At 44.4% G+C, this 60,948-nt stretch overlaps 1 protein-coding gene across 1 annotated transcript; it reads right to left on the bottom strand.

Annotated features, from left to right (window-relative positions):
* Positions 1-16,848: 16,848 nt before the first annotated feature.
* Positions 16,849-35,205, bottom strand: LOC136652552 (vomeronasal type-2 receptor 26-like). The gene is made up of 5 exons (XM_066629490.1): positions 34,927-35,205; positions 25,931-26,053; positions 24,772-24,870; positions 18,130-18,202; positions 16,849-17,765 (listed from the first exon to the last, which is right to left on the bottom strand). Exons 1-5 carry the CDS (start codon positions 35,203-35,205, stop codon positions 16,849-16,851), a joined length of 1,491 nt encoding a protein of 496 aa, XP_066485587.1.
* Between the last annotated feature and the right edge of the window lie 25,743 nt (positions 35,206-60,948).

Genomic DNA, 60,948 nt, shown 5'->3' with positions numbered 1-60,948 from the left:
GGGTCGACACTTTCATCGACCTGTCCACCACTACCCCAAGATCTCTCTCCTGATCTGTCACAGACAGCTCAGAACCCATCAGCCTATATCTAAAGTTTTGATTTTTTTGCCCCAATGTGCATGACTTTACACTTACTGACATTGAAGCGCATCTGCCATTTTGCTGCCCATTCTGCCAGTCTGGAGAGATCTTTCTGGAGCTCCTCACAATCACTTCTGGTCTTCACCACTCGGAAAAGTTTGGTGTCGTCTGCAAACTTAGCCACCTCACTGCTCACCCCTGTCTCCAGGTCATTTATGAAGAGGTTGAAAAGCACCGATCCCAGGACAGATCCTTGGGGCACACCGCTTTTCACCTCTCTCCATTGTGAAAATTGCCCATTGACACCCACTCTCTGCTTCCTGGCCTCCAACCAGTTCTCAATCCATGAGAGCACCTGTCCTCTAATTCCCTGACTGTGGAGTTTTTCAGTAGCCTTTGGTCAGGGCCCATGTCAAACGCCTTCTGAAAGTCCAGATAGATAATGTCCACGGGTTCTCCCACATCCACATGCCTGTTGACCTTTTCAAAGAATTCTATAAGGTTCGTGAGGCAAGACTTACCCTTACAGAAGCCATGCTGACTCTCCCTCAGCAAGCCCTGTTCGTCTATGTGTTTTGAGATCCTATCTTTGATGAGGCATTCCACCATCTTACCTGGTATGGATGTTAGGCTGACCGGCCTATAGTTTCCCGGGTCCCCCCTCTTTCCTTTTTTAAAGATAGTGCTTAGAACAAATATGACCCTTTCTGGAACAAAAGCCAAGCACAGAAATAGCCATTTACCATTTCCTATGGGAACCTCAGCACAACCCATCAAATCCATCTTCCTCCACTTGTCTGTTGACCACCCTCCTAGCTCCTTTCCTAAATCAAATTTTAGAAACTTATAAGTAACACTTCTTTTCAATTCTCTTCTCCCCAGATGACATTATATTTAAAGATACTGATGAACAAGAAGAAGGAGGTGTGAGTCAACATCCAGAACCTGACTGCCATACCCCAGATGTCCCAGCTGGAGTAATGTGAAGACATTAAGTTTGCCAACTAGCAAGTAGGCAATGAGGATTTTTCTGAAACCATGGAAGAATTGGGAGTTCCCACAGCCTGAGCATGGCAATCTCAGGCATTGTTTTCCCTCTGCCCAAGAAACCTACTTCTCCCCCAAAGTAAGGCAAAAAACTAAAAAGAACATTGAATGAACTGGAGAACAACTTAAAAAAATCAACAGGGAAATATTCAGAAAGAGTGAGGAAAAGCAAAATAGAATACAGTGAGAGAAAGAAAAAGACAGATGGGCAGAAAAACACACAGGGCTCTGGGAATAAAAGCAGGAGAGAGAGAGAGAGAGAGAGAGAGAGAGAGAGAGAGAGAGAGAGAGAGAGAGCGTGTATAGGTGAATATATGGTAGGAAACGAATACCTTGATCCTATGAAACTTGAACAAAAGTACTTCTGTTTGGCTTAGTCTGAAAGGCACCCTGCTGGCCCCCATGAGGCTGCAAGGCTGTGGTACAAAGATTTCAACTAAATAAATACATAACAAGAAGGAATAAAAGGGAGGCAGGTGGTAGGAGATTGAAGCAGGATTGATACAGAGGCAATCTGTGGCCAACTTGAACAGTTCTCAGTAGTAAGGAAGAAAAAAAAGAAGAGTAACATATAAATATAGTTGTGGTCAATCAGAACCTGATAGTGTAAGAAAGACAGGAAAAGAGACCTATGTTCGGCCACATTGAGTGAGTCTGCTAATGATGAGGGAAAAAGGTGGAAAAAGGGGGAGTCTAGTGGGAAGCATCCAAAAGGAATCCAAGGCACACATAAGTGGTGGCAAATTGATAAAGTACTGATAAAGTAACAAAGAAAGGGAGGAAGAAAAGAGAGCTTAGTGAGGCCAAATTGTTGGCAATATAGAAAAGAAAAAGGTGGAATACAGAGGAACTCAATTGGGGGGGAGAATAATACACAGGAAATTAAAAAAAAATCAAGGTATAAAAAGGGAGCACATTGTGTCCCCACTGAGCCTGATAATGTAGCAAGGCAAAAAAGACAGAAGAGCTCATTGATGGGAAAGAAAAAATTGAATAAGAGGAAAATAGTAGTCAATTTTAGCCTTGTGATGAAAGAATGAAAGGAAGGATTAAAGAGAGTTTAGTGTGCCCAAACAGAGCCCGATAATGTAGGAAAGAAACAAGGAATGAGGGAGAGCTCAGTTGGGAAGGAACAAGACACAGATGAGTAGTTGCCAAAAGAAGACCAGTCATGCATGACTGAAAAGAATAAGATAGAGGCACTAGTAGTCAAATAGAGTCTCATAATGTAAAAAAAGAAAGTCATAAAAGAGATATGTGTGACCCAGTTGAGCCTAATATTGTAAAAAACAAGAAGGGAATAGAAGGGAGCTGAGAATGGATAAATGTGAGCTTGATAATACAGGAAAAAGTAGAGCAATATTGGAGAGCTCAATAGGAAATAAAGGAATAAGACTTGGATAAGAAGTGGCCATAATGAGCCTCATAATATAAGAAAGAAAAGAATAAAAGAGAGCTAAGGGGGCCCAAAATGAATCTGATAATGTAGGAAAAAATGTGGGAGGAAGAAGAGAGAGCTGAGTGGAGGGAAAAAAGAAAGGTGGAGGGAATGGGGGAAATAAATGAGAACTCCATGGGAAAGAAAAAAAAGCAATGAGGCAAAGGTAAGTAGTTACCAAGTGGAGCCTGATAACATATGATAGAAAAGAATGAATAAAACAGAGCCATATGTGGCCAAAATGAGACTGATAATGTGAGAAAGAAAATAAGGTAAAAAAAGAGAGCTAAGTATAGCAAATTGACAGTGCAATCCAGAAACAAGCCTAACTGAGTTTAAGGAGACTTACTCCCAGGTAAGCATGCACAGGATTGCAGCATGAGCCTGACAATTTGGGAGGGGGGAAGCAGCAATACAGAGAGTTCAATGAGGGCACAATTCTAACAAGGCCTACTCAGAAGTAAGTCTTATTTTGTTCAGTGGGGCTTACTCTGAGGAAAATCTGGTTAGGGTTGCAACCTGAGAAAGAATAAGAAGAAATCAGACACAGGTAAGTTTTGCTCAACAGAGCAAAAAAAGGTAAGACAAAAAGGAAGGAATAAAAGAGACCCACATGTGACCTAATTGAGCCTAATAGTGTAGGATAAAAAAGAAGAAATAATAGAGAATCTGGTATGCTGAGAACTCAAGGGTGAAAAACAAGGAATATGGCTGAGATCTTGAGGAAGAAAAAAGGAATAAGGCACAGGTAGATAGTAAGTAAGTAAGAGAGCAAAGTGTAGCTGGAAAAAAAGGAGGAATAAAGGAGAGCTCAGAGGTGGGAATGGAAAAAAATGGAGTAAGATACAGGTAAGCAGTGGGCAAACTGGGTGTGTTTGGAACAGGGCTGCTGTCCCAGGGACCTGGATTGTGTCTGGGCTCTGGCGCAGCACCTTCACTTCCTGTGTGCCAGGCCTTCCCCCTGCTCAAATCTGAGTCTGTTCACTCCCAATTTACAGTCCCTGGTTACAGGTCCTGCTCCAGTAAAATCAGGGAGTTTCGCCACTCATACTCCAGTTGCTGCCCTCCTGTTGCTTATTGAGGACCTTTCCCCACCTAGGCAAGACCTGGTTGCCTGGTGTCGGGGCTGCTGTCCCAGGGACCTGGAGCTGAGTCTGGGCTCTGGCGCAGCCCCTACCCCTCTCTTGCGCCAGACCTAACCTCCGAAAGAACTGAAGGTGGTTACTCTCCTATTCCAGAACCTAGTTACTTGATCTGCAGTAGCAAAATAAGGGACTTTCGCTGCACATCCTAAAGGTCAGGCAGGCAACTGCCCAAACTGCCCAGTCCAACCCAGAAAGGCCATCTTCTTATTTTTCTGCCACACAACCCATCTTGGCACTCAGAATCATGATGGTTTAACCCCCCCCTAATGGTTATCGTGTTCTCTTCCCATTTGCTGGTGGTGGTTGCAGTTCCTCATCTCTCTCTCTCTCTCTCTCTCTCTCTCTCTCTCTCTCAGCTCCTGCAAAAGAAAGCAATGGGGAGAGAATTACTGTGTTGGAGCTCTCCCCCCCTCAGGTCTTTTTAGGGCACAATCCTAACCCCTTATGTCAGTGCTTTCCAGCCCTGGCATAGTGGTGCCAATGGGGTGCGTGCTGCATCATGCAGTTGGGTGTCACTCACGGAGGCCTCCACAAAGTAAGGGAATGTTTGTTCCCTTACCTCAGAGCTGCATTGCCCTTATGTCAGTGCTGGAAAGCATAAGGGGTTAGGATTGCACCCTTAGAATCTCTTTCACCTCCTGGGGAAAACCTGGTTTCCTAGTTGCCTTTTCCCCCCTCGAGGCTGAGGCTGGTCACTTGCCTTTCTCACAGTCCCTGCTCTTGTCCGGGTGCTTTGCCACACATTCTGCTTTCCAGCAATCCGCCCAGCTCATTTAACCCTCAGAGCCTCATGCCAAAGTCCCGACCTCTCACTTCTTGCTCCCTGAAAAGCGATGCAGAGTGAATTAAAGTGTTGGAGCTCCCTCCTGTTTCTGGAATTGGCTGATCCCCTCCTGTGGAAGACCTGATGACCTCGGATTGGGACTACTGTCCAAGGGGTCTGGTCTTGCCTCTTAGCTCTGGTGCATCCTTCTCCCCTCTTGTGCATCAGGCCTTTATGTAAAGTAGGAATAAAAGAGAGAGGGAACCGTTATCAAACAATGCATGAAATCTCAGGTGTGTGCAAGGTGGTATGAGGTAGACATGATGGGGAAAGAAAGAAATGGAACAAGGCACCAGTATGTAGTGACCACAATCCAAGAAAAGAAGGAATACAAAAGAGCTGACCATATGGAGCTCAATAATAGAAGCAACAACATACAGAATACAACACTGAAAGTGTGTCTAAACTGAGTAGGTGAAAAAAGCAGAGGAATTGAGGACAGCATAGTGGGACATTGAAAAGCAGAATATGATACTGGTCTGTAGTGGCCAAACGGAGCCTGATAATGTGTGGCCAAATTGAGCCTGATGTGGTGGGAGGGAAGGTGGAATAAGGGAGAGCTTACTGGAAAGGAGATAAAAGGAACAGGACACATGTAAGTAGTGACCAAAGTGAGCCTGAAAATGTAAGAAAGGAAACAATTGAGTAGCACTGTGGCCAAATTGAGCCTGATAGCATGAATCAAATAGAAGGAATAGTGGGGAGCTTGGTGGTAAAGAAAGAAAATGGAATAAGACACTGGTAAGTGTTGGCCCCACTGAGCCTTATAGTATAAGAAGAGTAAAAAAAGGGGGGGAAGTCTGGCAAAATTCAGGCTGGAAATAAAAGAAAGGAAAGAAAGAATAAAAAAGACATAGGAGATGGCCAATTTTAACCATATACAGGTCCAATCTTGTTATACATGGATTTTTTATACAAGGATTTGACTCAACACGAATGGCCCCTGCAAATGAGAAGGAATGTGCTGATCCCTGGAGAAGGGAAAAAATGCTCCCCTTTAAAATGCTTTTCTTACTGTTGTAGAGATTTTTATCTCAACATGATGAGAAGGGCCCTTTAAATTAAAGGAAAACAGTCCTTTACAATAGTTAGAGAGAGGGCAGCCAGCTGACAAACCATCAATCATTCTCTCTCCAAGTGACCCCCTCCCTTCCCCCTGAACACCTGAAAGAAAGACAATCCTTTCTAAGGGCCTGGAGAGAGACTGATTGTTGAATTGTTGTCTTAATGACTCTATCTTAACATCACACAGGTCAGCAAGGCTGTTTTTAAATCAGGGGAGCAAAGGGACTTTGTTGTTAAACTGATTTGCTATAGTGCAATTTTTGCCACTCACTTGAGTTCTCCGAAAGGAACCCTCTGGAATATTGAGACTCAACATGTAAAGTAAGAAAAAAGAGGAGGAAAATGGGATCTCTCTGTGGGAAGGAAGAAAAGGAAAAAGGGAGAGAGCCTCATAATGGAAAAAGAAGAGAGGAATGAAAGAGACATAAGTGTGGAGAAATGGAGCCTCATAACATAGGAGAAAATGTGGAATGACGGAGAGGCTGTGGGAAATAAAAGAAATAAGACCCAGGTAAGTGGTGACCTAATGAATGAGCCTTATAAGAAAAGGAGGAATAAAAGAGAGCCAAATGTGACAAATTTGAGCCTGATCAATGGGGGTGGGGGTGAGTTGGAATCAGGAAAGCTCAGTGGGAAGGAAAAAAAGGGAATGAGGCACAGGTAAGTCATGGCCCAAGAGAGTTTGACAATGAAAGCATGAAAACCAGGAATAAAAGAGAGCTCACTGGTGGGAGAGAAAAAAAAGAATAAAGGAGAGAGGATTATGGCCAAATAGAGATTGATAATATAACAATGAGGGAGAAAGAAGAGCTCAGTGTGGCCACTTTGACTCTGATAATGTAGGAGAAATGGTATAAGACACAAGGAAATAGTGACCAAATTAAGCCTAATAATGAAAGACAGAAGAACAAAAATAGAGCCGTGTGGCACCAGATTGAGCCTGCTAATGTCAGAAAGAAAATGCTGAGAGCTCAGTGTGGCCAAATTTAATTCACCACAATGTGAAAAGGAATAAAAGAGAATGATGGTGGTTAATTCAGGGGGGCTATTGGAAAGGAGTAGAGAAAGGGAACGAAAGGGTCAAGCGGTTGAAGAGTGTGATCACTGAAGAGAAAAGGAATTAGAAAGAGGTGGTGGGAAACGGAATGGAAGAAATAAAACGGAGGTAGATACTCAGAAACTGCAGCGAAGGAAGGGGTGTTGGGGACAAACTGAGGCATAGGTCAGAAAGATGATAAAACATCTCAGACCTGTTTGCAATCTGAGGCAGAGATAGGAGAGTGAAAAAGGGAGGAAAAGGCAGGGAGGACATTTTTACATGCAGAGAAACTTTCACAGATCTTCAAATCAACATTTTCAACTCTTTCCAAACAAAAAGAGGAAGGTGGAAAAGAGAAGTAATAAACAAGTGCAGTATAAGAACAGAGCACTGTGGAAACTACTATATTGTGTTACATTTTCAAAATTTCCTCCGTCTTGCTGGGATGCTGTTGTTTTGATGGAGTCCCTGTGGCAATTGTGGGAAGGCGTTGTGTCTGTTTAGACTCTGGCACTTTTCTTGGACAGAGGAAAACACAGCCAGGCTTGCAAGTTCCTCTTATTCTTGCCTTATGTGCCCCAACTGTCCCTTGCCTGCAGTAGAACTTTCTTATAGGGTGGCCTATAAGCTCCAGCTGGACGACATCAAGGATGGCAGTCTGAGTAGTCTCTGGCTGCTTCCACCCTCACCTCTTTCCTGGAAAGGTCCACGTAAAAGAGACAAGCAAGAGAAAATGTAGAGCACGTCTATGTGACCAAAGTCTGTATGGTTTCATTGGCCCATCCAGTCCAATTCAAGATAGGCATGGAGGGATTATAGAAGTCCAGTTCTTCCCATTTGATTTGGAATCAATTCAACACAGACTTGTACAGATACAATGTCATATTCTGCAGAGTCATTATTCCTGCAAGGGCAACTCTTGTGACATCACACAATCTTCTTGCTTCTCAAGTTGGCCTTCTATTAAAGTTACCAACAGTGTTGCCAGATGCAATGGACAACTGTACTTTGGATTCAAATGGAAGATTCTTTTATTAAATCTGAATAAAAATATTCATTTTTTCATTGCTTGTTGTTTTATTAGATGGTTTGTACCTTTGCATCACAGAACAATAAGGATGCAATCCTAACCAACTTTCCAGCACTGGCATAGCTGTGCCAGTGGGGCGTGTGCTGCATCCTGCAGTTGGGGGCACTCACGGAGGCCTCCTCTAGGTAAGGTAATGTTTGTTCCCTTACCTCAGAGTTTCATTGCTGCAAAGTTGGTTGGATTGCGAAAAGATGCAATCCTAGGTCCCCCTTTGGCTGGTGCAAGTCCCTTATGCCAGCCCAGGAGGGCTGCCAAGGGGCTATAAGGCACGTTTGCACCTCCTTGAGTGTCAGCTAGGCCAGCGTGCAGAGGTACGCTGGCCCATGGAGGCTGAATTCAGCCTTCGCGCAAACGGAGGGGCTGAGCCTTGCGTCTGTGTCTGGGGTGGGAGGGAGGCATTCTGGGGCGGGTGGAGGGCGGTCCTGAGGGCAGGTGGGTGACGAGGTGGAGGCACAAGTCTGAGGAGACCATAGAAGCCCATAAGGGGAAGAGTTTCCCCTTACCTTCAGCTGAGGAACTTTGCAGCCCTATCTTGCGCTGGATACAGCGCAAACCTCCTGTCTTGCCTATTCCAGAGCAAGCCAGAAATGCATTGTAAATAATTCTTCCAGTTCAATATGTTAATGGATCGCTCAAAAGAGAACAGAGGTCCTCATCTGGTCTATTACGGTCCATTCAACATCTCTCCGCTCAGGCACATGATGCATTGTCATGAGACTTGACTTACCCCAGTTGTGGGGAGGAGAGCTGTTTGGACTTGCTTTGCTTGGAAGAAATTATTGATTCTTCCAACCTCTTCTTTTGGGCTATTCATCCCAATAAATCTTTGGTGATAGAGATACGGAGTAAGATCCAAACAATAGTAAACTCATTTCTGCCCTGAAAGCTGATTATTGCAAGAAATTATTCTTAAGGCATGGTGATGAATATTTATACAGTTCTTCAGAACTACAATTCATGCATTCATTGGGGAAAGGGAATGTCTATTAAACCAATTTCATTTCACATGTAGATATATCCAGAGAAAGAGAGCAACAAGTGACAAATGTGGTAGAAGAAAAAAAAGAAAGAAAACAATTGGTCATACCTCAGGAGTGCCTGAGGATGGCACTATGACCCCATTTCCCACTGTTGGGCACTGACATTAGATAACCCAGCAAAGGAAGGAACAGCAGCATTGCTTCAGAGAGACCACCAGTGGAGACTGCCTTTGGCTCACGTGAAGATGAGTCCAGCTGAATCCTCCAGGAGTTGTTTTTTGCATGTGACTTGGAATATTGTAGTGAAGGTGACTAGTGGGGATCTGAGTGCACCTGAGAGGACAAGGTATGATGGCCAGAGGTTCAAGGTTAATATTGCCATGTGAGTCAGAGACAGCAGGACTCAATCCTTGAATGTGTGAGTAATGAGGGAAAGAGTGTGTCTATTTTCTCTTGTGCCAAGGAAAATAGCTGTTTTGGTATGTTGCCCCTCCCTCTCCTAAGCACCAGGAAAAGCAATGGAATGTTAACCACACCTCTGAGTTTCTTTTATTGCATGGGATTTGCCTTGAAGACGAACTATTTCATTGAGGCAATTTGGGGGGGAGGGTAAGAGCACACGTCAACAGGTGCACTCGGGGTTGGTAGATGCAAGTACCTTGTGGGTGAAGATACTGTGGATACACATTCCAAAAGGCAGTCCCTTAAGTTAATGGACAATCGACAGGACAAAACGTTGCTGGCTAAGCCACAGGAAGGATATCGACATAAAGCTTAGTTAGCTTTTTCTGGAGCATATGAACAAAGCTGAAAGGGGAAATCACATTTTGTTGTCTGAGAGAGATTCAGAATCCTTATTTAAGCCAGGGAGCTGAGGACCAAACTAGATGGGGTTCAAGAGATACATGAACAGACACTTAACTGTGTGTATGTTTAGTGAAAAGCAACAATGGGGACTAGGAACTTGACTAGAACAGTGGAGGGTGGAAGGGTGCCTTAACTCATTTCCCCTGACTCATTTTTCCTATCAAAATTGCCTCAGCTTCACTGCTTTTCTCCCTTCAGGGCAAAATGTACAATAAATTATCCAACAGCATTTTAATTTCCCTAATTAATTCACAACTATTTATTTATACACTTATATCCCACCTTACTGAGCAAGGTGGCTTATTTCCTAGTGAATGACAACAAATAAGCTTCATGATTCTATCATATCTGCCCCTTACTAGTAACTACCAGTTGCCACAAAACTGAAAAGGTGGCAGAGAATGAAGAAATCAAAGTGCTCTTGGATTTTAGAATACATTTGCCACACAACACACCAGATGTGACCATCACTGATAAGAAGAATAAGAAAGTCAGAACAGTAGACAATGCAATACCTGGTAACAGTTGAGTAGAAAATAAAGAACTGGAGAAAATCTCCAAATATTAAAGATTTGCAAATGGAAATTGAAAGACTGTGGCACAAGAAAGCAATAGAGATCCTCCATTTTTCTGTGTGTTTCCACTTGTTAAAAGGTGGGGCCCGCCTTTGAGTGGAGCCCAACTCAAACCCCAGCTATCTATTTGATATTTTTCTCAATATAGGTATATTTATTTACCATCTTTTTCTCAATATAGATATTTGATTAATCAACATGAAAGGCTTCATGCCTTGCAAATATGTTTAAAATGATTTTATTTTGTGTCTGTAGAGAACAGGAATGACCCAGTACAAGTTTAGGTTAAAGTGGATGAGGATATTTACTTTAGGCATGTGTACTAATGGTGTAGTCGTAGCAATCCTACAAAACCTGGATAATACCGATCTGTGACTCTAAAGCTGCAGTCCTATGCAGTGTTTCTCAAACTGTTGGTCAGGACCCATTAGGTGAGTTGCGAACCAATTTTGGATGGGTCCCCATTCAATTCAATGTGCAATTTATTTTTAATATATTAGACTTTAAGCTACATGGTATGTATGTTGGGGAAATGTTTCAGATCTGTACTTTTAACAGGCTACTATGTATATGCTTTTAACAGTGATAGTCAATGGGTCTTACTGGAGGTAAGTGTGGATAGATTTACAGCTTCTTGGATGTTTGGGGAAAATAGATCAGTTAAAATTCATTTGGATATTAACTTTAGGTATATGTACTAATGGTTTGTTTCAGCATTCCTACAAGACTTGTACAATACCAACTGTGACTGTAAGGCTGCAATCCTTTATACACTTTCCTGGCAGTAAGCCCAATTAAACCCAGTGAGATTTATTTCTGAGTAGTCAGGTATACAATTGCGCTGCAGGGGTAAAATCCTTTGGTCACCCTGCACTGCTAGCACTCACATTCCAGCATTGCAGGACACTTTCTGGCTGCCACAAATGGAGACTCAAGTAAGTTGTTGGCTGGGTTGGGTATTGGGCAGAGAGGAGGCGTAATAGGGCACTTCAGGGGAGGAACCGGGGTCAGTCAGGGAGGGAAGAGGTTGATCTGGTGGGAGTCATGCATGTCGAATCCTATCCCCCATTTTTCAAGCTTTCCCACCCTCGGGCTCTCCTCGGGCTGATACCAGTTATAGAGCTGGCATAGGTACAAGGAGACCCCTAGGCTGTCAGGGGGCCTATACAGAAATAAGGGGAAAGTATGCTCCTTTACATCTCAAAAGCCTCTCAATCCTGCCCTTCCTCATCTTCTTCTCCTTTCAGCTCACCATCATATCCAACATTTCTACATCAACATTTGGGCCCAATCCAAAATTTGCAGCACTGATGCAACTATGCCAATGGGACATGCTCTGCATCCTGCAGTGCGGGGGTAGTCACAGAGGCCTTGTCAAGGTCAAGGAACAATTGTTCCTTTACTTGGGGCTAAGGTACAGCTCATTGGTGCTGGAAACTTGGATAGGATTGGGCCCTATTGAAGTATTCAATTTGTTCCTCTACTCAAAGATTTCCAGGGAGCTTTGTGGAAGCTCTGTCTCTGTCTGGGTGTGCTGGCTTACTTTTTTCGAGGCGTGAAAGACATTTTGGGCCATCCTTCAGACAGGGCAAGCAGCAGGGAAATTCCAGCCAGGAGACAGGGAAGGGTTAATGCTTGGGATTTGCACTGAGAAGGAGGGGTGGTGGTTTGGAAGTGGGAGCAGGCTTTCTTGTCCATCTCTGGAGGAACTGATAATCATTGGATGCTTTTTTTCCCCCTAACAAGTGTGGGAAGAAGGTGTTGGCCAAGGGTAGTGGTGGTTCATAGTCATCCAGAACAAATGGCATGGTTTCAGCAGTCTCAGTGAATGACTGGCCACAGTGCAACTACTTCTGAGTCGAGCTACAAAGGAGTGTGTCATCCTGGTAAACCTGCCAGCTGCTGCATGTGACCCTCCTGCTGATGCAGGCTGGTGAAGGCCCTGGACCAAGCAAAAACAAGTCATTAAAAGTGAAATCATTTAGCAGTTAATGGGAGAATGTATACAAGCTTAATAGTGCTTAGCATAAACAAATATTGGCAATAAGGTAATTAAACAAATTAGGCTCACATGTTTAAAGCCATGAAGCCACTCATGCTAACAGACCAAATGTTTAATGAAGCCAATGTTGTGCCATGCTGTGAATGTAGCCATTATGCTGAAACTAATCATTTATGTTTACTTATGCTAATAATGTTAATGAACCAAACGTTTATGGATGTTTATAGTTAAAACAAAATGTTATGCATTTCACAAACAAATATTAAGAAATCAGGAAAATGTCATGTTCATATGCTTAGCATTTCACAAACAGACTTACAAAGAATCAATTTCTCTGGTCTGATGTAGGAAGTGCAGGCTATAAATCAGCAAGGAATATTTCTTAACTAAGCTGACAAGGAGATAAGATTTTGAGCTTCAAAGGACAAAGAAGCTGGAGTTTCCAGCTGTGGAGTTTAATTGGTATGATGAATGAGGCTAAGCTGTAGTTTCATTTTTACACCCCCAAAGCTTGAATGTCAGAACAACTGAACAGAGAATTAAAAGGGATTTTTGCATTCAGGCTTTCTTAGACCAGAGAGAAAAAGCATTTGGATTTCTAAAACTATTATTTTATTAGGCTTCTCTTTAAATCAAATTACAGTCATGTATGCATATATTGAAGGCTGGGAGGAGCCAATATAGCAAAGTTTCATGTCAAAAAGAGATTTAGTAGTCAGGAAGCAGGATGGCTTGCTCCAACTAATTGGAAAAACATATCTCTTGACAACATAAATCAGAGTGTGGGGCTAAGAAGACACCCAATTAGGAACATTTTAATGAGCAAGTCTTAGTAATGCAACTTCTTATCTTGTTTGACAAATGGAGGCAGGAATGGACAGGAACCAGATAATATGAAAAGCTCTAATTGGCAAAACATTCCTAAGAATCTCTGTCAAGAGGTAAACGCTGGCAGAAGGAGCTAGATTTAATTAAAATAAGGAGGAAAGTCTCTTAAAATCTTTATTTACAACTAAGTTTGTTTCGTATAGTTTTATACCCAAAGGTAACAGTACACATATGGAGAATCACAACTAAAGAGGATGTGGTTTAAACAATGTTGGCACACAGCTCCACGGTGTCTGGTACAAAGAATGTTGAATAGATAAGCAGATGGCTGTTTGAAACATGTCAGGGTCAGGCCAGCCAGGCCAAATTTTTCAAACAAAGAAGCCAAATACTATTTAAACAAAGGGTTCACACTGGAACATTGCTTTTCTCTGGAGGCACTGAGAGTTCCCACATAGCTCTCATTGCTCTCCTCATTCGGACAGGAGTCCCTGAGAGGCCTGTTGCTGGCAACGAATAAAGCTTGCAGACGATCACCATTCTTGCCTACTGAGTTTGCTTTTGAACTTTGTTCTCGACCTTGCAACACTGCCTCTCACCGCTTCTGTCCCCACTCTCACGCAGTTTGTTCCACCCCCTCCCACCTTGTTTACAGATGGGATGGGGATAGCAGGGGAGTATCAAATGAGAACTGCAACATACACACACACAAACACACACACACCCTGGCAGCAGCTCCGTTTTTGTCCACAGAGCCACAGCTCACAATTTTGCAGAAAAACTTGGGACTGGAGTCTTTTAAAGTCCCCAAAATGCCCTTGGCAACTCAGAAAGTCTGCTTGCTAGCAGCGGTGTAGCTAGCGAGCAGCAGGGGGGTGGTCCACCCCAAGTACCACCCTTGGGGAGTGACACCACATATGACCTGTTAGGGGTGCCCCAAAAGAGGGGTCTCTTGGGGTCACCCGGCTGGCTGCCGAGGGTCAACTGGATGATCTCTTGGGATGCCTGGGTGGGGTGTCCACCTCCCTGGGGTTCCTTGCAGGGGAAGCCTCAGACCAAGTCAGGGAGAGGGGTTCACGACACCCTTGTCCTCCTCCCTGGAGGCAGGACCTAAGGCCCTTGGTCTTCAGGCAGGAGCTCCTGCCTTCCTGCTCTAGAACTGCCTGTCATCACAGGCTTCTCTGATTTTATTTGCCCCAGCCACACCCTCGACTCCTCCCCTTCCTCCCTCTATAGGCTTAAAAGGGCCCTGACCCTAGCCTGCTTCCCTTCTCTTTGGTGGTTAATGGTGACGCTGCCCTGCTACCTGCTCTGGTCAGGTGAGCTCTGTGGGACAGTCTCTCCCATCCAGCTGGCCTGTGTCTTGTCTGGTCAGCTGGAGAGGCAGTGGTGGCTCTGTGTCTAGGCGGTTCTGCTCCTGGCCTGCAGCCAGGTAAGGCAGGGGTCGGACAAGGGACCCAACATCGCTAACATCACAGAGGTTAGGAATAACCCCATCATGCTACATACCGTTGAATGCTGAATTTCTATCTGAATGCAGTGGAAAAAAATGGGGTAAGGTATCTCCTTTCCATCAAATGTTATGGCCAAAAAACAGGAAACCCAAAAATGCATGAAGCCCTATGGAAAGTGAAATTGAGACATATTGCATGTTTACTTATGAGTAGGTGAACTTTCCTTAGTCCCTTTGAAAGAGCAGACTGAGAGGAATCCAAAGACACCAGAATGGTTCCTATCCAATGAAAACAACCCCCAAAAAACACCTAAGAAGGAAGTCCCTCCCTCCATGCAGACGCATGTATTGAGCCCTATGGAAAGCAAAAGTAAGCCACATGTCAGGTTTACTCATGAGTAAGCAACCATGCCTTGGCTGCTGGTCAAGTCAGGCAAAGGGGAATGCAAGGCTAGCTACATGGTCCCAATCCGATGAAAGTGGAGCTCAACCAATGCTCCAGAAGGCAGCACCCCCCAACCCCAAAATAATGGAACAGAGGTGTCAGCTGGTAAGGTCAATTTTTATTTGCTTTTCAACTTGTAAAGCCAGGTGGGTCCTGATAGTGATATGCTTGAAATATAAAAACTTACACTGAACTGGGCACTGGGGAGGGCTAGAAATCTCACTATTGGGGGAGGGGATGTTATAGCAGACAGGCTACAGAGAATATTCACTTGGTGAAACAGGGCTGGCTTCCCCTTATTTAAATATTTGTTTTTCTTTAATTTTATTTTTAATTATTATTTTTTATTTCGCTTTATCATGCAACTTTCAGTCATGACATCACTTCTGGTGGGTCCCGGACAGATTGTCATTCTAAAAAGTGGGTCCCAGTGTTAAAAGTTTGAGAATCACTGCCTTAACTCAAAACAGATCAATGAGACGTCCTCGGGGGAGTGGGGGGTGGGTGACACCCAAGTGACTAAAATTCTAGAAATCATGACTTTGAGGAATAATACCATCATGTAATATACCATTTGCTGCAGAATTTCATGCGTTGCTTGTGGGGAAATATTCACTGCATTTATTTTCTAGCCATTATTATTATTCATTTCATGACATGACCATTACTATCTCTCAGTCTCACCTACCACACAGGGTTGTGAGGACAAAATAAGGAGAGGAACCATGCACACCACCCTGAGCTGCTTAGAGGAAAAGTGGTATAAAAATGTGAAGGAAGGAATGAATGAATGAGTGAATGAATGATGTTGTATGGGGTGACAACAATTGATGGGCCCTGGGTGTCAAATGAGGTAACTATGCCACTGCTTGTTAGGGCTCCTTTTTGTGTCAGGTTAAAGGGGGTGGAGACTCATAACTTGACTCAGGTCAAGCTGTGCTTCACTTGCCCATCTCTGCATATAAGCACCTTATTGGTTGCCTACTGAGTCACAATAACACATCATAGGCTCTTGGAACAATCTGTCTCATTGGTCAGTTTTGAGTTTAAGAGATTCACTTTTGTTACGTAAGGCAGTTGGGTTCTCTTTTTCAGATTAGTTGGCCATAATATATGACAGAATACAGATAAATCAACATGGTTTGTTTCATTACGTTCTTCATGAAATTATTATTCCAATGATATATAACATTGTGCTTTTATTCAGAAATACACATTTTCCAAAAGTTTCCAAAATGTTGGCCACTAGTGGTGCCATGCCCCTGAGGGTGTCATCTGGTCTGGTACACACCTTCCACACACACACCCCTCTGATGCCTCTGAAGGTATATCGAGATCTTTCTCTTTCTGACCCAGCAACCCCACCAGTGCAGCAGAGTTGGGTGCATATTCTGATCTGATGCACCAGCCTAGAGCTCATTATGTCTAAGTGGCCGGGAACTAGGTGATGAAAGTTGAAAGAAAACAACCAGTTCTAAGTAACATGACTGAGAAGCAGCGCATCATAATGTTCAGAAGAAGCTGGGTTATTGCATCATGACCAGAAATATCCATGACTGGAAAAAAAAGTAGATACTGCATGCAAATTTCCAATAGTCAAGTAGGCTATAAAGATCCCTACTTGGAAAAAGTGTTCCTCTTGTGAAGGAAGGACTTCCTGGAGGACGATTCTTAGAGGATGGAAACCATTGGGTTCTTTTGGTCACCTGTGCTGCCTTAGCATCATGCCTTTAATATGAACTTGGTATTTCCTTGTTTCCACATTTTGACTTCTGGGTTGTATCTTGCATTATTAACATTATCCGTGGATAGCTACCCAGAAGGTGCAATTATTGCATCTGAAATGATTTCTCACCCCACCAAATGGATTCTAAAGAATCAGGACGATTAAAAATGTGATATGCTGTGATCCAGTATTCATACTGTATGGAAACATATAGAGAGAAAAACATGCAAAACAACTATCATCTTAGAATCCGATTGAATTACTTCTCTTCTCTGTTAGCAGCTGCTTGGAGTTGAGATCTGGTTTTAGCACAATAACATAGCATTTAGGGAGAAAAATGCAAGTCAGGAGGCCAGTGTTGGAGGCCAGGATGGCAAAGACCTCCACGGCCACAACGTCTTTCCCTTTGGTGCCCAGGTAAGCAGGAATGAAGGAGACCCACACACTGCAGAAGACCAGCATGCTGAAGGTGATGAATTTGGCTTCATTGAAAGTATCTGGCAGTTTTTGGGCAAGGAAAGCGACTGTGAAGCTGGTTAGGGCCAGAAAACCATCGTAGCCCAGGACAGAATAGAGCATGATGATCGACCCTTCATTACACTCCACTATGATGTGCTCAGTCTGGGAGTGCATGTCAGCATCTGGAAATGGAGGAGAGGTGGACAGCCATACAGTGCAAATCCCCACTTGAATGAGGGAACAGGAAAGAACAATGGAGTGGGCCACTTTTTTCCCCAGCCATTTCCTCATCCTGTTCCCTGGCTGGGTGGCCATGAAGGCCAGGACCACAGTGGCAGTTTTTGCCAAAACACAAGCAACAGCCACAGAGAAAATGATGCCAAAAGCTGATTGTCGGAGAAGGCAGGACACCTTGCTAGGTTTTCCAAGGAAGAGAAGGGAGGAAAGGTAGCAAAGCAGGATGGAGCTGAGAAGAATGCAGGTGAGGTTTTGATTGTTGGCTTTAACAATGGGAGTGTTCCAGTTTTTTAAGAAGATCAGTATCACCATAACTGTTATTGCTGTAAAGGAAAAAGCAATAGAAACCAAACCAATTCCTAAGGGATCCTCGTAGTTTAGGAAGACTGTCTGTTTGGGGATACATTGATCTTGGTTCTTGTTTGGGTACTGATCTTCTGGGCATTTGACGCAATGAGCTGCATCTGAAAGGACAAAGAGAGTGTCAGTAGTACTATGAATCCAGAAGAATGATGCAAGGTTGAAAGCAAATGTTGGACAAGAATTCCTCACTTTCCTGGTGAACAATGCTTACTATCAGGGGAATGACAAAAGCAGCAAGTGACAGGCACCAGTGGAGTTAAGTGCACTGAACTGTATAATGGACTGCCTCTGAGGTCTTTCAAGGTTCCTCCCTTGTTATCATTGTAACCAGTTTCCCTTTAAGAAACCGTGCATCATGATTTAAGTATTCGGAGAAGAACAGACCATACCTAGGCATATGTTATGGTGTTAGGGTGGACAAATATTTGCAAATATTTCCTGTAAATTCAGGGCACTGTCAATCACCTGTCTGGTTAGATATCATGTCATCTGGACACGAAGTACAATCATAGCAACAGATTGCTTCTCCCTCTCGAACCGTCTTGCTGTGTCCGACACGGCAGCTCTCAACACAGGTTGAACCAGGCGGATTCTAAGAAGAAAGAAGGGGAAGAAACGCTGAAGCAAACATTGGATGCCCACCACCACGACCATCCTTCTCTTCCAGTGCACTTCAGCTTATCAAGAACAGGAGATCAACTTGATCCTGACCAGCAACAGAGAACTCCCCTGTTGCCAGTGACTTGCTGTAGACTCCTGTGGTATTTGACTACATGGAGAGTCGGCAGAGAGATTTGTTTTTCCTACTGGGTCTCAAAGCAGTTCAGAGCACAGTCCAAAAGAAGTAGGAAATACACCAGGATTTGGTTTAATCCCAAAGTGCCTTTCTGCTAGCAGAAAACTCAGCGTGCTTTTATTTCATCAGGGAATTGGCAATTGCACTGGCATTCCTGGCCCCTGTGCTGCCCGGTGTCAGGATCAGAGAATACTGCCCCCCCTCACCGGTTGCCACCCCTTACCATCGCGTCCAGGCCGCACGTGGTCTCCTCTGGCCCTCTGGAGTTCTTATAAGGGCTTTAAACATAAGGGCTTTTAGAAACCTTCCAGAGGATTCAGAAGGTCTCTGAAGGGCAGCTGAAAGTGGTGAAAGTGGTGGTTGGGAGGCATGGATGCAGGCATGGATGCTGGCAGGGGGGCAGAAGGGTGGAACCCTGGGACGTCTGTCCCCCTTTACCCTCCATGGTACGCGAGTGCCCAATAGCAATTAGATTCTGAATGGGGTACCATTTAAGAATAAAAAGAATGGGACATAAGAGGAAGCTGTCTTTTATTACTCAACACTAGGGACATCCTCCTTTTTTCTGTGTGTTTCAACTTGTGAAAAGGTGGGGCCCTCCTGTGAGTGGGGCCCAACTCAAACCCCAGCTATCTGATATTTTTCTCAATATAGGTATATTTATTTATCATCTTTTCCTCAATATAGATATTTGATTAATCAACTTGATAGGCTATGTGCCTTGCAAATATGTTTAAAATGATTTTATTCTGTGTCTGTAGAGGACAGGAAAGACCCAGTACAAGTTTAGATTAAAGTGGATGAGGATATTTACTTTAGGCATGTGTACTAATGGTGTAGTCATAGCAATCCTACAAAACCTGGATAATACCGATCTGTGACTCAAGGCTGCAGTCGTATTCAGTGTTTCTCAAACTGTTGGTCAGGACACATTAGGTGAGTTGCGACCCAATTTTGGATGGGTCCCCATTCATTTCAATGTGCATTCTATTTTTAATATATTAGACTTTATGCTACCATGGTATGTAAGTTGGGGAAATGTTTCAGATCTGTAATTTTAAAAGCATGTATATGCTTTTAACAGTGATAGTCAATGGGTCTTACTCGAGGTAAGTGCGGATAGATTTAGAGCTTCTGGGATGTTTGGGGAAAATAGATCAGTTAAAATTCATTTGGATAATAACTTTAGGTATATGTACTAATGGCTTGTTTCAGCATTCCTACAAGACTTGTACAATACCAACTGTGACTGTAAGGCTGCAATCCTATATACACTTTCCCTGCAGTAAGCCCAATTCAACCTAGTGAGACTTATTTCTGAGTAGTCATGTATACAATTGCACTTCAGGGGTAAAATCCTTTGGTCACCCTGCACTGCTAGGACTCACATTCCAGCATTGCAGGACACATTCTGGCTGCCACAAATGGAGACTCAAGTAAGTTGTTGGCAGGGTTGGGTATTGGGCAGAGAGGAGGAGTAATTGGGCACTTCAGGGGAGGATAAGGGGTCGGTCAGGGAGGGAAGGGGTTGATCTGGTGGGAGTCATGCATGTCAAATCCTATCCCCTAGTTTTTAAGCTTCCCCACTCTCGGGCTCTCCTCGGGCTGATACCAGTTATAGAGCTGGCATAGGTAAAAGGAGACCCCTAGGCTGTAAAGGGGTCTATACAGAGGTAAGGGGAAAGTATGCTCCTTTACATCTCAAAGGCCTCTCCATCCTGCCCCCACCATAGCATGCAGTGCATGCCTCCAGGAATGCTGTCATGTTCAGGAATGTTCCCAAGCAAAAGAAGAGGTGACCTTGCTGAAGGATTTTAGCCATACCTGCTGAAATCTGCTATTCCACACAATGGCCTTATCATGGATGGTAAACTCTTGACTTGGAGAAAACTTTCCAGCTCGGATCTTAAGGAAGGATTGATTGGGGAAAGTGACCCAGTTGATGACATCAAGTCCAGAAGACAGTTCCTCTTTGGCAAACCAGACTTCATGGCCAGCACCATTGTTAAAGTGGACATTGTTCAAAAAAGAGTGCATCTAGATTGGACAAAAATAAAAAACACCTGATACCTTCAATATATATTGCGCACTGTGTTACCAAACCCCTGGTCAGAAAAGGCACCTGTAAACCTGAGATGTTCAAGTTAAAAGAACTTTTTTCATTTATTGAAACGTATTAGAATACGCTTGGCAGATCTTCCTCATCTTCCTCTCCTCTCAGCTCACCATCATATCCAACTTGTCCACATCTATGGGCCCAATCCAAACTTTGCAGCACTGATGCAACTATGCCAATGGGGCCTGCTCTGCATCCTGCAGTGTGGGGGTAGTCACAGAGCCCTTGTCGAGGTCAGGAAACAATTGTTCCTTTACTTGGGGCTATGGTGCAGCTCATTGGTGCTGTAAACTTGCCTGCTTACACTTGAGGAGCCTCTCCTTGCTTCTGCTTTCTCGGTTGTAAAGAGAGCCTCATCAGGTGGAAGCAGGCGGGACAGCTGTGGCACTTTTCCATGGGCTACAAAGGGGCAGTTCTGTCTCACCTGTGGCTTGAATCACACGTTCCTGTTATGTTCCACTTTTCTTACATTTTGGAACTTAAGGCATCAACCCTATTCGGTTTCCTAGGAGTCAACCCCATTGAACGCAATGGACTTACATCTGAGTAGACATGCATAGGCTTGGGCTGTAAAGCAATGTGCATGGGATATCCAAGAGGTCTGTCATCAAAGTCCTGCAAGCTTCAGATCTGCTTAGCTTTAGCAATATGCCCCCCCCCATGTGCCTGGGAACATGATTTCACCCACACCACCCATTCAATCCACAGCAAGTTTACATAGAAGTGATTTCCACTGTGCTCCAATTATCTTCCTAGTAAGTGTGCTTGGGATTGCACCATACATAACTGTTTCAATACAGTGAGTAATATACCTGCCAGGGTTCAATGTTCAAAGGTTTGCCTGCGTCTCTGTTCAGCATTGTTTTCGGCCTGGACGTATATATGGCATTTAAAGCATGTGCTACAGCATAGAGACCATTGTAAATGCGGTAGCTCACATCACTCATCTCCATCTCAAATACAGTCTGAGGCAGGCTCTCCAGTGTCTCCTCTCCGGTACAGTGTTTACAAGTTTTAATTTTCAGATTACTGCAACACCTGAATACATGTTTGTAGAAAAAGCAGAGAAAATGTGCAAGTGACTTTTTAGGCTTCAGAGTCTGAAGGAAGTCCTGGAATCCTGGCACGGGCCTTGTGGAGGTTGAGAAAGACAAAGTCCCATGGAATGTTTTTGCACAGAAGCCATCAGTGTCATCAGTGCTGACGAAATCCCACTGAGGGGATGTGATCCAAACCTTCCCTATAAGACGTTTACGTATAAATTCAGCTACGTATAAAACTACTGCCAATGATTTCAGAGTCTGAGAGTCCCCGTCAACAATAACAACGTTGGCTGTAGTGAATAAAAGTGTGGAGCGTATCCTGTACATATTTTGCAATAATGCATTTTGACTGGTATCAGAATTAATATCCTTGAAAATGACAGTCCTTTCTAAGAATGCAACACAAATGCTGTTCCGGGTCAGCAATGGTGTCAGCCTCTGCAGGAAGCCTTCTCCACTATCATCGTCTGAAACAATAAGACCAATCCATGTCCATTGGAAATGCAGCAGTAGCTGGACTATGCCGGTGTGCAGAGTACCTTCCCTTATTGCCATCCAGTATAGAGAAGGGAAATTATTTTTTGTGGCTGGTTTCTCATACGTGCCATAAGTAATCTAATGGGGGAAAACATGGCTCATAACAGCTTAGAAAATTAACCACCGTTTTCCAAACCAAAGTATTTATTACAATCCAGACTTTTGCTTATCAATGATATCCTAAGTATACTGAACAATGTATCCTTGTATACATTCCCTTCAATGAATTATAGTAAGTCTGCAATCGTATGCACACTTTCCTGGGAGGAAGCCCCATAGACAGTGGCTTAGCTAAGGGGGTACAGGGGGTAGCAGTTGCACTGGGCATCAAGCTTTAGCGGGACAACAAGCTGAGCTTGACACTAGTGACCAAAATTGTGAAAATATTGGTATGAAAATATTGGTATTTATGAATAATACCATCATGTTATATATCATTGGACAGGTAATGTAATGCAGAATGCAATGAAACAAAATGGCATTGGAATATCTGTATTCTATCAAAAGTTATGGCCAATTAACCAGAAAATAAAAACAACCACCTTATGGAACAAAAAGTGGATTTTCTAACTCAAAACTGACCTATGACACTAATTGTTCTGAGAGCCAATGACATGTAATTATGTTACTGACTTGTTGCAATGACATATTATCATGATACAGCATGAAACCAAGAAGGTGTTAATATGATTCAGCTCTCATTTCCATGTATCATCATAGAGTTACCCGTGCTAGCCGGGTAAAAAGGCACTTTTTCAAGTGATGCCCCTCTTATATTTAGCAAGGGGAGAAAAACCATCCCTCTTCACCCCATCACAGTATCTTGAACCAATCAGGGGCACACTTTTCATTTATTTTATCTGGGGGAGGGGGGCTACAAATCATCTTTGACCCATGGGAGAAAATAGATGCCTTATATATGCCACTGAGGCAGCAGAGCAAGTGGGTGGTGAGCTGCTGGGAGGAGGAGGTGTGTTCTTCCCTGTATTTAAAAGCCCGGGTGTGACGTCACTTCCGGTTGTGACATCACTTCCGAGGCAACATTTTGAGCTTAGCACTGGGCTACACAATCATTAGCTATGCCACTGCCCATAGAACACAACGAGACTTACTTCTGAGTAGTCATGCATAGCGTTGTGCTCTCAATGAGCTACAACACATTTCCTTTCACCTTGTCCACAAGCCATCACTTAATGTCCTGAAATGGGTAATGTATTTGATTCAGACCAAGCTATTGTTTTGCCGAGCTTCAAGTTCCATTTTTTGAAAGATTAAAATCACCTCTATGGTTTGTATCCCCAGAATATGAGACATGACTAAGCAGTATTGAAATCAGTGTAACAAGATTGGTGTGCTTAAGCTTAAGAACAGTGTATATAACTGGCTGCATTTATGACACATTTTCTGGGGATACAAACCTGGGTGCTTTACACTGATAAGCATATTAAGGGCAAGAGGTCTGGCTCAGTGGTAGAGCTGCTGCCTTGTATGCCTGAAGATCTGGGGACACCAGTTCGGAACAACCAGAAGTATCTGGGAGCTCTCGACATGCTGATAACGAGTGCATGATCAGTGGCAGGGAGGAGTTGCTGTCAAGGCGCATGGGAGGAGAATCGGCCAGACTGGGAAGGAATTCAGCTGTAATGAGGCTTTGTATGAAAGATCAGAACTATTCTATTATAAAGGTTCCTGCGGGGTTTGGAAAGACTTGCTATGCAAACCACCTTGAATTAAAGTCTGAGGAGAAATTTGATGCCCAAGAAAGGCGGTATATAAATACCAACATTAGTATTGTCAGGCTTCGTGTGGGGGCGAGGCGGATGTCGTCCGTGGAGCTTGGTTCCCTGCCTCCCAGGCCTTCCCAGCAAGGGAGAGGAGGCCTAACGAAGGGTGGAGGGGAGTGCCTCAGGAGCCTCAGCTGGGTGACCAAAGGGAGGGGGTCACAGCACCCTTCTCCTCCTCACTGTCTCTTGAGGGTGGTGTTCACCAGTGGAGCAGCAGGAACCGCTCCACACCTTGCCCTCCTCACTTTCATCACAGGCCTCCGTTATGAAGCCCTCCTTCCTCCCCCCTTATGCTCCCCCCTTCCTCCCTCACCCTCCTCCCACTTCCTTACAGGGGCCTGGGGCTCTGGTCCCTGCCTCCCTTCTTTCCCTCGTGTTTGGTGGAACAGGCAGCTGGGCGGGCGCGCCCAGGGTCCAGGCAGCCTCTCCTCCTCCTCCTGAGGCTTTTGCTGCCAGTGGGGTCTCCCTCCCCCTGCCTCTCCAGGTCAGTCGGGGTGGGAGGGAGGCAGCGACCCCGACAAACATTATTATTATTATTATTATTATTATTATTATTATTATTATTATTATTATTATTATTTAGAACTGAAGGTCTCTCTGCCCACATCTGGATTACAGATCAGTCCTGTTATGTCCTCCTATACAACTTGAGATCTCAGGAACCTTCTCAAATGGTTATTTCTTCTGAATAAACAGTTTACTTGTTGCATTGCATTACCCCTTTGCAATACTTTTCAAGCTAAAAAAAGGCATTCACTGATAAAGTCCCAAATAATATAATAAGTGAAGAGTGGTTTTATGCCACCCATTCATGCATCTGAATGTACATACCTGTGGAAACTTGTAGTGGCTAAGAATGTTGGCCATTTGGATGACATACTCTACCATGAATCCACCAATGACGGACAAGGCATCACCTTTCTTATCACACTTGTAATTGGGCACATTCCTTTGTTGTTTGAAGAGTAGATCCAGGATGGACTTATATGTGTACTTATTAGCTACACCACTGCCCATAGAACACAATGAGACTTGCTTTTGAGTAGTCATGCATAGGGTTGGGCTCTCAATGAGATGCTAAGTATACTGAATAATGTATCTTTGTATACATTCCCATCAATAAATTATAGTAAGTCTGCAATTGTATGCACACTTTCCTGGGAGGGAGCCCCATAGACTGTGGCTTAGCTAAGGGGGTACAGGGGGTAGCAGTTGCAATGGGCATCAAGCTTTAGCGGGACAACAAGCTGAGCTTGACACTAGTGACCAAAATGGTGAAAATATTGGTATGTATGAATAATACCATCAAGTTATATATCATTGGAAAGGTAATCTAATGCAGAATGTGATGAAACAAAATGGCATTGGAATATCTGTATTCTATCAAAAGTTGTGGCCAATTAACCAGAAAATAAAAACAACTTTGATCCCAGGTAGCAGATAGATGCCTTAGATATGTCACTGAGGCAGCAGAGCAAGTGAGTGGTGAGCTGCTGGAGGAGGAGGTTTGTTCTTCCCACTTTTCACTTTTTTAAAAGCCCAGGTGTGACATCACTTCCGGTTGTGACATCACTTCCGGGGCAACATTTTGAGCTTAGCACTGGACTACTCAATCATTAGCTAAGCTACTGCCCATAGAACACAATGAGACTTACTTCTGAGTAGTCATGCATAGGGTTGTGCTCTCAATGAGCTACAACACATTTCCTTTCACCATGTCCACAAGCCATCACTTAATGTCCTGAAATGGGTAACGAATTTGATTCAGTCCAAGCTATTTTTTTGCCGAGCTTCAAGCTTCCATTTTTTGAAAGATTAAAATCACCTCTATGGTTTGTATCCCCAGAATATGAGACATGACTAAGCAGTATTGAAATCAGTGTGACAAGATTGGTATTCTAAGAAAAGGCATTCACTGATAAAGTCCCAAATAATAAAATAAGTGAAGAGCGGTTTTATGCCACCCATTCCTGCTTCTGAATGTACATACCTGTGGAAACTTGTAGTGGCTAAGAATGTTGGCCATTTGGATGACATACTCTACCGTGAATCCCCCAATGACAGACAAGACATCACCTTTCTTACCACACTTGTAATTGGGTACATTCCTTTGCTGTTTGAAGAGAAGATGCAAGATGGACTTATATGTGGACATTCCTTCAAAAAAGTTGTCAAAGATTTTAAAGCTCAAGGTCACGTTGGGCAAGAGGTTGGGATTCCTGTTGATCTCATGAATGGCAAAAAGGAAGGCCAGGACATGCTGATAATGTTTGTACCCTATTCTGAAATTAGATTAACATTGTGGCATAGATAAGGTCTAGAACATTGTCATGTGCACCACATATACATTTACAGTAGTACCACCCACAATGGCATTTCCTTGAGCACTGTTTTGCTACAGTGTTGTTCATCCTGTGCATGACTGACAGCTATTGTCAATCAGAGCAGTGTATTCTGGCCAATCAGTGTCAGGTTCTTGTCTCATCAAGAACAATGTCCTTTTTAGTGCTGGTTTGCACAGCACTCAATTTTAGGGGACAATGACACCCACACTATTGGATATATGTTTGTACAGTGAAAAACTCATCCCAAGTACAATGAGAAAAGGAAACAAAACTAAAGAGGTGTAAGGAAGAGGGGTGCAGGAATGGAGCTCTTCATCTGACCAGAACAAAAATGATTACATAAGGAAACATTTCTTCCTTTGTCCTGAAGTAAGTCTTTGCTGCTGCAATGGATCTACTGTACCTGTGATTTTGCTAGTGCAAGTCCAAGTGAATATGTGTAGGTAGTTTGTGGCCAGGAAGGGAGATAGGATATAAACAGAGGTGCTTTGAAAGATATCCGCTCTCTTCCTGACCATGGCATTGCCCCAACCCCACCCTGTTCTTCCCAACAAGCTGCACCTGTTGAAATTCCACCCCAGTGCAGTTGTTTGATCTCATAGTCTTCATATTTCAAATAGCATGATGGGTACCAAACAAGAAATAACTTACGAGAAATTGCCTTCCTTCATTGCTGGTAGTCTCTGAAAATTGATTGCAGTGTGTACGTGATATAAAAGAGAGAGGACCCCACCAATGACAGCATCTCCTAGCCTAGTATCCCCATAGCTTCCTTCAAATTCACATTTACTGGGCACATTCTCCCAACAGAGAAGAGAAGGGAGAAGCAGCAGCAGGAAGAGCAGAAATAGCCACTGGGCGGCAAATGCCTGTCTAACCCAGCTGCATCTGAACTTCTGCATCCTGAACTACAGTTCCAGCTACAATGATATCTCTGTGGCTGGCATCCTGATGGAACCTCACAGGAACCTCACTCAGCAGCATGTGTGGTCACAGAGATGTCTCCCCAAAATGTTTTGAAGAAGAAATGTTTGGTGATCTCTGTTCCTCCGTGGGGCACTGATACAGTTCAGAATAGATCCACCTCCATTTGAAATATGGATGCATTTCTTACCAACTGCACAAGGAAGGAAATCACAGTACTTTGGATAATTACAGAGTATCTAAACATCTCCCTGATCGTCTTTGTGAAATGAAAAACATACATGTTTACAAAGATCATACGGTATACAATTTTGTGGAAGGGAGTCTGAATTGGGACCATGGTGTGATGTGGGTTGCCTTCGTTGTGATCCCCATTCAGATTTCACCTCTATCCATAGATTAATTGCTATATGTTAGATAAATCTGATAAAGGAGTGCTAGGCAGATGGGCCAAATTTTATTACACTACATATGAAAAATGATCTGTTGGAATTTTTTAAAGAAACGGTGGGGATAGTATTTAATGTAACAAAACAATGGTGGATGGTAGGGGTGTTTAGGATTTTAGGACATATGGTTACATTTCCAGTCATGCCCCTGTGTGAACATTTAAACAGAAAGAAGCACCAAATGGTTTGTCAATGCAAACCTTGTTCTGTTTCAAATCGTGCAGCAGTTCCCAAACTGGGAGTCTGAAACCCACTAGTGGGACTTGACCCCATTTTTGTTTGGTTGTGAAACTGACAGTGCAGAATGTGCATCAAGGGTGCAACAAGCTGCTTATCAGGTTGGGGGAGAGCACTCCTGCCCAATCACCATTATAGCCACATTCCTTGGCATTTAGAAATCAGGCTCCAGCCTCTAGGGCCTCTAAAACGTTTGCAAACCAATGGAATATTGTGTAGAGGTGAGATCAGGAGTGCATCTTTTTAGATTGTGAGCCCTTTTTGGACAGGGAGCCATTTAGTTATTTGATTTTTCTCTGTAAACCACTTTGTGAACTTTTAGTTGAAAAGCGGTATATAAATACTGTTAATAATAATAATAATAATAATAATAATAATAATAATAATAAGGAGTGGAACCAAAGCAAAGTCCTAAAGAACTGTGGCCACATCCTCAAACTGTTGCTCCATATGGCAGGTCCTCCAACTGCTATTTGACTTATAAAAAAATAAAAAAGAAGGCGAAGCAGCCACCCCATGCTATGAATTTAGTGTTATATATTATTTACTCTGGCACTGACTCCGGTCTGAGGCCACTGACTCGGAAACGAGTCCCCACGCATGCAGAATCAAGTCTGTCTCTTTCTGGGTGTGCTGGCTTACTTTTTCTGAGGTGTGAAAGACATTGTGGGGCCATCATTCAGACCGGGGAAGCAGCAGGGCATTTCCAGCCTGGAGGCAGGGAAGACTGAATGTTTTGGTTTTGCATTGAGAAGCAGGAGGGTGGAGGCAGTTGGGCTCTCTTGTCCATCTCTAAAGGAACCAGTGATAATTGGAAGGTTTTATCCCTGGACGAGTGAGGGAAGAAGGCGGCGGGGGTGGTGGTGGTGGTAATTCACAGCCATCTGGGAGTAATGGCATGGTTTCAGCAGGCTCATTGAATGACTGGTCACAATGAAACTACTTATGAGTAGAGCTGCAAAGGAGTGGGTCATACTGGTAAGCTTGCCCACTGCTGCATGTGACCCTCCTCCCTCGTGCCACTTCTGTCTGCGCACTCACAGTTTGTTCCACCCCCGTGGCAAGGGCCAGGGGGTCCACCTGAAAAGAGCTGCCATTGTGGATATCTGTCCGGTTCAGGTGATCGTGGACTACCGCCGCGTGGCGCCCCGGGGAGACAGGCCATTTTTTCGGCACCAGAACACCTCCCCCCTGACAGTTTATCAGTTCAGGGCGGTTTTTAATGCCGCCTTACAGAGGCTTGGAGTGGCAGCCGGGCAGTTCAGCCTGCATTCCTTTAGAATCGGTGCCGCATTGACAGCAGCCAGGCTTGGCTTCCATGCAGGCTTGGCTTCCATACCTGGGAGCTGAGACTTCCGGTAAGCTGCGGAACGGATAGCAGCGTTTTTACTTCTCTCCCTGCCTCCAACTAAAATATAACAGATTATGCCTCCAATTAGGGGAAAGAAAAGGATAAGAATTAACCTCCCAGATGATAAGGATTCAAGGGAGGCGAAGAAAAAAAAGAAGGGCTGGGAAAAGAAACTTAAAATACATCACCAGTCTCAATTAGTTTCTTATCTCTCTTCTGCAAAGGAGCAACCGGCTGAACAGGATTCAAGGGCCGTGAGTAATAACTCCTCTTTGCCGCCCTTGTTATCCTTCTTGGGTGACACTGCCTGCCCCTCTCCGGATTCTGCGACCAGGGAGCAACAAGGGGGGAAAGGAGGAGAAAGAATTCTTCCCCCGAGGGGGAGTTTGACCGGAAGGGTGAACAAACTTTAGGAGCTGGCTCGCGGCTGGAGATTCTGGTACAGCAGCTGAGCGATGCTTGTTTGATGTCTGTGCATACTTTATTGTTGATTTTGGAGCGGCTGGGTGGAATTGGAGAACAGGTTCACTCTGTGTCTCAGAACATCTCACCGCTTGCTGCCTGGTGTAAAAGGAATGGAGCTAGTGAACCAGAAACCAGCCTTACCCCCACCCCCCTCCCTTCACCACCAGCTGAAATGATTAACAGCAATCATCGGTCAGTGGGGCCTGCTTGTAAAACCCAGCTGTTATTGCGTCCTACAGACATTGTTTTACACATTCCTCATTATGATGCATTTCTTTGGACTAACAAGCCAAGAATTTTGAACTCCCTATCGCAGCTGCTGAATCATGAACTTCATTCTGAGGAGTTATTGGAATTTTTTTTTCTTCCCACCCGTCTGAATTTTAAACAACTTTTTTTATCTTTTAGCTCTGTCCACATTTCTAATAAGTTGCTCAACATCCGATCTCATTTGAGATCTTGCAATATTATTATCCAGAGAGTATTTAAACAAGCTGAACCTCAGATGAAATTCAAAAAGAAAGTCACAAAGACTCCAAAGCCACCTTCCTGCTCTTCTCTCTCTTCCAGTTGAAAAATAGATATGGAACAACTAACTAGTTTGAATAGGATCCATTCTCCCAACGTTTTTTGTGCTACAGAAATAGATGGAAAAATCACAGAATCCACTCAGAAAACAATCTCTAGAGTTTCACCTACAGAGCCAGAGATGGATTGTTCCATTTCTAGCTCAGATGGTCTATTCACAGCTCCAGCTCACTCCTTTTCAGCTTCTAATGACGTCAGCATTGACAGCTCTGCTCAGCATCTTTCCTCTTCATCTGTGCGATTTTCCCCTGCCACCTACGTCTCTCCCACTTCTTGTGATGTAGTGAGAGCCGTTTCGGACCCTGATTTTACCAAGTATGTTGTTGTTCTGGAGAAGCTTAACGATCTTTCGATTACCACCTTAATTTCAGCTGCTCCAGCACGGGCCGAAATGACAGATGAACTTAAAGCAAACTCAAGGGCTGTTGCAAATTTTCTCAATACTGATGATTATGTCCTCTGCATGCCCAGGCCAGCACAGCCATCCGCAAATTGCTTATTAGCTCGAGATAAGGGGCCTCTATCTCAGAGTGTATTATATCAGGATCATGGTTTTCCCCTGCCTGTTAATGAAATCCCTGACCCCAGTCCAGGTGCCTTTTTTTTAACGACCCTCATTTCGATAACTTTACTAGTTTTTTTCTATCTAACAATTCCAAACCCTCGACTGCCACTGTAGGTTCTGAGACTTCCTCCTATAGCAGCCTGGATCTTGCTCAAAGGGGTCTCCCCTCTATTAAGTCTCCTATGGGCCCTCCTTCTTCCCTGCAGGGACAACCTTCCATGTCTCCAGCCCCTTCCCCTGTTTTGACTAATGATGCCCTTGTTCTATGTGATGTCCCTGCCCCCCTTGATGTACAGGAGAAGATTTGTAGGAGCAATAGTGTGGTGGATTCCTCACCCTCTTCTGATCCTCTCCTTCTTTACCTTTCCCCACTAAAGTCCTCTTGTCCCTCCCCATCCCCTTTAGTCTCTGTAGTAGATTCCACCAGTTCACTCACTCATTGACTACAGCTCTCTCTTCCTGTCTCTTCATCCCCCCCCCCTTTAACTATTATAACCTGGAACATTTCAGGCTGGTCTTCCAAGCGTTCTGACAAAGATTTTATCAGATTTCTTTCCCAGTTTGACCTTATCCTGCTGCAGGAAACTTGGTCTACGTCCCCAATGACTCTAACAGGTTATACTTCTTTCTCTACTCCTGCTTTTAAGAGGAATGTTTTTGGAAGACCTTGTGTGGGTCTTTGTTGTTTTGCCAGGTCTGGATCCCCTTATATCATTACACAGCTTCATTCTAATTTACTTTATTTCCAAATTTTGTTTCTTCAGTTTAAAACAGTTCAAATTCTCCTTTTTAACGTGTATATCCCCCCAGCGAATTTGGCCCCATCAGATATATGGGCAGATCTTAGTGAGATTGTGTCTGTTTCTTCCAAATCTCATCCCCAGGCTTCCCTGATTATTTCTGGAGTTTTTAATTCTAGAATTGGTTCTTCCAATTCTAAAATTGAGTTTTAGCTCAATTTATGAATTGGCATTTTGTAGACCAAATTCCCCCCTGGTTCTCAAAGACAAGACATTCCAAAGATTCTTCAATAAATAGTTTTGCTCCATCCTTTTAAATGTGTGTATTTTAGCAAATGTATTTATTTTAAATGGCGCCAGGGGTCGGGACATCCCTGGAGAGTATACTCATCTTTCTCCTAGAGGAGCTAGCGTGATTGATTATGTTTTAATTTCCTCAGACCTTGATCCCCTCCTCTCTGATTTTTATGTTAGTCCCCGTTCGGAAAGTGATCATTCACCTATTTGCCTTTCCCTTCAAATCCCTTCTGGGGCTCCTTCCCTCTCCTTGCCTTCCCCAAATCCAACCCGTCCCTACAGATGGACTCCTGCAGCAGAGCAAGGCTTAGCTTGTTGGACTCAGGCTCCTATGACTATTTCTCTTTTAGAAGATTTATCCTCTTCTAAGACCTGTCCTGACGTGATTAAAGTTTTTAACTCTTTAACTACTTCTTTGGTTGGTCACCTGAGTGATCTTAGTCCAAATCTACCTTCTTCCCATGCCAGCAATACATGGTTCGATGCAGAATGTTGGAGGCTTAAAAAGCTAGTTCGCTCTTTGTTTTATTCTATCCGTAGTTGTCCTTCCTGTTATAATCTAAGGAATTATTTTCGTTTTCGAAGTGAATGTCGTAAAAAGTTTCAGGATAAACAGCAACACTATGCCCTTAAAAAGTGGTCCTCTCTACATCAAGCCATTGTGTCCAATAACAACAAGGCCTTTTGGTCTGCAGTTACAAGGGCGTGTCGTCCCCCTTACGTTATACACCCTCCAATTCCAATTCCAGAGGCTACTTGGGTAGATTACTTTTCCAAAACCTTTTATTCTCATCCTCCCCCTCCTTTCCTAAATGATGCCCTTCAGAATCTTCCCGAATGGAAACCGGTTTCCCTGACCAAGATTCATGATCTAATTATCTCTCTTAAACCTGCCAAAGCTCCAGGCCCTGACCTCATAATTAATGAGGTCCTGTTAAGCAATCCTGGTTGGTGGGCAAACCCTCTAGCTTCACTTTTCGCCCTGATTAACACCTCGGGTTGTTTTCCTGACGTATGGCGGCATTCGTTTCTTTTTCCAATTTTTAAGAAAGATAATCCAGCTCTTCCGTCTAATTACCAACCAATTAGTCTTTTGTCCAGCATCGGGAAGATTTATGCCAAATTCCTCTTTTCTAAATTATTGTCCTGGGCGCGCTCAAATAACCTTCCAGGGACTGAACAATCTGGTTTTCGCCCAGGAGTTTCTACTCTTGACCATGCTTTTCTTTTATCATTTTTAGCAGAGAAATATTCTATTTTTAACAGATCTAGTTTATTTGTTGCTTTTATCGACCTTCAAGGTGCGTTCGATTCTATAAATAGAGATCTTTTATGGAATAAGCTCAATAATTGGGGAATTGAACTCCGTTTATTATTTTTACTTCGTCACCTTCATTCTCATAATCGTTGTCAAGTACGTATTCCCTTTTCTAATGTTCTTTCTTTTAGCTTTCCAATTAATAAGGGTTTGAGGCAAGGATGTATCCTTGCCCCCCCTACTATTTAATTTATTTTTGGCAGATCTCCCTTCTCATTTAGCGACAAATTCTTTTTCTCTTCCAGTAATTAGTAATCTTCCGGTTCCTATATTGCTCTATGCAGATGATGCTGTTCTCTTGGCTTTAACTAAATCTGGGCTAGGGGAACTTATAACTAAGTTTCAATCATACTGTAAGAAGAATGATCTCATCATTAATTCTAAAAAGATACAAATTATGTTTTTTTTCCCGACACTGGTCCCCTTCCATCTGGTCAATCAATTCTCATTCGTACCTTCAAGTCAAATCTTTTAAATATCTAGGTCTTCTGTTTCACTACAAACTATCATGGTCTCTTCACAAAAAGGCAATTATTTCTTCCACTAACACTCACCTTTCAGCTATCGTAAATTTTCATTTTAATTCCGAAAATCAATTCATTCCTGCTGCAATTCAAATTTTTAAATCCAAGATTATTTCCCATTTATTTTATGGAGTTCCATTTGGATACAAGCAGTTACCAAGGATATTGATTGGTTAGCTGCTTCCTTCTTTCGGAAGATTCTTGGAATTCCTAACCTTATTCGTCTTTCTTCTATATTAATAGAGCTAGGTCTTCATCTTCCCTCCACCTATGCCTGGTTGTTAACATTTAAATTTTGGCTCAAAATTCACTTAACTCCGTCCCCTGATTCTCTTATTTCGGTTCTATTAAAGGATTCCTATGTCTCCTCTTGGTTTCGATCAGTGGAAGCAAAACTCTCTTCCATTAATCTTTCTATCGAAGCATTAGCAGATTTAAGCTTACAACAAGCCTACAGTATTATTAGGGAGAATCTTTTCTTGGCTGAATTTAATTTTCTCAAAAGTACCCTCAATCCCATTTGTTCTCCTCTTTTCTTTGGTCTATCTCCTCAACATGGTCTATCTCCTCAACAAGTTCCAGACACTCTGTCTCATATATTCTTTTTCTGTTTTCATCATTCTTCTATACGAAAATTATATTTAGCCACCTGGTTTTCCTATTATCCTCCTTCATGTGAATTCTCTCTTTCAAGGTTTATGGAAGATGCTATTAGATCCTTGACATTTGCTGTTGCCAGATACCTGGCTCTTGTTCTATCAAAAACTCCTGCTTTTAGACAAGTTAATTTGTCTTTGCAAAATGTGTGACCTGTTTTTTTTTTCACTTGCTTTGGGAATTTCCAGAACGCTTTATAGTTGATCCTAAGCCGTGATTCCTGAGTCATAGTATTGGTTGGTTGAACAGTTTACTCTTTGTGGATATATTTTTCTTTGATGTGTGTCGCTTGTGTTGCATGCTTTTTGGTGTCATTGTTTTGTTGAATTTGTTACAGATGTATTTATGCCATTAAAGGTTTACTACTACTACTACTACCTGGGAGCTATTCAGAGGATTGGGCGATGGCGCTCAGATGCCTTTGAATATTATGTTTGCTGAGGCCCACCAGTCGCGGGGGCCGGAGTTTGTGTTATCGGGCTCCCGCAGTGGTTGGGGGGGGGGCATGTTGACTGGCATTGCCAGCCTTGGTGTTAAGTGGAGGGATGGTCCGGTTGGAGTCGCTGGTCGTGTTGCCTATGGCATCTTGTTCTGGTTCCATATCTGTGGCTTGCGTTACCTTTTCTGTTGCAGGTCTGCGTTGGTCGACTCTGGTGAGGGTCCTGATCTGCGGACACTCAATTGTCTCTTGGGCCCGGAAAAGAGCATTGGCCAGTGGGTTCGACTCCCAGTTGGGACTGGGTGGCCTGGCCAGTGTCACCTGGGCTGCCAGAAGGGGCATGTGCTGGGGACAGTTCTTGCCCATGCTGCTTAACTATCTTGAATGGCATCCCCCTCCCCAGGTAATCATGGTACATCTAGGGGAAATCGACCTGGACCAGAGGACTTCAATGTCTTTGAGGCTTCAGGCCCACAGGGAGTTCTCAATGCTTAGAAGCTGGTTCCCGGGGATTGCTATCCTTTGGTCCAATCTCCTCCCCCAGCATGTTTGGTGCGGGGTGCAGAGCATCCGTAGAATAGATGTCACCATAAAAAGAGTTAATGCGTACCTGGGAAGGGTAGTAGTTGAGCAGGGCGGGACAGTAATCCAGCACCCTGCTATTGGGATTAGGCAGCCTGCCCTGTTCCACAGTGATGGGGTGCATTTGTCACCAATGGGCAATGATTAGTTCTTAGCGGACCTACAGCAGGGCTTGAGGAATTTTATCCTTGTGGGGAGTGGTGAGGACAAGCGCTAGGCTGTCCTCCCCTGTGGCAGGATACATGCGGGGCTGGGTAGGTATGTTTCTGGCTCAGTGTCCATCCAAGGCAGCAAGGTGAGGGGTGAGCCTGAACCGCTCCCATGATGCCTGAACAGCTCCAGGAGGCAGGCAGGTGAACCCCTTGCCTGGACTGTCAGGCTGTGAGGCTCTATTGACTGGTCTGAAGTCTGACTGTCTTGCCCCCTTTGGGGGTGGCGTTGAAAGACCTAGGCTGGCAATTGACAGCTGGGGCCTCGAGCCAGGCGGTACGCCCAATGAGTTTGCAGGGGGAGGCAGACGGCTAGGACCGTTTCCCCCATATAGCCCCGCACGCTTGAGGTTATAGTTTATTGCCCTGCTGCAGTTTGAGACACAATAAAGTGGCCCATTTGCATCCAAGCCGAAGTCTGGACTCTTTATTTGTGGGTGTGGGGGTAAAGCATTTTACCTGCTCAATCTGCCTTCCTCTGAAAGGCCAGGAATATTTCCTCCAAGCATCACTAAAGATCATAATTTTAGTTTTATCAAAACTGAGGAAATGTTTGTTTGATGTAAGGTAACCTACACATTTAAGAACCAAAAGTTTTAAACCAAGACGTGATTGAGATAGCAGGACCACATCATCAGCATACAACAGTAAAGGGACTCGATGTGAGCCCAGCAGAGGCAGATGTCCCTCAACTTCACCCAGACAAGAGGCCAAGTCATTTGAAAGGAGATGGAAAAGAATAGTTAAGTAGGCTACCTCTTCTTAGAAAAAGCATTCTTCCTGTGAAGGAAGGACTTCTTGGAAGACGATTCTTCCATCCTTGGAAGAGAATGGAAACCTTTGGGTTCTTTCCCAAAGAACCTGTGCTGCATCAGTATCATGCTTCTAATATGAAATTTGTATTTCCTTGTTTCAACATTTTGACTTATGTGTTGTATCTTTATCCTGCAATATTAACATTATCCTTTGATAGCTTCCAAGTAGATGCAACTATTGCTTCTGAAATGATTTCTCACCCCACCAAATGGATTCTAAAGGGATATGAGGTCAGTTAAAAATGAGATATGCTGTGATCCAGTATTCATACTGTATGGAAACATGTAGAGAGAAAAAACATGCAAAGCAACTACCATCTTAGAATCGGATTTAATTACTTCTTTTCTCTGTTAGCAGCTGCTTGGAGTTGAGATCTGGTTTTAGAACAATTACATAGCATTTAGGGAGAAAAATGCAAGTCAGGAGGCCAGTGTTGGAGGCCAAGATGGCAAAGACCTCCACGGCCACAACGTCTTTCCCTTTGGTGCTCAGGTAAGCAGGAATGAAGGAGACCCACACACTGAAGAAGACCAGCATGCTGAAGGTGATGAATTTGGCTTCATTGAAAGTATCTGGCAGTTTTCGGGCAAGGAAAGCGACTGTGAAGCTGGTGAGGGCCAGAAAACCAACGTAGCCCAGGACAGAATAGAGCATGATGATCGACCCTTCATTACACTCCACTATGATGTGCTCAGTCTGGGAGTGCATGTCAACATCTGGAAAAGGAGGAGAGGTGGACAGCCATACAGTGCAGATCCCCACTTGAATGAGGGAACAGGAAAGAACAATGGAGTGGGCCACTTTTTTCCCCAGCCATTTCCTCATCCTGTTCCCTGGCTGGGTGGCCATGAAGGCCAGGACCACAGTGATGGTTTTTGCCAAAACAGAAGAAATTGCCACAGAGAAAATGATGCCAAAAGCTGATTGTCAGAGAAGGCAGGAGACCTTTCCAGGTTCACCAATGAAGAGCAGGGAGGAAAGATAGCAAAGCAGGATGGAGCTGAGAAGAATGCAGGTGAGGTTTTGATTGTTGGTTTTGACAATGGGAGTGTTCCAATTCTTTAAAAAGATCCTTATCACCAAAACTGTCATTATTGAAAAGGAAAAAGTGAAGGTAACCAAACGGATTCCTAAGGACTCATTGTAGGTTAAGAAGGCCATGCATTTGGGGATACACTGATCTTGGTTCTTGTTTGGGTACTGATCTGCTGGGCATATGAAGCAATGAACTGCGTCTGAAAAGGACAAAGAGTGTCAGTAGTAGTATAAGGGACCCACCTTCTGTCAAAATACCGGAACCACGTGACCGGATGCGGAAACCCCTCCCCCCCCGCCCCGCCCCGCCCCCGGAAGCACGTGACCGGATGCGGAAATACGTCAGCGGAAACCACGCCCCGGAAGGGGTGGAGGGTGGGCATGTGACCCCTCTAGGAACTCCTCACGAGACCCCTGACCACGTGGTGGAGGTTTCAGAACGGCAGGACCAGGGGGAGGGTGGCGCCCGAAGGGCGCCATTTTCTGCGCCGCCCCCCGGAAATGGGGTGCCATGTGACCCTTGTAGGAACGCCCCTCGGGACCCCGGACCAATAGGAGGGGGTTTTAGGGACCACGGGACCGCTGCGTGGTGTGGAGGGTGGTCCCGAGGATATGCCAGGGCATGTCTGGACGAGGGGGGAAATTTAAACCGCCGGGGAGAGGGGAGAAACCCTCTTTCTTTTGCAACCAGTAGAGACTTACCACAACAAACAAGCAAAAATAAATAAAAATAAAAAAAAAATGGAGAGACCCGTGGAACTTGACTTGCCAGAGTGTTTAGGGACGACAATAAATTTTTATAACCAGGAGCCAGAGCAAGGTGTTGCAACAATAGACTGGGCTGCATATTTGAATCACGGCGAACAACTGAGTGAGAATGCGACAGCCACAGTCACAGCCACTGTGGAAAATGCACCGGTCTCTTCCCTAGAGACACCCAAGAGGCCTACAGAGCCAAGCAACCATGCAGCAGCCCCACAGCGAAAAAAGCAGAGGAAGCGTTATCACAGTACCAGCTCAGACGATTATGAAAAACCCTCTCTACACCTTATGTACAAGCTTGCCTTAAATGAAGAAAGCCGCTGTTACCCATCTGTCCCATGCAGGTGTGATAAAAACGAGAACAATGTTGGACAGCATGGCGCTGTGGAATCTTTGAAAGCCAAGAATGCACAGGTAAGATTCTTTTGAAGTTGTGAACAAAAAAAAAAAAAAAAAAAAAAATGTTTTAGATGTGTGAATAGTTCTGAAAGAGGGGTCTAATCAATTTTAAATTATTTTAAGGAACCACCTGTGGAGAAAGAGGGCCCCAGCTTACCTGAGAACAGACAGTATTTGGTAGGTGACCTTCTGGGGGTGGGGTGTGGAGGGGGGGTGGTTTGGTTATATTTTAAAGAAAATTTAATATTTGGCTAAAAATATTTTGCAGGATCTTTTAGAAAAACAAGAATCTTTCGTTACACTGAGACATCTGTTAGGACTGCAACTGACAGAAGCGGATAATGTCCTACCAAGAAACTTCTCAAGTGCAACACGTGGAATAGCCAGAGCAGTTGTTCACAGCGTGCTGAAATTGTGCTTACAGAACTACTTACATGAGCTGTGTCAAGGCTGCCAGGTGAATGCCCCTGGGCAGCTAGCACATGAGTGTGTCAGCTGGAGACGATCTGATATTGACACAATGCTGAGAGAACTGTGTTGGAACTTGAATGTACCCGCCATACTGCATCTTATTTTAATGCTTGGTTTTACAATGCACTGTCTAGATGTGGATTGTGAAACAATCCAATACACACTGTCCCTCATTGAAACAGTGCACAAGGCGCCAGAACCCCAAAAAATGTTATACAAGATTTTAAAATTATCAGATCAGAGGTTTGTACAGCACATGCAGCATATCACGGGGAGAATGAATTATCATAGATTCCTTGTGAAATGATTGACTTTTAAATATTGCTGTGTTTTAGATTTTTGTAGCCACTGTACATTTTTTTATGTTGTATGTGTAAAAGCAGGAATAAAAAGATTTATTTCAATTTAGCATTCTGTAGTTACTATAGTATTTTTTATGTTCTATGTGTAAAAAGCAGGAATAAAAAAAAAGTTTTGTTTCAAAACAGGCTGGCTGGTCACAGGGTGTGGAAAACCAGCACAGGCCTCCATTTAAACAGAGTGATTTAATCAATTCAAACCTAAGGAAACAGTTTAGCAGCTGGCTGGTCACAGGGTGTGGAAAACCAGCACAGGCCTCCATTTAAACAGTGATTTAATCAATTCAAACCTAAGGAAACAGTTTAGCAGCACACCTTCCCCAAGCTCACATGCTCATTAACAACCTGAAGCTGCTTGGATTTGGGGGGTGGTTGGGTGGGCGGCTCTGATCTTTTCTTTGCAGGAGCTGGGGGTAGGCGGAGACCACTCCCAGAATTCTGAGCAAGCAGCCAGAGGAGCAGCCAATCATAGGAGGCCAGGCAGAGAGCCATATAAGCACCGATCTCAGCCACCATCTTCCTCTCTCCACCTGAACCTGGGCAGGCAGACGTATCTCCCACACAGGTGAGTATATACAGACCTCCATCTTGGGTGGCAAGCCCTGTGGTTGTTTTTGCTGGAAGGGGGCAGGGCGGGGTGGGGTGGATGTTTGGTGGGGCATGGGGTTTGCTAAATGCAGTTTGTTTGTTTTTTCCCCGTTTTGCTGGGGTCAGCCTGGTTGCTAGCTGTGCTCCCTTGAAGCTGGGGTAGCTGTTTTGGGGGAAAGCTGTCTGCATTCTGGATAAATTCCCTGTTTATAGATTTAGTTTTCTGAGTGAGGCTTGCATTTGTGAGGCTGGCCGCCATCTTGGGTGGCAAAGCATGTGCTTGCTTTTGCTGGAAGGGGGCGGGGATGGGGTGGATGTTTGGTGGGGCAAGGGGTTTGCTAAATGCAGTTTGTTTGTTTTTTCCCCGTTTTGCTGGGGTCAGCCTGGTTGCTAGCTGTGCTCCCTTGAAGCTGGGTAGCTGTTTTGGGGGAAAGCTGTCTGCATTCTGGATAAATTCTCTGTTTATAGATTTAGTTTTCTGAGTGAGGCTTGCATTTGTGAGCCTGGCCGCCATCTTGGGTGGCAAAGCATGTGCTTGCTTTTGCTGGAAGGAGGGCGGGGGCGGGGTGGATGTTTGGTGGGGCATGGGGTTTGCTAAATGCAGTTTGTTTGTTTTTTCCCCGTTTTGCTGGGGTCAGCCTGGTTGCTAGCTGTGCTCCCTTGAAGCTGGGGTAGCTGTTTTGGGGGAAAGCTGTCTGCATTCTGGATAAATTCCCTGTTTATAGATTTAGTTTTCTGAGTGAGGCTTGCATTTGTGAGGCTGGCCGCCATCTTGGGTGGCAAAGCATGTGCTTGCTTTTGCTGGAAGGGGGCGGGGGCGGGGTGGATGTTTGGTGGGGCATGGGGGTTTGCTAAATGCAGTTTGTTTTTTCCCCTTTTTGCTATGGCAAGACTGGTTTAATGTCCTGTTTATAAAATGTTTATATATGGTTATAAATGTTATAAATGTTTATAAAATGTCCTGTTTATACATTTAGTTTTCTGAATGGGGCTTGCATCTATGTGATGTGCCTGAAATCATTGTCTGTTTGTTAAATCTTGAATGTTTTTTTTCAAGTATTTACTACCCAGGTGACTGTGAAAATGGCAGAGCAAGGAGGCTTCACGGAATCACAGATGGCTGGTAGGTATTCTTGATTATTAGTCTGAAATTGCATCTTTTTTAAAATAAATAAAAAATAGAAATAAAAATGGCAATCAATGTCTATTCTCTTCCCTGACTCAGCATGGTTGGATGAACCCATGTTAGGAGAGGCAGCCCCATCCAGCATTCCCCAGAGAGGTAATTCCTACTGTTTAAAGCTAAAAAGAAAAAGAAAAAAAAGGGGGGGGGAGGCCCTTTTCTTGTTTCACAAAACACTAAAGCTCTTCCCCCCCCCCCAGATCCAATGCCACCAAGACAACCAAGACACACAGTGGCCCTAGGTAAGGATCCTTGACCCAGGCCATGATTTTGCTCTGCATGCAGGCCTGTGTTCACACCCGTTTAGGGATAGTCCATTTTTAAATTTTTGTTGTTCTTTCTTTCAGATACTGCTGCAACCCCCAGAACAATCTGTGCACCCATGGGACATTATACCTTCCACAGAGGTACCCATACACCCGCCCCTGTTTTAAATACAGTTTTTCCAGTGCATTGAGACAGTTGTTTAAAATAAAAAAATTAAAAATTTAATGTCCTGATGTTTGTTTTCCAGGGGAAGGCTCTAAGGCTGTGAGACCAAAATCACACACCAACACCAGACCCCAGAGAGGTAAGTCCTTTTAAAAAGCGCATTTTTAAAAATGTTTTTTCCCCAACAGCCTTTACTTAGCATGTGGTTGGTCTGTGGAACTCCCTGCCACTCCAGCGGGGCTGTCCTTATGTTCTTATGGGCGTTAACTCTCTCAAAAACAAAACACGCACACACACATACAGGCACTGCAGCGCACAGGTCTGTTTTAAATATTGGGGGAGGGGGGGGGGTTTCCACAGCATTCAGACAATTTAAAAAATTTAATGTCCGGATGTTTGTTTTCCAGGGGAAGGCTCTAAGGCTGTGAGACCAAAATCACACACCAACACCAGCCCCCAGAGAGGTAAGTCCTTTTAAAAAGTGCATTTTTAAAAAATGTTTTTTCCCCAACAGCCTCCTATTGTCCTTTGGAAAGGTTTCTTAATGTGCTCTTTTTCCCTACAGCTGCCAACCCTCAAAAACGTGCCATAACACAGAGCACATGTGAAGATGAGCCCCCGTGTAAAAAGGCTACTGACACTACCCCACTGCCAAGCATCAGCCATGAGCAAATGGAGACAGGATACATGTTTTCAGACTGCAGGAACGCCATACAGGAAAGAGAACGCTACCTCACCTCTTTGATCACAACACAAGTTTCAGCATTGAATGCCCGTTTGAAAGAACACTGGTCTAGATTCATAGCTGGGACTCTGGAAAAGGCTGAGCTTGTAGCATTCCTAGAAGAAATTAAACATGTCCAAATTTACCCAGGGGTTCTGAGCCAAATTGGGGCAGGGGTCCAACCCACACCAGAAAACCTGGTTGTTGATCAAGGACTCCCTGATTCAGTGGAATCTGATGACACCGGTTCTCCTTCCCCAGAGCTACCAGCCTCTCCAACAACATCTCACAGCTCTGAACCAGATCACGAACCCCCACATGTTCCAGAAACACAGGGTCCTGCTTCAGGAACATCTCACAGTGCTGAATCAGATTTCGATAATGACCCCTCAAAAGTCTATCTGGAGAGGGTGAATCGGTGGGAGTGGCATGCCCCCCATTTACCAGTTTTCCGAATTGGAATGTCTTTTCGGTTTCAAAACCTTGAGCAACTGGGCCACCCCCTTCTGGTGCAAGAGGCAATAAGCAATTGTATTCAACAGCTATTTGATGAATTAAATGGCCTCTTGCAAGATGGCGATCTGGTTCAGATGCGCCTAGAAGGTGGGGGGTTAAATGACCCACTCTTTTCTGTTAGAAGGCATAGAGGGGCTCTGAGTGCTCAAGATTTTTTGAACCAAATCTCACATCTTATGCAGAGCAACACTGAGATTCATCTTGATGGTACACTACGCCTCATAGTGAGTGTAATCAGAAATAAGGGGGGGTGTGGTAGACGTGTGGTCAGCTCTATACTCTATAGCCAAATCATACATAAAAAGCGGCGCCACCTTGTGGACCTTGGTAACATTGGTGATAACCTGTGTTTTGGGGGAAGTCTTCTAGCAGTCCTAGCACCTGGGAAAACTGCAACACAGTTAATGCAGGACACCCGACAAATGTATGACGAGTTGTGTATTACGCCTCAGCAAAAGTTAATGTTAACAGATGTGCCAATCTTTGAAAGCCATTTACATGTGAATATCGGGGTGGTCATACACGGCAATAAAGGGTGGGGTATTTTTAGAACAGGGCCCCCTATATATCCTAAGTCCTGCTTTCTGCTGCTGCACGATGACCACTATTATGGGATCCTAAACATGAAAGGGTTCTTTGGTAGAAAAAATTACTGCACTCTGTGTGGAAATGCTTATACCCATACGCACAACTGTGCATATCGCTGCCGTTTATGTTTGGAACCCCAGTGTGCACCGGGCAGAGCACAACGCTGTGACACTTGTAAATTATTAGCAAAATCTGCACGCTGCCTGGCAAGACATAAAGAACTGGCAGCTGAGAACAAGATAGATTGTGGTGCTAAAATTATGTGTGACACCTGTGAGGCATATCTCCCTAGAAAACACAGATGCACAGTAAAGTGCTGCAAGCAATGCCAAGAACCGCTTGGCCCTATAAAGAGTCACCAGTGCTTCATGCCCCCTCTTAAGGAAGTTGAGGTATCAGAACGGTATATCTTTTATGATTTTGAATGCTCTCAAGACACAGGTACCCATGTAGTCAACTACATTTTTGCAATGGGTATGGAGGAAAAAGATACCTGGGAGTTCAAAGGGGAGGGGTGCATTTCTGCCTTTGTTAAAAAGTTTATTGACAAAAAGTTCAAGAACTACACCTTTTTAAATTTTTTAAATTGTCTGAATGCTGTGGAAACCCCCCCCCTCCCCCAATATTTAAAACAGACCTGTGCGCTGCAGTGCCTGTATGTGTGTGTGCGTGTTTTGTTTTTGAGAGAGTTAACGCCCATAAGAACATAAGGACAGCCCCGCTGGAGTGGCAGGGAGTTCCACAGACCAACCACATGCTAAGTAAAGGCTGTTGGGGAAAAAACATTTTTAAAAATGCGCTTTTTAAAAGGACTTACCTCTCTGGGGTCTGGTGTTGGTGTGTGATTTTGGTCTCACAGCCTTAGAGCCTTCCCCTGGAAAACAAACATCAGGACATTAAATTTTTAATTTTTTTATTTTAAACAACTGTCTCAATGCACTGGAAAAACTGTATTTAAAACAGGGGCGGGTGTATGGGTACCTCTGTGGAAGGTATAATGTCCCATGGGTGCACAGATTGTTCTGGGGGTTGCAGCAGTATCTGAAAGAAAGAACAACAAAAATTTAAAAATGGACTATCCCTAAACGGGTGTGAACACAGGCCTGCATGCAGAGCAAAATCATGGCCTGGGTCAAGGATCCTTACCTAGGGCCACTGTGTGTCTTGGTTGTCTTGGTGGCATTGGATCTGGGGGGGGGGGGGAAGAGCTTTAGTGTTTTGTGAAACAAGAAAAGGGCCTCCCCCCCCCCCCTTTTTTTTCTTTTTCTTTTTAGCTTTAAACAGTAGGAATTACCTCTCTGGGGAATGCTGGATGGGGCTGCCTCTCCTAACATGGGTTCATCCAACCATGCTGAGTCAGGGAAGAGAATAGACATTGATTGCCATTTTTATTTCTATTTTTTATTTATTTTAAAAAAGATGCAATTTCAGACTAATAATCAAGAATACCTACCAGCCATCTGTGATTCCGTGAAGCCTCCTTGCTCTGCCATTTTCACAGTCACCTGGGTAGTAAATACTTGAAAAAAAACATTCAAGATTTAACAAACAGACAATGATTTCAGGCACATCACATAGATGCAAGCCCCATTCAGAAAACTAAATGTATAAACAGGACATTTTATAAACATTTATAACATTTATAACCATATATAAACATTTTATAAACAGGACATTAAACCAGTCTTGCCATAGCAAAAAGGGGAAAAAACAAACTGCATTTAGCAAACCCCCATGCCCCACCAAACATCCACCCCGCCCCCGCCCCCTTCCAGCAAAAGCAAGCACATGCTTTGCCACCCAAGATGGCGGCCAGCCTCACAAATGCAAGCCTCACTCAGAAAACTAAATCTATAAACAGGGAATTTATCCAGAATGCAGACAGCTTTCCCCCAAAACAGCTACCCCAGCTTCAAGGGAGCACAGCTAGCAACCAGGCTGACCCCAGCAAAACGGGGAAAAAACAAACAAACTGCATTTAGCAAACCCCATGCCCCACCAAACATCCACCCCGCCCCCGCCCTCCTTCCAGCAAAAGCAAGCACATGCTTTGCCACCCAAGATGGCGGCCAGGCTCACAAATGCAAGCCTCACTCAGAAAACTAAATCTATAAACAGAGAATTTATCCAGAATGCAGACAGCTTTCCCCCAAAACAGCTACCCAGCTTCAAGGGAGCACAGCTAGCAACCAGGCTGACCCCAGCAAAACGGGGAAAAAACAAACAAACTGCATTTAGCAAACCCCTTGCCCCACCAAACATCCACCCCATCCCCGCCCCCTTCCAGCAAAAGCAAGCACATGCTTTGCCACCCAAGATGGCGGCCAGCCTCACAAATGCAAGCCTCACTCAGAAAACTAAATCTATAAACAGGGAATTTATCCAGAATGCAGACAGCTTTCCCCCAAAACAGCTACCCAGCTTCAAGGGAGCACAGCTAGCAACCAGGCTGACCCCAGCAAAACGGGGAAAAAACAAACAAACTGCATTTAGCAAACCCCATGCCCCACCAAACATCCACCCCACCCCGCCCTGCCCCCTTCCAGCAAAAACAACCACAGGGCTTGCCACCCAAGATGGAGGTCTGTATATACTCACCTGTGTGGGAGATACGTCTGCCTGCCCAGGTTCAGGTGGAGAGAGGAAGATGGTGGCTGAGATCGGTGCTTATATGGCTCTCTGCCTGGCCTCCTATGATTGGCTGCTCCTCTGGCTGCTTGCTCAGAATTCTGGGAGTGGTCTCCGCCTACCCCCAGCTCCTGCAAAGAAAAGATCAGAGCCGCCCACCCAACCACCCCCCAAATCCAAGCAGCTTCAGGTTGTTAATGAGCATGTGAGCTTGGGGAAGGTGTGCTGCTAAACTGTTTCCTTAGGTTTGAATTGATTAAATCACTGTTTAAATGGAGGCCTGTGCTGGTTTTCCACACCCTGTGACCAGCCAGCTGCTAAACTGTTTCCTTAGGTTTGAATTGATTAAATCACTCTGTTTAAATGGAGGCCTGTGCTGGTTTTCCACACCCTGTGACCAGCCAGCCTGTTTTGAAACAAAACTTTTTTTTTATTCCTGCTTTTTACACATAGAACATAAAAAATACTATAGTAACTACAGAATGCTAAATTGAAATAAATCTTTTTATTCCTGCTTTTACACATACAACATAAAAAAATGTACAGTGGCTACAAAAATCTAAAACACAGCAATATTTAAAAGTCAATCATTTCACAAGGAATCTATGATAATTCATTCTCCCCGTGATATGCTGCATGTGCTGTACAAACCTCTGATCTGATAATTTTAAAATCTTGTATAACATTTTTTGGGGTTCTGGCGCCTTGTGCACTGTTTCAATGAGGGACAGTGTGTATTGGATTGTTTCACAATCCACATCTAGACAGTGCATTGTAAAACCAAGCATTAAAATAAGATGCAGTATGGCGGGTACATTCAAGTTCCAACACAGTTCTCTCAGCATTGTGTCAATATCAGATCGTCTCCAGCTGACACACTCATGTGCTAGCTGCCCAGGGGCATTCACCTGGCAGCCTTGACACAGCTCATGTAAGTAGTTCTGTAAGCACAATTTCAGCACGCTGTGAACAACTGCTCTGGCTATTCCACGTGTTGCACTTGAGAAGTTTCTTGGTAGGACATTATCCGCTTCTGTCAGTTGCAGTCCTAACAGATGTCTCAGTGTAACGAAAGATTCTTGTTTTTCTAAAAGATCCTGCAAAATATTTTTAGCCAAATATTAAATTTTCTTTAAAATATAACCAAACCACCCCCCCTCCACACCCCACCCCCAGAAGGTCACCTACCAAATACTGTCTGTTCTCAGGTAAGCTGGGGCCCTCTTTCTCCACAGGTGGTTCCTTAAAATAATTTAAAATTGATTAGACCCCTCTTTCAGAACTATTCACACATCTAAAACATTTTTTTTTTTTTTTTTTTTTTTGTTCACAACTTCAAAAGAATCTTACCTGTGCATTCTTGGCTTTCAAAGATTCCACAGCGCCATGCTGTCCAACATTGTTCTCGTTTTTATCACACCTGCATGGGACAGATGGGTAACAGCGGCTTTCTTCATTTAAGGCAAGCTTGTACATAAGGTGTAGAGAGGGTTTTTCATAATCGTCTGAGCTGGTACTGTGATAACGCTTCCTCTGCTTTTTTCGCTGTGGGGCTGCTGCATGGTTGCTTGGCTCTGTAGGCCTCTTGGGTGTCTCTAGGGAAGAGACCGGTGCATTTTCCACAGTGGCTGTGACTGTGGCTGTCGCATTCTCACTCAGTTGTTCGCCGTGATTCAAATATGCAGCCCAGTCTATTGTTGCAACACCTTGCTCTGGCTCCTGGTTATAAAAATTTATTGTCGTCCCTAAACACTCTGGCAAGTCAAGTTCCACGGGTCTCTCCATTTTTTTTTTATTTTTATTTATTTTTGCTTGTTTGTTGTGGTAAGTCTCTACTGGTTGCAAAAGAAAGAGGGTTTCTCCCCTCTCCCCGGCGGTTTAAATTTCCCCCCTCGTCCAGACATGCCCTGGCATATCCTCGGGACCACCCTCCACACCACGCAGCGGTCCCGTGGTCCCTAAAACCCCCTCCTATTGGTCCGGGGTCCCGAGGGGCGTTCCTACAAGGGTCACATGGCACCCCATTTCCGGGGGGCGGCGCAGAAAATGGCGCCCTTCGGGCGCCACCCTCCCCCTGGTCCTGCCGTTCTGAAACCTCCACCACGTGGTCAGGGGTCTCGTGAGGAGTTCCTAGAGGGGTCACATGCCCACCCTCCACCCCTTCCGGGGCGTGGTTTCCGCTGACGTATTTCCGCATCCGGTCACGTGCTTCCGGGGGCGGGGCGGGGCGGGGGGGGAGGGGTTTCCGCATCCGGTCACGTGGTTCCGGTATTTTGACAGAAGGTGGGTCCCTTATACTACTGTCAGTAGAACTATTAAGTCATAAGAATGATGGGAGGTTGAAAGCAAATGTTGGACAAGAATTCCTCCTTTCCCTTGTTAGCCCTCCAGTGTTTAGTATGAGGGGATTGACCAAATGCAGCAAGGGATAGGCACCAGCGGGATTAAGTGCACTTAACTGTATGATGGACTGCCTCTGAAGTCTTTCAAGGTGCCTCCCTTGTTGCAGTTCTAATCAGTGTTACCTTTAAGAATCAGTGCATCATAAACTTAAGTGTTTGGAGAAGAGCAGGCCAATACAAAGCCATATGTTATGGTTTTAGGGTGGACTAGTATTTGCAAATATATCCTGGAAAATCTGTGCACTTCCATTCACCTGTCTGGTTAGACATCATGTCATTAGGACACGGAGTACAATCATAGCAACAGATTGCTTCCCCCTCTTGAACCGTCTTGCTGTGTCCAACATGGCAACTCTCAACACAGGTTGAACGAGGCAGATTCTAAGAACAAAGAATGGGGAGAAACGAGGAAGCGAACATTTAATGCCCACCACCATGACCATCCTTCCCTTTCAGTGCACTTCAGCTTATCGAGAGCAGGAGCTCACCTGACCAGCAACAGATTACTCCCTTGCAGCGAGTGACCTGTTGAAGACTCTGTTCTGTTGATTTCAGGGAGAGTCCTATACTCACATTTTGGTAGAGAGATTTCTTTTTCCTACTGAGGCTCAAAAGCGCTCAGGGCAGAGCCAAATGAAACAGGAAATACATCATTATTAGATTTTATTCCCAATGTGCCCTTCTGCTAGCAGAAAACCAGCATGCTTTTATTTCATCAGGGAATTGGCTCAGCAGCACTGACATTCCTGGCCCCTATGCCGCCCGAGGCCAGGACCACAGAATGCTGCCTTCCCAGTGTTTGCTACCCCTTACCATCGTGTAGCCTCCTCTGGTGTTCCGGCGGCCTTCAAGTGCTTTTATACATTACTTCCCGTTTTTGTCAGAAAACCAGAAGTGACAGTTTGAAGGGCTTTTAAGAAGGCCTTGGGAGGGCTGACCTTGTGCCGCCTTCCCGGATCCCAGAAGGACTCCAGAGGGCAGTCAAAAATGGCAGTTGGGAGGTGTGGATGGTGTTGCGGGTGTGCGTGGCAGCTAACTGTGGTTCAGGCACAAGAGTTTAGCATCTGGGCGAGTTCAGCAGCAGGGCGAGGAGGCCAGGGCCCCATACGCTGCCCTTCCTCTTCCCTAGAGAAAAGGGCTGCTATCCAGTGTACGATTTTTAAAAGGACCCCTAAATAAAACAACAACAACAACAACAACAAAAAAGCTATGCAGTCAGACAGCCAGCAGCAGGGTGGGGGCTATCCAGTGTTCTGCATCGAGTGCCACATGTATGATTATATGCCTCTGGGGCATAAGTCATGGGTGTGTCCTCGGTGCAAGGAGCTCCAGGCTCTCAAGGAACGCGTCCGCTCCCTTGAAGCCTTGGTGGCCGACCTGGAGAAGCGCAGGCAGCCAGAGGAGGACCGTGGGGAGACTTCTGGGGACGATCAGGCTTCGTCCCAACCTCAGGCGTGCAGCTCCTCGGCTGCCCGGGTGGGAAGTCTCGGGACTGGAGGACGTCATCCTGGAGAGGAGGGAAACAATCCCCTAGGGGGGATCCCTTCTCCAGGGGATGGGCCCGTATCCGAGCGCACTCGGGATACTCCTCGGCGGGAGGGGGGTCGGGGGCTTCTTGTAGTGGGGGATTCGATTATTAGAAACATAGAGAGGGGGGTTTGCGACGGATTTGAGGACCGCATGGTGACTTGCCTGCCTGGTGCGAAGGTTGCGGACATAACTTCTTGTCTAGACAGGCTAGTATACAGTGCTGGGGGAGAGGTAGCGGCTGTGGTGCATGTCGGCACCAACGATGTGGGCAAGTGTAGCTGGGAGGTCCTGGAGGCCAAATTTAGGCTTTTAGGCAGGAAGCTGAAAGCCAGGACCTCAAAGGTAGCGTTCTCTGAAGTGCTACCTGTTCCACGCGCAGGGCCAGCTAGGCAGGCAGAGATCAGGGGTCTCAATGCGTGGATGAGACGGTGGTGTAGGGAGGAGGGGTTTAGATTCGTTAGGCACTGGGGAATGTTTTGGGACAAGTGGGGCCTGTACAAGAGGGACGGGCTCCATTTGAACCAGAATGGAACCAGACTGCTGGCGCATAACATTAAAAAGGTGGCAGAGCAGCTTTTAAACTGATCCCTGGGGGAAGGCCGACAGGAGCTGAGGGGCATCCGGTTCGGGACTCCTCATCCCTATGGGATGAGGATGGGGAGGTTAGAGAACAACAAGACAAAGGCAGGGTACGAGAAGAAATTGGGAAAGGTAGGGTGATGGGATGTGATAGACGGTTTGGCACAGTGAGAGGATGCGGGGACAAAGGAGCGAATAAGCAGCCCATCCTGGGGCATTCCGTGTATAAATGCTTTTATGCGAATGCCCGAAGTCTACGAGCAAAGGTGGGAGAACTGGAATGTCTGGTGACAAGGGAAAATATTGACATAGTGGGCATAACGGAAACCTGGTGGAATGCGGAGAATCAGTGGGATACCGCAATCCCGGGCTATAAACTCTACAGGAGGGACAGGCAGGGGCGTGTTGGAGGTGGGGTGGCCCTTTATGTTAAGGAAGGGATAGAATCCAGCAAAGTAGAGATTGAAGGTGGGTCCGACTCCACCGTAGAATCTCTGTGGGTTAAATTACCAGGCTTGTGCAGCGATGTAATACTGGGGGCGTGCTATCGTCCTCCAGACCAGAAATCGGATGGGGACCTTGAAATGAGGAAACAGATCAGGGAGGTGACAAGGAGGGACAGGGTTGTAATCATGGGGGACTTCAATTATCCTCATATTGACTGGGTCAATTTGTGTTCTGGTCACGATAAGGAAACTGGATTTCTTGACGTGCTAAATGACTGTGGCTTAGATCAGCTAGTCACGGAGCCCACCAGAGGACAGGTGACTCTGGATTTAATTTTGTGCGGTACGCAGGACCTGGTTAGAGATGTAAACGTTACTGAGCCATTGGGGAACAGTGATCATGCTGCGATCCGTTTTGACGTGCACGTTGGGGGAAGAATACCAGGCAAATCTCTAACAAAAACCCTTTACTTCCGACGGGCGGACTTCCCTCAAATGAGGAGGCTGGTTAGAAGGAGGTTGAAAGGGAGGGTAAAAAGAGTCCAGTCTCTCCAGAGTGCATGGAGGCTGCTTAAAACAACAGTAATAGAGGCCCAGCAGAGGTGTATACCGCAAAGAAAGAAGGGTTCCACTAAATCCAGGAGAGTGCCTGCATGGCTAACCAGCCAAGTTAGAGAGGCTGTGAAGGGCAAGGAAGCTTCCTTCCGTAAATGGAAGTCTTGCCCTAATGAAGAGAATAAAAAGGAACATAAACTGTGGCAAAAGAAATGTAAGAAGGTGATAGGGGAGGCCAAGCGAGACTATGAGGAACGCATGGCCAGCAACATTAAGGGGAATAATAAAAGCTTCTTCAAATATGTTAGAAGCAGGAAACCCGCCAGAGAAGCGGTTGGCCCTCTGGATGGTGAGGGAGGGAAAGGGGAGATAAAAGGAGACTTAGAGATGGCAGAGAAATTAAATGAGTTCTTTGCATCTGTCTTCACGGCAGAAGACCTCGGGCAGATACCGCTGCCCGAACGGCCCCTCCTAACCGAGGAGTTAAGTCAGATAGAGGTTAAAAGAGAAGATGTTTCAGACTTCATTGATAAATTAAAGATCAATAAGTCACCGGGCCCTGATGGCATCCACCCAAGGGTTATTAAGGAATTGAAGAATGAAGTTGCAGATCTCTTGACTAAGGTATGCAACTTGTCCCTCAAAACGGCCACAGTGCCAGAAGATTGGAGGATAGCAAATGTCACGCCTATTTTTAAAAAGGGAAAGAGGGGGGACCCGGGAAACTATAGGCCGGTCAGCCTAACATCCATACCGGGTAAGATGGTGGAATGCCTCATCAAAGATAGGATCTCTAAACACATAGACGAACAGGCCTTGCTGAGGGAGAGTCAGCATGGCTTCTGTAAGGGTAAGTCTTGCCTCACGAACCTTATAGAATTCTTTGAAAAGGTCAACAGGCATGTGGATGCGGGAGAACCCGTGGACATTATATATCTGGACTTTCAGAAGGCGTTTGACACGGTCCCTCACCAAAGGCTACTGAAAAAACTCCACAGTCAGGGAATTAGAGGACAGGTCCTCTCGTGGATTGAGAACTGGTTGGAGGCCAGGAAGCAGAGAGTGGGTGTCAATGGGCAATTTTCACAATGGAGAGAGGTGAAAAGCGGTGTGCCCCAAGGATCTGTCCTGGGACCGGTGCTTTTCAACCTCTTCATAAATGACCTGGAGACAGGGTTGAGCAGTGAAGTGGCAAAGTTTGCAGACGACACCAAACTTTTCTGAGTGGTAAAGACCAGAAGTGATTGTGAGGAGCTCCAGAAGGATCTCTCCAGACTGGCAGAATGGGCAGCAAAATGGCAGATGCGCTTCAATGTCAGTAAGTGTAAAGTCATGCACATTGGGGCAAAAAATCAAAACTTCACATATAGGCTGATGGGTTCTGAGCTGTCTGTGACAGATCAGGAGAGAGATCTTGGGGTGGTGGTGGACAGGTCGATGAAAGTGTCGACCCAATGTGCGGTGGCAGTGAAGAAGGCCAATTCTATGCTTGGGATCATTAGGAAGGGTATTGAGAACAAAACGGTTAGTATTATAATGCCGTTGTACAAATCGATGGTAAGGCCACACCTGGAGTATTGTGTCCAGTTCTGGTCGCCGCATCTCAAAAAAGACATAGTGGAAATGGAAAAGGTGCAAAAGAGAGCAACTAAGATGATTACGGGGCTGGGGCACCTTCCTTATGAGGAAAGGCTACGGCGTTTGGGCCTCTTCAGCCTAGAAAAGAGACGCTTGAGGGGGGACATGATTGAGACATACAAAATTATGCAGGGGATGGACAGAGTGGATAGGGAGATGCTCTTTACACTCTCACATAATACCAGAACCAGGGGACATCCACTAAAATTGAGTGTTGGGCGGGTTAGGACAGACAAAAGAAAATATTTCTTTACTCAGCGCGTGGTCGGTCTGTGGAACTCCTTGCCACAGGATGTGGTGCTGGTGTCTAGCCTAGACGCCTTTAAAAGGGGATTGGACGAGTTTCTGGAGGAAAAATCCATTATGGGGTACAAGCCATGATGTGTATGCGCAACCTCCTGATTTTAGGAATGGGTTAAGTCAGAATGCCAGATGTAGGGGAGGGCACCAGGATGAGGTCTCTTGTTATCTGGTGTGCTCCCTGGGGCATTTGGTGGGCCGCTGTGAGATACAGGAAGCTGGACTAGATGGGCCTATGGCCTGATCCAGTGGGGCTGTTCTTATGTTCTTATGTAGGTGGGCTCTCTTGTCCATCTCTAAAGGAACCAGTGATAATTGGAAGAAGTTTTTTTTCCCTGGATGAGTGAGGGAAGAAGGCAGCAGGGGTGGTGGTGGTAGTAATTCATAGCCATCCAGGAGTCATGGCATGGTTTCAGCAGGCTCAGTGAATGAGTGGTCACAATGAAATTACTTATGAGTAGAGCTGCAAAGGAGTGGTTCATACTGGTAAGCCTGCCCGCTGCTGCATGTGACCCTCCTCCCTCGTGCCACTTCTGTCTGCGCACTCAGTTTGCTCCACTCCTCCCACCTTGTTTACATATATGATGGGGACATCAGGGGAGTATTAAATGAGAATTCCAACATAAACACACACCCTGGCAGCAGCTCCATTTTTGTCCACAGAGCTGGAGTTTAGCCTTCTGTGAGCATTCTGTGGATTTTTTTTTAATATTGATTATGGAAGACCGAAAAACGCTGGATGGAAGTTTGCAGAAGTACATTCAAAGACTAATGAGTGAATCCATGCAACTGGACTTTGGTGCCTTCTCAGGTTTTGTATTGGTGGATTCAGCTAAGAAGTTGAGCTCCACAATCCTACAGTGTTTTAGGTAGCTGACTTTTCCAAATCTATAAACTAAGACTCTGTAAAACATAGGCATGCATGACATTTACAGTACCACATTGTCAAATTTCTTAGGCTGCCATGACAGCAGTCAAAGCACTGATAGAAGCCTCTAGCAAGGTCCATGCTTGGTTATGACAAAGTTCACTCACTTCACTTCAAACTTGAACTCTTGGACAGATGTTTTTGGGTGTTGCCCTCTGCTTTATGACTGGGGCAGAGAGGAAGGGTCAATTACAAGGACGTTCTAGATGTGGGTTGCTGTGATTGCATAGTTTATTATTATTATTATTATAGTGATTGCATAATTATTATTGAATCTGTGGTCTATCTGTGTGTTTTAGTACATGTTAATCCTTTCTAACTGGAGGGGTAAGGCAGAATAAGGATAGGTCACTGTTATAATCATTTCCTTACATTGCAATTGCAACTGATGTGCATGAAATTTTCCAATTGCAACTGAGCCCTTTTTTTCCACATTGTTTTGCATGATTTTCAAGACCTACTTTCAACTCCTAGCAGTAGCAGATCTGCCTAAACGGGGCCAATGCCCCAGGTACAGCGCCCATGTATTTCCCTTTGGTGCTCAAGTAGGTGGGAATGAATGAGATCCACACACTGCAGAACGTCAGCATACTAAAAGTGACCAGCTTGGCATCATTGAAAACATCAGGTATGATTTACTCTGGCAAGGTACTTGAGTCCAGGCCACTGACTTGAAAATGAGTCCCCACGCATGCAGAATTGAGTCTGCCTTGAGTCTGCAGGGAAATTCCAGCCAGGAGACGGGGAAGGGTTAATGTTTTGGTTTTGCACTGAGATGCGGGGGAGGTGGGAGCAGGCTTTCTTGTCCATCTCTGAAGGAACTGGTAATCATTGGATGGTTTTTCCCCTAACAAGTATGGGAAGGGTAGTTGGCCCAAGTTGGCCAAGGGTAGTGGTGGTTGATAGTCATCCAGAAGAAATGGCATGGTTTCAGCAGACTCATTGAATGACTGGCCACAGTGGAACTACTTCTGAGTCAAGCTGCAAAGGAGTGGGTCGTACTGGTAAACCTACCAGCTGCTGCATGTGACCCTCCTGCCTCTCACCGCTTCTGTCCCCACTCTCACACAGTTTGTTCCACCCCCTCCCACCTTGTTTACAGATGGGATGGGGATACCAGGGGAGTATCAAATGAGAACTCCAACATACACACACACACCCTGCCAGCAGCTCCATTTTTGTCCGCAGAGCTGCAGTTGCCTTTTTTACCTAAAAAGTCAGGACTTGAGTCTTTTAGAGTCCCCACAATGCTCTAGGCAACTCGGAAAGTCCACTTGTTTGGGCTTGTTTTTGAGTCAAGTTAAAGGGGGTGGAGACTCATAACTTGACTCAAGTCAAGCTGCACTGGTTTTGTCCATCTCTGCATTTGTGCACCTTTTTGGTTGCCTGCTGTGTCACAATAACACATCATTGGTTCTTGGAACTATCAGTGTTATTGGTGAATTTTGAGTTCAGCAAATTCACTTTTTGTTACATAAGGCAGTTGTGTTTTCCTTTGGGGGGTTAAATGGCCCAATGTGTGATAGAATGCAGATAATTCAACATGGTTTGTTTCATTTATGTTCTGCATGCAATTACTATTCCCATATAGAACATTTAAATCCCATATAACTTGATGCTATTATTCATAAATACGGAGAGTCTAAAAGGTTTCCAAAACGTCGACCACTAGTGGTTCCATCCCCCTGAGGGTGTCAGCCGATGCAGTATGCACCTTCCACACCTCTTCATGATACCACAGAAGGCATATCGCAATTTCTCTCTTTCCGACCCAGTGACCCCACCAGTGCAGCAGTGTTGGGTGCTTATTCTGGTCTAATGCATCAACCTAGAGATCATTATGATTGAGATCTAGATGATGAACATTGAAAGAAAAGGGCCCGATTTAAGTGTACTATAAGTGTACTGTGGTAAAAGTACTGAGAAGCAGCACTTTATAATGCTCAGAAGAAATTGGGTTATTGGATCATGACCAGAAATATCGAAGATTGGAAAAAAAAAACACCTCAGAACTATAGAAAATTTCCAATAGTTTGGACTACAAAAATTCCCTTCCTCTACTCAGAAAAATTGTTGTTCATGTGAAAGAAGGACTTCTTGGAGGAAGATTCTGCTCTTAGAGGATTCAAACCTTTGGGTTCTTTTGGTGATCCTGTGCTGCCTTAGTATCATGTCTTTATATGAACTTTGTATTTCCTTGTTTCAACATTGACTTCTGGGTTGTGTCTTTGTCCTGCATTATTATCATTATCCTTGGATAGCTACCAAGGAGATGCAACTATTGCTTCTGAAATGATTTCTCATCCCACCGTATACATTCCATACCAAAGAATCTGGACTGAGTTAAAAATGTGATATGCTGTGCTCTAGTATTCTTGCTGTGTGGAAACAGAGAGAGAGAGAAAAACATGCAAAACAACTATCATCTTGGAATCGGATTTAATTACTTCTTTTCTCTGTTAACAGCTGCTTGGAGTTGAGATCTGGTTTTAGAACAGTAACATAGCATTTAGGGAGAAAAATGCAAGTCAGGAGGCCAGTGTTGGAGGCCAAGATGGCAAAGACCTCCACGGCCACCACGTCTTTCCCCTTGGTGCTCAGGTAAGCAGGAATGAAGGAGATCCACACACTGCAGAAGACCAGCATGCTGAAGGTGATGAATTTGGCTTCATTGAAAGTATCTGGCAGTTTTCGGGCTAGAAAAGCGACTGTGAAGCTGGTGAGGGCCAGAAAACCAACGTAGCCCAGGACAGAAAGAGCATGATGATCGACCCTTCATTACACTCCACTATGATGTGCTCAGTCTGGGAGCGCATGTCGACATCTTGAAAAGGGATGGGACTTGACAAAAGATTACTAGAACTAATTCGTGTCCTACACCTAAATACTTCCTGTCAAGTGAAATTATCCCCACAAGGTGACCTTTCAGCTCCAATCCCGATCAACAAGGGGGTCAAGCAGGGTTGTGGGCTGGCACCCACTCTGTTCATCCTTTTCATCAATGATTTGGCCCCCATCTTATCAAAGCTTGACTCGCATTGCCCCAAACTAGGATCGGTGGACGTCCCTTTACTTTTATAAGCTGACGACATGGCTCTGATCTCATGTACAAAAATGGGCTTATGGAGACTGGTCAAAGCCTGCATTGAATATCTTACAACAAACTCTTTGCAGCTAAACTATGAAAAGTCTAAAATTGTGGTATTGTGGTATTGTGCATGTCATATAGTGACTTGCTGAACAATAAAGGAGAGATTTTAATTAAGTCTGAGTTAGAAGAGAAAGGAATAAAGTTGGACTGGTGAAATGAAATGCAAATAAGAACAAGATTACGAGAAGACCAAAAAATAGGTCTATGTGAAGAAGATATAAGTTTTGATAAAATATTTTTGATTGATGAGGGGAAGTATATAAGAAAAACGTACAGTTTTCTCCTGGAGATGAGAATGGAAGATGAGATAGTTAAAGATGCAATGGTGCGTTGGGCAAAAAAATTTGGATATAATATATTAATGGAGGATTGGAATCAAATTTGGAATACAAATATTAAGATAACTAAAGCAGTGACTTTTAAAGAGAACTTATATAAAATGTTTTATAGATGGTATTTAACACCAGAGAAGTTAGCAAAAATGTACTCTGGGTTATCAAATAAGTGTTGGAAATGTAATGAGTTAGAAGGAACTTTTTATCATATGTGGTGGACATGCGAAAAAGCAAAGAAATATTGGAAAATGATACATAAAGTGTTGCAAGAGATATTGCATTGTGTATTACCATTCAAACCAGAAATATTCCCCCTAAATGTGACATCAGAAATTAAAGACCAACCTAAGAAACACCTTATTGTAAATATTGTTACAGCGGCAAGAATATTGTTTGCGCAAAAATGGAAATCTATAGATGTACCAACTAAAGAAGATTTAATAGATAAAATTTATGAAGTAGCAGAAATGGAAGTTTTAACAGAAAGAATGAAAGAGAGAGATTTAGATAGAGTAAGAAAATATTGGAAGTTTTTTTATGATTGGGCAGATAAATCTAGTTAGATAAAATTGAGTGTTTCGTAAAAATTAATTTTTTATATTGATAAATATGCAAACCTTTGTATTGATGATTATTGTGTGTTTTTTTGTGTTAATTGAATGATGTATGTTGGAATCTGGGGCCAAACCTTATGCGTAACCTGTGTTGTACCCTACCCAAAGTTAAGCCTATTTCCTTTCCTGTATCTGTAATGAATGAATAAAATATATTAAAAAAAAGAAAAAAGAAACCTTCATTTATTCATATAAGTTCCATCTCCAATATATTCATTTATGTAAAACCATTTTTTAAATTTTGAATGTAAAGGAATTCTTTTTTTCCTGGCCCCCAACACATATGTCAGAGAGATTATGTAGCCCTCCTGACAAAAATTTTGGACACCCCTGCTCTAAGAGAAGAATCGTCCTCCAAGAAGTCCTTCCTTCACAAGTGGAGCACTTTTTCCAAGTAGGGACCTCTATAGCCCACTTGACTTTTGGAAATTTGCATGCAGTATCTACTTTTTCCCAGTCCTGGATATTTCTGGTCATGATGCAATAACCCAGCTTCTTCTGAGCATTATGAAGCACTGCTTCTCAGTCATGTTACTTAGAACTGGGCTGCCGTCTAGCAGAATTTCAGCTGCTGGAGCTCTTATCTTTTTGCCTTAGTGGCAACGTGGGAGGTTTTTTCTTCTCCCAAGTTATTTTAACTAGCTGAAGATCCTGCTGACAACATTGATACTGGTTATTTTGCCGCTTTGGAGTGCCTACTTCTGTGGATTGATTTGGATTGAGCATGGGCAGGAGAAAGAAAAGGCAGCGAGCTGGCAGCGGGTCCCCTCTGAAGGTCTCTAAACAGCTCAGACTGGACCAAATAACATCTTGGAACGAGACCGTAAGTGTTACTCCCAATCCTGCTTCATCTAATAACTCGAGCTGTCTAGAGGCTGAAATTGATTTGGAGGGGGAAGAACATAACAGCATACCATGTTTGGGAAACACTAAGAATGGGTCCTGCCCTGAAGCGATCTCAGTAAATGTTTATGCTCATGAGAGTGCACTGGGAGATAAGGACCTAACTCACAGAGACCAAGAGAAACAGGTGGACCTTGAACCAGGCAACACTTCCATCTTAACTCTTTTGGGAGATCACTCCCTTGTTGCGGCTAGAACAGTTTTGGCAATCTTTCGGGAACTTAAGTTTATATCCTCCCAAATTGATAAACTACAAAAGAAGCTGCAGGTGCAATCAGCCCCAAGACCCAAGGGCAGTTCTCCAGCAACAACACGAGCTTATAGCCACACGCAGATAATGTCCAAGGACGCCTCTGTCTTTGCGAAAGAATCTAGGATCAAACCTGTCTCTTTGCTTAAAGCTGCTGGCTCTCACTCACGCTGTTTCCAAGCAAACCAAATTCTCTTGGAGGTTGGCAGAGTGCCAGTAAATTATGGAAAATGGAGGGACAGGTTCTGTGTAAAAATATCCTTAAGTAAACTTTTATGTATGGATCTTAATCAAATTGACATGATAAGTGCCCAATGGCTAAGTAGTCCTGCATCTAGAGTCAGACTCCTTCTGTCCTTTGACACCTCTACAATTCCCCTGACTCTGCTTCGAATGAGAAGGTTTCTCAGTACATTCAAAATAACAGCAAAGAGAGTCTTCTCTGATTTCTCTGACTCTAATCAAGAGCTGCTGCGCTCCTCCACACATAGCTCCAAGCCTCTGACCACTGTATCATCCTCCATCCCTGCACAAAGTGATTCTTGCCTGCTCAGACAGCTGATAAGACTGCAGCAACATCCCCCTCTAATGAGCAAACAAACTCTCCGAGTCCAAATATAATAAAGAACACTACTGAAAGGGACTCTGCTACCTAGCAAAGCCTATCCCTCTGCCTAGAAACTGCCTTAACTGAACTGAATCGCAATTCCAACCTGCGATATCCAGGAACTGACAAAGACATATGTGGAAAGCTTTCCCAACCCGCTCTGTCAGAGTCCCATCTGATGTATACGTTTGCCACAAGGCAGGAACAAATGAGGGAGACTGAACCTAAGTCGGTAAGCTGTCCTTTGGATGTTGATGAAACAGCTGATGTCATTGTGGGCACAATGCCTGGAAATCCTAGGAAAGACCTTTTATCACAGCTCGATGCTACTGAGCTTGATAGTATGGAAATTGCTGAAGAATCCAATAACTCAAGGAATTTGGCAGATGGGTCTGTTCCTCCAGATTCTCTTTCATCCATAGAGCTGACTGCTAAAAGAGTTTCAACCACCTCTGCAGGTCTGAACCAATGACCCCCCGCAACACTAAATGACCAACTGGTCAGGATGGACCATGTGAGTTCACCTTCAATAAGGTGCCCTAAGAGGGTCATTAACTCAACTGCAGAACCACAGGATGA

Source organism: Tiliqua scincoides, chromosome 5 (genome assembly GCF_035046505.1).
Source record: "Tiliqua scincoides isolate rTilSci1 chromosome 5, rTilSci1.hap2, whole genome shotgun sequence".
Taxonomy (NCBI): Eukaryota; Metazoa; Chordata; class Lepidosauria; order Squamata; family Scincidae; genus Tiliqua; species Tiliqua scincoides.
The sequence above is the reverse complement of the archived record's forward strand: the minus strand, read 5'-3'. Positions and strand labels throughout refer to the sequence as shown.

What these genes read in the sequence shown, in the direction of transcription:
- LOC136652552 (XM_066629490.1), bottom strand. Translation starts at nt 35,205, where the DNA reads ATGGGCAAGAACTGTCCCCAGCACATGCCCCTTCTGGCAGCCCAGGTG. An exon ending in GCCACTACAAGTTTCCACAG is followed by an intron (nt 18,203 to 24,771) that starts GTATGTACATTC and finishes CACAGCAAGACG; the next exon opens with GTTCGAGAGGGAGAAGCAAT. An exon ending in CATGATATCTAACCAGACAG is followed by an intron (nt 17,766 to 18,129) that starts GTGATTGACAGT and finishes TTGTCCTTTCAG; the next exon opens with ATGCAGCTCATTGCGTCAAA.